This window comes from Mytilus californianus, unplaced genomic scaffold (genome assembly GCF_021869535.1).
Source record: "Mytilus californianus isolate M0D057914Y unplaced genomic scaffold, xbMytCali1.0.p SCAF_5, whole genome shotgun sequence".
NCBI lineage: Eukaryota > Metazoa > Mollusca > Bivalvia > Mytilida > Mytilidae > Mytilus > Mytilus californianus.
The window spans coordinates 81745094-81817182 of NW_026262701.1; the positions used below are offsets into that span (position 1 = coordinate 81745094).

The following is a 72089-nucleotide window of genomic DNA, read 5'->3' on the forward strand; positions in this document are numbered from 1 at the left end:
TGAATATAAAAGTTAGATAAAGGACATTGAAAACCATTGACTCAAGTAAATGAGTAAAAAGATAGTTAGAAAACCACAATACTGTGTGTGACAATAGTGAAAACAATATGATTAAAACTGATATGGATTTCTATTATATTGTAATCAATCATATATAGAAGCAATAGATTAGGTTTGTTGTAGTGGATTTATTTTGTTTGCGGAAGTAGACATGAGTAATTGAAAAATTACTATTTCTCAAAAGTAAGTAGACACTGCGATGATTAATACGATTTATGCTGTCAATTCAAAATTATTCGTGATGTACCAATTTTTTAAGGATTTTATATGTACAGGTAAACTACAAATATAAAGTGTAATTCTATCAAGTGAACCAACACCCGAAGTGGTGATTGCGTGGTAGGGTAAAAACGAGTGGATACCGCTAGGTATTCACAGTTGTCTTGAATTAAAGGATATTTAATTTTACTTATTAAATTTATTAATTTATTTAAACAACATTTACTTTTCATTCTATTTATATTCTCGATGTCATTTCACTTTCACTTTCATTTTCTATTTATAAAACGTCACCATAACTACCGTAATTATACTTACACTTCCAGTTAACTGCTTAACCACTTAACCTCAAGAAATGCACCTCACTGTAAATCTGATATGTAACATTGTCCTGATGACACCTATCTATAGGTGAAACATGTTGACCATTAAAACTATTACTATGCGGTAAAAATATCTGAGTGTTGTTGTCTTTTGTGACACATACAAATATAAAGGTTAAACAAACAATGAACTTCCCTCGGTTTGAATCCAAAACAATATGATTTGTTCTTTATCTCAGAAAATTGATACCAAGGAGTGAACATTGAAGTTTAACACTTGCACTTTACAAAAGAACTTTTAAAAAAAAAATTGGTAATGATTGTTTATAATTTCAAATATTGCTTCTTAAGTCTGTCAACACTGAGATCGTGATTTTGAATTTCACACATGACAGGTGAGTTTACTAATTAACTAGGATAGCATATAGTCATGTTGCTGTAAGTGATGTTAAACACCAACAATCAATTTATCAACCAATCAAATATTGCTTTTCTCTTAGAATTTTGGATTTTTGTAATTGTAGAAAGCTGCTATTTCAAGAAAAGAATCCAAAAACACTGAGAGGATTAAAGACAGTGTGCCAGCAAGTGAAATTATAACCTTAGAATCTAAAAATGCCCACTTGTCACCAGCTGCAGGTTCAGAGAAATTAATTACACCTCTATATACTGCAACACCTATTATTGATATTTTAGAGCAAGATATAATGGCAAAAACTTGTAAGTTATTATTTATACAGCAAATTTGAGAACTTCACAAATGAATTCCTTATTTATGTTATTAGAGCAGAAACTGCCAACAGGATAACAACTAATGAGAAACCGACTAACAACAAATATACGTATAGTTTGGTAGGTAGGATTAAAATATGTTGTTGGTATGATACTGCTGCTCCAGAAAACATTTTCTTGAGAACATAAAATCGAAAAAGTGCATGTTTGCTTTCAAACTAACATGTCTGCCATAGAGTGAACCTATTGTTATAAGAATCAGCTGCAGATATTATCTCTAGTTAACATTTATTTTATTACTTTTAGGTATATCAGAAGTGTGGCAATGGACACAAGTTGGTACAAATGACACATTAGGCACCATTGGTAACATCAGCATAACGTTAGAAAGTTTATTTTTTTTGCGGGGCTTTTTGCCAGATGAGGTACATAAAAATATAGTCCCTTTTTATTGTCTCAGAAATCGTCCCACCCTGATTTTTTTTTTTTTTTTTTTTTTTTTTATACATATTCTGCTGCTCTATGATGACAAAATCGTCCTACGAGAATAAAGATTGATTAATTACGAGATGGGCATGAAATATTTGAGTAAGGAGTAATGTGCTGTGTCCTGGAAGGCAAGTCGCGCTATGTCACAAATTTCTCTGATAAGAAAACTCTTGATTTTTTTTTATTTATATAATGACTTTGTGTCAGGAAACTTGGACTGTAAATGATATCCAAAGTGCAAGAATCGTTGAACACATTGGTACAAAAACATGACTGGATTAAAGAAATTGACACAAGCATGAACTTGTTAGATTTATGGCTGTATTTTGAGTTCAAGAGGTCGACAAACATACACATTGTGTTATATGTAATATACCTGACTTAGGTTTGGGGGACTAAAGACAAGTATAATATAAATAAAACAAAGAGCTTTCAAATTATGATCCTTTTACTTTGGATTCAAACATTAACCTTGACGGGCATATGAATAAATTGAGATTTGAAACTAGTTAAATTTTCATCAGTAAATTCGCAGTCTTCAGTATCAGTGCAATAATTAGCATAGTTTATTTCTTCACGTTGACGACTTTGAGGCGGACTCCTTTTTCTGGCACCTATGGATGAACGCCCGAGGGGCGTGCCCTATGACCCCAGGGTTCGACTAGTTTCCCGGATTACTATGATGGTGACACTGAAAAGCACCATGTCCAAATTGCTGACAAAGTTGACACTGCAGAGTTGGACTTATTTCACCTTGACCATTCCAGTTGCAATTTGCTCGAAAGTGACCAGGAGCCTGACAATTAAAGCGCGTTTTTGATCGGTTATTTCCTGCCTGACTTGAAAAGTTATTGTTGTAACGAGGGTTTTGATATTTTGGAGGCATTCCTGGTTTGATATCGTTATTTTATGATTTTAATTCTGATAATGCTTTTGTGAGCTCTTTAACTTGGTTTTGTAACTCTTGAACCGGATTATTATCATTAACAACCATTGGCTTAGCAGCTGCAACACAAACTACATCGTCCTTCCTATACCCATAGGCTTCGCCCATTTTAGCTGCGGACAATGCACTGGCACTGTCTTTATGTGTACCAGCCCTAACAAAAAACGCAAGCTGTTCCGGTAAACCCTTGATAAACTGAGAGAGAATTTCATGGTCCTTCTTTTTCAAAATCTGAGCTTTCTCAACTATCTGTCCATAAAAATCTTCCAAAATTTGACCCCTACTTAATTTCATATTTTGAAAATTTTCGCTCTCAAGGAACACGGTCGGACTTTGCCAATCTAACTCTATATACTTTTCATCAAAAATTGCAAGAAATTGTCTCCATGTGCGTTTGCTTCCCGCAACTAGTGAATTAAACCATGTTAATGCAGGGCCTGTTAAGTTAAGGTGAAAAGCGGCAATCATTCTTTGATCATGGGCATGGTCAATTTTGTGAAGAGTTGCAAATGAAGTAAATTCTTTCATAAACACCGGCGCATTTTCGTGGGGATAGCCCCCAAATTTGCGACAAGCAGCCAATTTTTCCATTATTGCATCTGAATCTCGAATGAAAATACCTGGTTGATTTGCCAATGGCACAGACATTTTGGGAGTGTTTATTGTAGGAACTAAAGAAAGTAATTCGTTAAATTCGGCATCCTCAGATTCGTAATTTCGTGGCATATAAGTGTCATGAAAAAGAGCTAGATTGTCGTCACTATCATATCGGTTCATGAGTTAAACACTCGATCTTCTTGTCATAGAAAGTTCAAATGTAATGAGATAAATCTCACATACACAAATAAACAGTTTTATTCAAATATACAGCCATTTTCTTCCCTCACGTAACATTGTGAGTCAAACCACGTGTTTTGTACTGTTGACAACTATTTCAAGGCTTCATTTTAATGTTTCATATGTTCATTTTGTATATATATCAGGTACCAATTGTTTCGATTTTAGGTTCTCCACTATGTAATATACCTGACTTAGGTTTGGGGGACTAAAGACAAGTATAATATAAATAAAACGAAGAGCTTTCAAATTATGATCATTTTACTTTGGATTCAAACACAAAAAGAGGCTGATACATGTAATAATCACACCAATCACGGATAATGCAATACAACAGTTCCGGAAAGTATGGATTCAACATACAGATATACAACATATAGCTAGCCCTTAGATTTACCCAAGTGTCTGGTTTTATTTGGTGTTTCGGCTTGCAGAAAATCTGTTATACCTGTCAATTATGTGATTTTTTTTTTCAAATTACTGTGGATTCATTATTATTCCTTGGATACCAATTTTCGTTGGTAAAGGTGAACCACAAATTCAAATTTTTAACAAATTACACATTTTCTATAGGCTTTGTATGCAGAGATTGACCAATCCACGAAATCAAATGCCCACGAAAATGCAAGTTTTCCACAGTCCTTGAAAATTGATATCAACAAAAATAAATGAATCCACAGTAGGTTAAGAGGGGGCTGATTATCATTAATATAACTATGTCAAGTAAGTTTTTATAACACATTTGAATTACAAAAAGATGTAGTTTCTAACTGGGGTACAATTTAAAGTAGTTTGTAAAAAGAGATACCAAGTCCATGAAAATAAAATAAAACTCAAGTTTAAAACAAAATTACTAAGTTACACATGTTACAAATGGAATGCAATACTTACAGAACAGATAATGGCAATCATTGAACAAAAGACAAACCTGGGAACAGAGAAAACACAAAACAACAAATAATTGACAAATGACACTGAAAACTAAAAATAAATGAGAAACATGGATCCTGAAAAACGGGGGCTACGTCAGACAGTGAACAGAACTTGCATATGAAGACCAGCTTTTGTTTTTCAAATTTCCTACATGAGGCATTTGCCTCAATTTAGTTACGGCCCTGTAATAAAAGTGAGGTTATGATGTTGGATACCAAAATGAGACTTTGAGAAACTTTTCTTTCCAGGTAATTGATGCCTTTTTGCATCAATTGACTTCAGAATCAGAGAAAACAATATATATTAACAGTACTATAATGACAGCAATTGCATCTAGGCAAGCAGATATACATGGCTGTTTACAGGAGGTAAATATAATTATATTTATAAGTGTATTGCACAAAGATTGTAAAAATGCAGATATTTTAAAAATTAATCAAATTTCACAAAATGTCCTGTAAAACCTGCATAAACACCAACTAGGGCGCTATGAAAAAGGACTGCTTTAGATACTGTTTTTTTTTAGGTTTCCAGATTGACAGGAAGTTATCAATTTGTGACGACAGCTATTTTGCATGTAAAAGTTCTGTCTTATTGTAAACTGTAAACTAATAATTGAAATGATAGGATAATGAGATGACTTTGCCAAAAATATTTTGACATAAACAGTACCAGTTTTCTCTAACTTTCAACCATTTAACTGTGCAAGATCTTGTCTTCAGTCATTGTTTTCATAGGCTTTGGAAATTGGAAAAATTGGTTGTTCTGGAACTTCCCTGTATTTCATAAAAGGAACATTTTACAATTTTTTTTATATCCTTGTATCTCAATGAGACCAAATTTTCCTTAAATAACATAAATTAATCATGCATTTTCGTCCATTTTTAAAAAATCGCAAGATTTATAATGAACAGAATAATTTCTGAGTTTACAGTGTGCATTTCAGAACTCAAGTCAAAATTATAGTTTAGTCATGAGAAGATTAAACACTATTTTGATTGCTAATTGGTCTTGCTGTTAAAATGTTGTTACTATTACTATTTGTAGGTCAACTTCAAGGACTATGATTGCATTATTGGAGCAGTTAATGAAGGACAAAATCACTGGACATTATTGGTATGTCAAGATATTTGATTTGAACATAGATCTGAAACATAAGTTGTACATTTCACAATCTGCAGTCATATGTATGTCCAACTAGTATATATATTTGTTTAGGGGCCAGCTGAAGGACGCCTCCGGGTGCGGGAATTTCTCGCTGCATTGAAGACCTGTTGGTGGCCTTCTGCTGTTGTCTGTTCTGTGGTCGGGTTGTTGTCTCTTTGACACATTCCCCATTTCCATTCTCAATTTTACCAGTTATACTTTAGTCTCACTCTGTAGATTCTGCATACATAAACAGATATATTTAGAGTTTTAGTCTTTTCATATGGCTGATCATGTACAGACACATGCATAATATGCTATATATCTTGTTTAAAAGAGAGGCCAAAGATGCCAAAGAGATATTCAAATTTAATTATTCAAGAAGCTAACACAACATGCCAAAGAATCAAAGCTTTTCATTGCCATCTTTTTAAATTATGTCACAAATATTTAGATGATGTGAGCCATTAGGCTTAATCCAAAAAAAACCCATATTTTGCTAGGAGATATATTTTACAAAGATGCAAATGTATTTAAATTTTCTCTTTGTTCATATATATTTTGTGTTTTATGTACTTTACAGGTTATTTTTCCACAAGAAAAAATGATATGTTACTATAATCCAATGGGTGAAATGTTCCTGTCTATGCATGAATTGATGGAGAACTGGTAGTAAGTATAAAAGACTTTTAGTCTTAATTTGAACAATTTTTAGCTCACCGGGGCCCGAAGTCCCCATGTGAGCTTATGCCATCACTTGGCGTCCGTCGTCGTCCATTGTCTGTCTTCGTTTGTCGTCTGAAACTATTTCAAAAATCTTCTCCTCTGAAACTACTGGGCCAAATACCTTCAAACTTTAACTAAATTTTCCTTAGGGTATCTAGTTTATAAATTGTATCCGAAGTTTTGATCCACAGACAAACATGGCCGCCATGGCTAAAAATAGAACATAGGGGTCAAATGCAGTTTTTGGCTTATATCTCAAAAACTAAAAACTCTAAAGCTTTTAGAGCAAATCTGACATGGGGTAAAATTGGTCAATTGGTCTAGATCTATCGGCTCTGAAATTTTCAGACGAATTGAACAACCCATTGTTGGGTTGCTGCCACCGAATTGGTAGTTTTAACAAAATTTTGCAGCAATAATGTTCAGCAAAGTAAGATCTACAAAAAAGTTAATATGACCATAATTGTCAATTGACCCCTTAAGGAGTTATTGCCCTATAAAGACAATTTTACACAATTTGTTCATCAAGTTTGCTAACATTTAAAAATCTTCTCCTCTGAAACTACTGGGCCAATTACCTTCAAACTTTTATTAAATGTTCCTTAGGGTATCTTGTTTATAAATTGTATCCGAAGTTTGTATCCATCGACAAACATGGCCGCCATGGCTAAAAATAGAAGATAAGGGTCAAATGCAGTTTTTGGCTTATATCTCAAAAACTAAATCTTTTAGAGCAAATGTGACATGGGGTAAAATTGTTTAATTGGTCAAGATCTATCGGCCTTGAAATTATCAGATGATTCGAACAACCCATTGTTGGGTTGCTGCCAACCGAATTGGTAGTTTTAACAAAATTTTGCAGTTTTTTGTTATTATTTTGAATATTATTATAGATATATATAAACTGTAAGCAGCAATAATGTTCAGCAAAGTAAGATCTACAAAAAAGTTAATATGACCAAAATTGTCAATTGACCCCTTAAGGAGTTATTGCCCTTTAAAGGCAATTTTACACAATTTGTTCATCAAGTTTGCTAACATTTAAAAATCTTCTCCTCTGAAATACAGGTGAGCGATTCAGGCTCTTGAGAGCCTCTTGTTTATTAACTTGTGCTTATCTTGAATGTAATTTTTTGGGTATCTATTCTTACTGATAAATTATGTAAATTAAGAATTGATTCATTTAAACTTATTCTTAAAGGTTACCAATTTAACACCATGGTAAATCTTTAAATATTGTTATTACCAGTACTAACATTGATTTTTGTGAACCTGTGACTTTTGTCGCAAAAGTGAGATATAGCGATCCTACGTACATTCTGTCGTCGTTGAGGTTATAATTGTAAAAACTTTCTTAAACTGTCCTGGATTTCTACCAAACTTGGACGGAAGTTTGTTTATGATCATAGGATAGTATCAAGAAGTAAATTTTGTTAAAAAAAAACAACTGTTTATCCGTATTTTACTTATAAATGGACTCAGTTTTTCTGCCAGTTAGCATTACATGCTTCTGTTGTTAAGGTTTTTAAAATTGTAATAGCTTTCTTAAAATATTCTGGATTTCTACCAAACATTGACAGAAGCTAGTTTATGATAAAAAGCTGGTGTTACTCCTCTGTCCCAGCTGGTTAGGAGAGGGATGAGTGCGCACAAACATGTTTACCCCGCCATATTCTTTATGTGCCTGTCCCAAGTGAGGAGCCTGTAGTACCAATATTTTTCTCTTTTGAATTATTTCACTTTTATTTTTTTTCATGTATTGGCCTTTGATAGTTGATTATTCAGTATGTTTTTTTCTCATTGTTGAAGGTCAACAACTTTAAAAACAGCTATAAAACCAGGTTTAATCAACCATTTTCTACATAAGAAAATGCCTGTACCAAGTCAGGAATAGGACAATTGTTATCCATTTGTTTCATGTGTTTGAGCTTTTGCCATTTGATTAGGGACTTCATTTTGAATTATCAAGTAGGTATTTTTGTTCTTTTATTTTTTTCTATACAGACTTAGAATCTTATTAATTTACCTGTTTATGATGATGATCCTTAACTTTTTGTAGTGACGACTCAAGTTGATCTTTTTCAAAACTGTATTGGAAGAGATCTAATGTTTGGAGCATTACCCTGTATATATATTCATGCCTCTGAAAGAAATCTGTACAATATGAGAAGTAAGTTATTTTATAGTGATTGCCATATTTACAAGATATTCAGTTATAACTTTCAAATTTCAGTTACTTTATGAAGAAAAGGTCAGATTTTATGCTTGATGGGGAAGGATCATGGAGAGTACAAGTCCTAGAGCACTCAAAGCAAATGGATGGCACATCATGTGGTGTTTATGTATTGAAGGTTTGATATATTATTTAAAAAACTTAATTTAGTCATACATACATGATTTTTTTATTAGTTATTATTGGCCTTGAACTAGCTGTCAGTAACTGTGAGTACTCTCAAATCTGTACTTGGTGTTCTTTTGTTGTTGGGATATACATGTACCAGGCCAAATCCACTCTGTGTAGGATTTGTATCCATCTGATGAGTTTAGCCTTTTTCAAATGATTTTTATACCCCCGCTTATAAAAGTGGGGGTATACTGTTTTACCTCTGTCTGTCCATCCTTCCGTCAGCCCATCTGTCAGTCTGTTCGTCTCATGAATATTTTCTTTGCATTTTTCTCAGGAACTACTTGACAAGGATTTCTGAAATTTGGTTTCAAGGTTTATATAAGTAAGTTATACTGTGTGATGCGTTTTCAGTTTCATCACTCAACAACTTCCTGTTTACCGAACACTTGTATTATTTTACACATGATAGCCAAGTTGAAAATTTTCGTCGCATTTTTCTCAAGAATGACTTGACAAGGATTTCTGAAATTTGGTTTCAGGTTTTATATAAGTCAGCTGTACCGTGTGATTTTTTCAGATTCATCACTCAACTTCCTGTTTACCAAAATATTTCGGCGGGGGTATCATCAGTGAGCCGCAGCTCACAGTTTTACTTGTTTAAGTTTGTTCTTATGGTGTACTGTTTCAACACAGTGTCAGGTTAGGGGAGGGTTGGATTCTGCTAACCTGTTTTACCTAGGCCTGCCACATTCTGTATGTATGTGCCTGTTCCAAGTCAAGAGCCTGTAATTAAGTGGTTCTTGTTTGTTTATGTGTTACATATTTGTTTTTTTGTTCATTTTTATACCCCCACTTTAAAAAAGTGGGGGTATACTGTTTTACCTCTGTCTGTCTGTCCATTAGTCCATCCATCAGTACGTCAGTCCATCGGTTCCCTTTCTCAGGAGCTACATCATAAAGATTTCAAAAATTTGGTTTCAGGGTTTATATAAGTCAGTTATACCGTGTGATGTGTTTTCAGATTCATCACTCAACAACTTCCTGTTTACCGAATACCTGTATCATTTTACACATGCTAGCCAACTTGAAAATTTTCGTCACAGGAACTACTATACAAGGATTTCTGAAATTTGGTTTCAGGGTTTATATAAGTCAGCTATACCTTGTGATGCCTTTTTAGATCCATCACTCAACAACTTCCTGTAACCATGTAGGAATATCACATGCGAATAAATTGTCCATTTTTGATTGATTTAAAGCTGTCATGCGATAAATTTGTTACAGGATTAACTAATGACCCCCTACTGACCATAGAGGGTGAATAAAACCCACAAACTTAAAGGTCCCCCCAAATTGTTGGCTCAGCTCCCTCCTACAACTACAATTCAGTACATTTAGTTTCTAAGGAATGACTTTTTGTAGTGTAGCTAGCTAAGTGGTTGGTTGTTCAACAAGTTTGAATTCACTTGAAAGTCTTTTATGAGTTACTTTTTTATACCCATGCAACAAAGTTGCAGAGAGTATAATGTTTTAGACCTGTCCATCTGTCCCTCTGTCAGTCCATCAGTCCTCTGATACCGCACAACAGAATTTCAGGAAACGGTGTAGATAATAAGGACATTTAATGTAGATGTGCTTTTCAACAGGAAATTACTATTGATTTTTTTTTCTAGGAGTTATGCCCCTTTGAACTTAGAATTTAGGCCTAATCATACTACTGCAACAGTTTGTCATCGCAACTTCTCAAAAACCACACAACAGAATTTCATGAAACTTTGTATATAATGAGGACATACAGTGTAAATGTGCATATTCACAGGAAATTTTTTATCAGTTGACCTTTGTAGAGTAATGTGTCTTTGAACTTAGAAATCTTTTGAGATTTTGTTTGTCCAGTGACAATATGAGGGTGTGGGGTATGTGAGCGTACTCACAAATGTTCTCTAATTTTTGAATGCAAGATTTTTATGGCCATATAGTTTTACCCTTGTCCGTCATTCAGTCATTCCGTCATTCTGTCATTCCGTCATTCCGTCATTCCGTCATTCCACAACAAACCATTATACAGACTTTTTTTCTAAATGCCTTCAGATATTGGGCTGATATTAAGTTTATTAGTTAACCATGATGAGTTACAGATCAAGTATAAGTTTCGTTCCACTCCGCTAATTTTTGCAGAAATTACGGGGTTTTGACTTTGATAAATTGTTGAAAATCACAGTTATACAGACTTTTTTTCTAAACTCCTTCAGATATTGGGCTGATATTTGGTATGTGAGTTTACCATGATGAGTTACAGATCAAGTTTAAGTTTCTTTCTGCGCCGCTAATTCTTTCCGAAATTACTGAGTTTTGACTTTGATAAATTGTTGAAAATCACAGTTATACTGATTTTTTTTCTAAACACCTTCAGATATTGGGCTGATTTTTAATATGTGAGTAAGCCATGTTCGGTTACAGATCAAGTTTAAGTTTCGTTCCGCTCCGCTAATTTTTGCCAAAATTACGGGCTTTGGACTTTGATAAATTGTTGAAAATCACAGTTATACAGACTTTTTTGCTACACGCCTTCAGATATTGGGCTGATTTTTGGTATGTGAGTTAACCATGATGAGTTATAGATTTAAAGTTTAAATTAGGTTTCTCTCCCCTGATTTTTGCCAAAATTACGGGCTTTGGACTTTGATAAGTTGTTGAAAATCACAGTTGATTTTTGATATGTGAGACTACCATCATGTTTGTGTCCACATGTGTTGTTGAAATTGCAGTTTTTCAACTTTTTGAGATGGGGCCATTCGTGTGGTTTTGACACATCTAGTTTAATTTTATTTCATTTTACATTTGTACATAAGTATGCATAATTAAAGCAATAAAGAAAAAGAAAAAACTAACACTAGAGTGTTAATAATTTATTATTGCGAACCCAATGAAAGTTTTCCACAGTGCCATCTCTATCTTGACCAGGTATTTAAACTTTTGCAAGTTCACCTGTCCTATTGAATAGATACAATAGCTATTGTTCTCTGTGTAGTTTATTCTCTGGGACCTTTAAATTTCTTCTAGAAATCAACTTTTTATGATTGAATCAATGTTTATATTAAACTGAATGAAAATATATTATTAATATTGAATAAATACATCAGCACACGCAATTAATGAGTATAAAAAAAGTATTTTTGTCTATATATAAGAATTTTTTTTTACACAGGTAATTTAATCAATGAATGATAGATTTCTCTTAGAAGAAATTTAAAGGTCCCAGTGAATAAACTACACAGAGAAAAATAGCTATTGTATTCATTCAATAATAATAAATACCTGGTCAAGATAGAGATGGCACTGTGGAAAACTTTCATTGGGTTCGCAATAAATTTGAATACAAAGTGGTGTTTTTTATTACTTGATTAGATGGCAGACACAGTCCTTTCAAATGGTGATGTAGGATTTCAAATGACACCAGAAGAACTACTAATGTACCGCCTACATATTGGTGCTGTGATAATGAGAAATCTAGGTAAAGCTTTATATACACATTATCTGAAATTATAGTTTAGTAAACACTTTTCATAGAAAAGTTACAGATGAAGAAAAGAGGACCAACTTTTGTAGTATAAATTGATGACACAACATTCATTCACATACACTTGACAAAATCAAAATCAGTTCATCTGCACCGCATGCTGTTTTTTTTAGTGTTCAGAACATATTTCACCTGATATAAAAACTGAATGAATTCATTTGACCCAACCCAAGATAAAATGAATTGTTTAAATTAAAATTCATTAATTACAATACATTAAAAGGATTTGGACAATTATGACAAATTTACAATAAGAGAATTCTAAGCAGACAACCATCAGCAGTGATCTTGTAGGACTTGTTTCCTGCCACGAGTGATTCTATAAATTTTAGTGACTGACCTTTGTAAATATTTGTGTATAAATTATAATTGTGTATGTTTTTGTCCAGCCTTCAACTTTTGTCGAAAAAGCAAGACTTAGCGATCCTACATTCCGTCTGCAGAGGCGGCGTCCACAAATATTCACCCTTAAACTGGTTAAAGTTTTTGAAATCTTAATAACTTTCTTAAACTATACTGGATTCCTACCAAACTTGGACAGAAGCTTGTTTATGATCATAAGATAGTATCCAGAAGAAATTTTGTAAAAAAGAATCCAATTTATCTGTATTTTACTTTTAAATGGACTTAGTTTTTCTGCCAGTTAACATTACATTCACTCTGGTTAAAGCTTTTAAAATGTTAATAACTTTCTTACACTATACTGGATTTCTACTAAACTTGGACAGAAGCTTGTTTATGATCATAAGATAGTATCCAGAAAGAAATTTTGTAAAAATATTTTTCCTGTTTTTCTGTATATTATTTTACTTATATATGGACTTAGTTTTTCTGGCAGTTAACATTACATTCACTCTAGATCTGTGGTTAAAGTTTTTTAAATTTTAACATACATGTGATTCTCCTGGCAGGAGTTAAAATCTCCTCCTTTTCAGACCCTCTTCCGTCCCTCCCATTAAAATTTGAAATCTTCCGCTTTTTGAAAATGTCAATCTCGAAAAATTTTCAGTACAAATTTCTGTTTACAAAATAGATACGGACAGGGAAAAAGTCTGAGAAACTTGAAATTGATATGGGAAAAGTCAAAGAAAAACGGAAGTCACCATTTCCTGTTATTGAATTTGTGACAAAGGTAAATAGGAAATTAGCCTCGAGTAATCAATGAAGGTGTTAAGGATTAGACTGTATATACAACAACAAAAGATGATTGGCATTTACCTAGTAATCAACTAGCTAGTTTAATACACACATCTGGATGATTAAAAGTGAAATACTGACAGTGGAAAAGTTGTATAACAACGACTTTAATAAATTTTTGATGCTGAAAAAATGGAACAGTTTATACTGAACCTCAAAGTCAAATGAAATCAACTCAAATATGATATATATGGCTTGTTTTCTATCCAAGCCAATGGAATACCTATAGTTTGTCTTATAATTTGACAAATGCAAACTGTATGTTATCACCAAATACCCCAGTAGCATGTTAAAGAAGACCAAGTATCTAGCCAAATTTAACTCTGCCTGGAGAACAGATTTCAAATGGTGCAAGTCCAGTGCCAAGGGTCGAGACCATGCTTACTACACTTCTTGCAAAGCTGACTATGGTGGCCCTAATTACTTGACCAAAAATATGGAGACTGCTACCCACCAGAAAGCCCACAACTCTATCAATTCAACACCTTCTATTACAAACATGTTCAGTAGTGGTACCAAAGTTGACAATGTAGCTAAATCAGAGGTACTTTCTGCCAACTATGTATGATGGCTGATCACTTTATCTTGGAACTATATATGATGAATAAATATTTGAACCCCCCTTATCTTCTATTTTATCAAGTAAAAGTGGCTATGCAGGTGTTTAAAGGTATTGAATAATTATTCTTTTAACAAAAAAGGAAGATATGCAGTTTAAACACCTAAAAAAAATCTTGTGTATGTCGATAAAAAGGTCGATAAAAAATTTCCAGTTATGAGGCCCAAACTCCAGCTGAAAATTTCCAAATCTCCAGTTGTGGCTTGACAACTCTGTCACATGTCTGTTTTAATAACTTTATTAAACTATCCTGGATTTCTACCAAACTTGGACAAAAGCTTTTTTATGATCAGAAGATTTAAAAATAAATTTTTTTTGTTTTTGTTTTTTTGTTTTTTCCTTATAAATGGACTTAGTTTTTATACAACCGCAAAAAAATTTTGTGGTCGTATATTGGTATGACGTTGGCATCGTCGTCGTAGTCATTGTCGTCCGGCATCGTCGTCTGAAGACACATTGGTTTTCGCACTTTAACTTTAGTTTAAGTGAATGGATCTCTATGAAATTTTACCATAAGATTCAATACCACAAAAGGAAGGTTAGGATTGATTTTGGGGGTTATGGTACCAACAGTTAAGGAATTACGGGCCAAAAAGGAGCCAAAAATAAGCAATTTTGTAACTTCCAGACATAACTTGTGTGTTAGTGTATGGATCTCTTTGACATTGTACCACAAGGTTCCATATCACAAAGGGAATGCTGGGATTGATTTTGGGGGTAATTGCCTCAACATTTTAGGAATTAGGGGCCAAAAAAGGGGCAAAAAACAAGCATTTTTCTAGTTTCATGACAATAACTTGTGTGTAAGTGTATGGATCTTTTTGAAATTAAAATACAAGGTTCCATATCACAAAGGGAAAGGTTGAAATGAGTTTGGGGATAATTGCCCAAAACGTTTAGGAATAAGGGGCCAAAAATAAGCATTTTTCTAGTTTCCAGACAATAACTTGTGTTCAAGTGTATGGATCTCTCTGAAATTGTACTGCAAGGTACCATACCACAAAGGGAAGGCTGGGATTGATTTTGGGGGTAAATGCCTCAAAATTTTAGGAATTAGGGGCCAAAAAAGGGGAAAAAAACAAGCATTATTCTAGTTTCAAGACAATAACTTGTGTGTAAGTGTATGGATCTTTATGAAATTGTACTACAAGGTTCCATATCACAAAGGGAAAGCTGGGTTTGAGTTTGGGGGTAATTGCCCTAAACGTTTAGGAATTTAGGGCCAAAAAGGGGCCTAAGAACAATATAATTTTCCGTTTTAAATTGGTTATATCTGATTTATATATAAAAGTAAATAATAATGATATGGTTTGAATAGGTAAATTAAAATTTTTTAAGTTCTTAGACCACATTCATTGTGTGTCAGAAATCTATGCTGTGTCAAATATTTGATCACAATCCAAATTCAGTGCTGTATCAAGCTTGAATGTTGTGTCCATACTTGCCCCAACTGTTCAGGGTTCGACCTCTGTGGTCGTATCAAGTTGCACCTAGCGGAGCATTTTATTCTGCTTGTTAACCTTACATTCACTCTGTGGTGAAAGTTTTTAAAATTTTGATTACTTTCTTAAACTATTCTGGATTTCTACCAAACTTGGACTGAAGCTTGTTTATTACCAAAAGCTAGTATCTAAAAGGAAATTTTGTAAAAATATAATTCCTGTTTTTCTGTATAAATACTTAAATATGGACTTAGTTTTTCTTCTAGTTAACATTACAAACAGTCTGCAGTTAAAGTTCTTAAAATATTTATTAGATTCATAAAGAAGTATAGACACTGGGTTCTGGGGAAATCTTACAATTTTTTTATCTGTACTTATGTGTTTTATTTTTTTGATGGACCAAACTTATTGAGCTTTAATATGTATGCCATCATGAATTGTCATAGCAAAAAAAGGCGTAATGTTAAAATTCTAGTCACAAATCTCATACTTTTATGCATTTCAAATTTATTATGAAACACTTAACCTAAGATGCATTTATAACAACTTGAGTGAAGTAATTTTGCAGAATGGTAGGATAGACTTTTTTAAATTTAATTTGAATAGGAGATAGGTTGTAAACATCAAGGGGACAGTAATCCAAATACACAAAAATAACTAAAAAAAGTCTCATTCTTTCTATTATATATTCATTTATAAGAAAGAAAATATTGCAAATAAAATAATGTGAAAATACATGCTGCTGGAAATTGCTGGGCCAAAATATAAAATGGCTGTTATTAGAGGATGCTTCTTTTTAAACTATAATTGATATATATTCAATTAACTGATTTAAGCTTAGGTACTCCCACAACCTGGATATCTTGGCTTAAGTCACATATAGGTTGCATCTTCACAGATGGTTTACAACTAAATGGAATTTTAAATAACTTCAAACAAGTGTACATTTTTTAAATCTTGTCATGTTTTACCAAGAATCTATGTACTAAAGGAAGTGACCGATTGCATTGAGCCAAAACTCCTCTGAAACCATACAAAGTCAGAAATTTTTGTGATATGACACATAAATGTAATGTTTTGTTATTCCCAAATTTGTCTGAAACTGTTATTTTTCCACAGAAAACGCCAATTTTTGAGAATATATCCCAGTTCTGAGACTGTTATCGATCTTCGCTTGTATGCTTTAGTGCATGCTCAGTCGATGGGCTGCCTGCAAAATTTAAAGACTCTTTGTCTCAACACTTGCCCAATTGTACCGCAATTTCTCAGGCATCTTCTAGTTATCATGAAATTCTATTTAAGTCATAGCCTATTCTAAATATTTTGTTTTTTTTGTTAAAGCAAGCTGACAGTGAAATAAAGCTATTTGAATGATTTTCATTAAATTTTCCTGAGATAACATATTAATTTTTATTATATCCCCGCTTTCAAAAAGTGGGGGTATACTGTTTTACCTCTGTTTGTCCATCCTTCCTTCAGTCCATCAGTCTGTCAGTCTGTCTGTCCCATGAATATTTTCGTCACATTTTTCTCAGAAACTATAATTCAAGGATTTCTGAAATTTATTTTCAGGGTTTATATAAGTCAGCTATACCATGTTATGCGTTTTCAGATTCATCACTTAACAACTTCCTGTTTACCAAACACTTGTATCATTTTACACATGATAGCCAAGTTGAAAATTTTCGTCACATTTTTCTCAGGAACTACAATACAAGGTTTTGTGAAATTTGGTTTCAGGGTTTATATAAGTTAGCTTTACCGTGCGATGTGTTTTCAGATTCACCACTCAGCAACTTCCTGTTTACCGAAATATTTCATCAAGGGTATCATCAGTTGTTCTGTCATGTAATTAGGGCCCCACCGAATGGCGGCCGCCCTATAGTGATCAGTCTGTCCGTCCGTCCGTCTGTCCCTAACAAATTGTGTCCGCTCTATATCTAGAGAACCGTTATGATTTCAAAGTTTATACTTGACATGTATATTAACCAACACCAGAGGGTGTGTCATAATGTATGTACAACTTCCTAGGTCAAAGGTCAAGGTCAAAAACTTTGGTTTTAGTTGACAACCCCATGTCCTATGGTAAAGATCGTGTCCGCTCTATATCTTGAGAACTGTTATGATTTCAAAGTTTATACTTGCCATGTATATAAACCAACACCAGAGGGTGCGTCATTATTTATGTACAACTTCCTAGGTCAAAGGTCAAGGTCAAAAACTTTGGTTTCAGTTGACAACCCCATGTCCAGTGGTAAAGATCGTGTCCACTCTACATCTTGAGAATCGTTATGATTTCAAAGTTTATACTTGACATGTATATAAACCAACACCAGAGGGTGTGTCATAATTTATGTACAACTTCCTAGGTCAAAGGTCAAGGTCAAAAACTTTGGTTTCAGTTGACAACTCCATGTCCAATGATAAAGGTACAAATTTTTTACCACACATTATTCACAGCGGGGCCCACAGAGATGGCTCCCATCTCAATGATATCTAGTTTGTTTTATTACTGAAACAAAAGTTGGCCAGTTTTTGCATCAGGTATGAATATGTAGATTCCCGTAGAACATTTTTCAGAATTTTTAAGTTAGTAATGTTTCTCAATGCAGAAACATTTGTGAATTGCTTTATGCTGTCATTGCTGTGCATGGCTGTTTTGAACTTTAAATATTTTATTTTTCAGGTCTGACAAGACTGCACCAGGCACTACAATCAAGAAGAACTGTCAGAGTATGCTTTATTTACTTGTTATTTATAACTGAATATTAGTTTGCTGATGTATATGTACCAATGAAGGGGTACAGTTTTTATAATGTTTTAAAACCACTACTTAACTGTGCATAACATGGAGATGTTAATGTCTTATAACTTTTCACTGGAAATTAGGAAATTTCTTTTGGTCAAAACTTAGTCTTTGTCTCACATGCGACAAAAGTAACAGAATGTGAGACATAGGGAGTACTATTCAGCAACAGCATAAACTATTTGTATTAAAAAACCTTTTATTATGAAAGTTTTGCTGCCATATGTCTGTTGTCCTTAACCTCATTTTCTTGGTTCAGTGACAGCTTGAAAAAATTCTAGTTTTTTTTGCCCAACCTAGCATTATGTTTTTCGGTCTGTACGTCTGTTTGTTCTACTGTCCGTTCATCAGTTCATCTGTCCCGCTTCAAGGTAAATTTTTTGGTCAAGGTAGTTTTTGAAGAAGTTGAAGTCGAATTGACTGAAAACTTAAGTTCACATGTTCCCTATGATATGATCTTTCTAATTATAATACCAATTAACCCAAATTTGACAATCCACTGAAGATAGAAAATGACAGTGTGAGTGACGCACCCTTGTACTATAGCACATAATTTTTTGTAATGTGAATGTCTCACTTATTAAGAGTGATTAAATAACTTTATTTGGTATATGGGTCTCTTACAACGTCTGCATGTCCTTCAGACAAGGTTTCACTGACCTCAATCTCATTTCAGACTGATCAATGTTAAAGAAATGTGAATAGTTCTGTTTCTGAAATACTTTAAGCAGTTAGGTAAACTATATGTAGTTTATGTAATGATTGTAGGAAGTACATGTCAGTCTGGCAGGTTTCATCTGTCCTTGATCTCATGTTTATAGTTCATTGGTTCATGATGTAAATGTTGTGTTTGGTTTAGTTTTTATATGACCGCAAAAATTTTTGTTGTCGTATATTGGTATCATGTTGTCGTTGTCGTTGTCATAGTTTTTGTCTTCTTCCAAAGACGGATGGTTTCCAAACAATAACTTTAGTAAGTAAATAGCAATCCAAGAAATTTATACACAAGGTTTATTACTTCAAAAGGAAGTTTTGGATTAATTATGGGGGTTATGGTCCCAACAGTTTAGGAATTAGGGGCCAAAAAAGGGGCCCAAATAAGCATTTTAGTAGTTTCCAGACCATAACTTGTGTTTAAGTGTATGAATGCAGTCTAAGGAAGATCCAATCACATTTAAGTACAATGTATTTAAATGGGTAATTATGGTTGCAAACTCCATTAGAAATTTGAATTGAAATTATGACCATATCTTGAGGGGAAGAATTATTTTTGGGAAAAGGGAAAATGTGGGTGGGGGATATGAAAAAAATTTGGGGGAGGGGGTAAATAAGAAATTGTGGGAGGGGACAATTTTTTTTCTCATTTCAGATTTCAGATATTAAAAAGAAAATTTCTTCAAATATTTTTTTTTTTGCCAAAAAAAAGAGGGTGTTGGTGTTGGGTGGGGTTCAATTTGCAACAGCATAGTGTATTGCTCAAAAGCAAAAAAAATAATGTAAATTCAAATCATATAACCAATTCTAAGTTATTTGACTTCATTTATTCTGTGTCAGAAACCTATTATGTGTCAAATGTTTAATTAAAATCCAAATTCAGATCTGTATCAAGTGCTAATATTGTGTCCATTTTAGCCCCAACTGTTCAGGGTTGGACCTCTGCGGTTGTATCCAGCTGCGCTCAGCGAAGCAATTTATTTTTAGGTACTACCTATAAGTAATATGTCAACTATATTTAATGTATGGAAAATCTATCATTCTGTCTTTTTTCGTCCATATGAATATAGATACATGATATATCTGGCTATCTTCCTACAGTATTTGAGCTACAGCTTAAATATTTTGTAGGTTCTTTGTAAACATAGTGAAAGTTATATGTCCACAGATTTTTCTTCTAATACTCTCAAAATGAGTGGTATTTTCGGACTTAGTAAATTTCACAAGGTAGTCGGTCACCATCTGTCGTTGTTAACTTTACAATAATCCTCACCTCTGAAACTTGTAATCAAAATTTACGTTTTTTTGCAGCTGAACAATTCATGTGTGAATGATTCAACAAACATTTCCTCTATTGTCAAACCAGCATTAGTCAGTAAAGAAGAAAATGTCAGTCCTTCAGTTGTAAGTAGATGATCATGTTAAAAAGCTAGAAAGCAAGCTTCTTTTTCAGCCAACAATACATATAGATAAAAGCAACTATTATATATGTAACTGTTCACTAATTTTAATTTGTTGTTTGAAAAAAATATTTATGGCCCAATACCTATGACTTGATAATATTTCATTTTTTATGAATTTTGTATGCATTTAGAACTCTTCAACTAATACTTCATCTGAGTATAAAAAATATGATAATTCAAGAGCTACAATTAATAAATAATTTCTAAAATAGATCTATAAAAGGATAGATTGTACATAAAAAGCGGTTAAAAATATGCATTTGTACACACCTTTTTAGCTCACCTTGCCCAAAGGGCCAATTGTGCTTTTCTCATCACTTGTCATCCGTCATTCATCGTCTGTCGTTTGTCGTCCATTAACTTTTACAAAGATTTTCTCCTCTGAAACTACTGGGCCAAATTAAACCAAACTTAGCCTATATCATCCTTAGGGTGTCTAGTTTAAAAAATGTATCAGAGAGTTATTGCCCGTTAAGGTAAATTTTTCACAATTTTTTGTAAATTTTTGTAATCTTTTTCAAAAATCTTCTACTCTGAAAATACTGGGCCAAATTAAACCAAACTTGGCCTATATCATCCTTAGGATATCTAGTTTAAAAAATGTATCCGATGACCCCGCCAATCATCCAAGATGGACACCTTGGCTAAAAATAGAACATGGGGGTAAAATGCAGTTTTTGGGATATATCTCTGAAGCTAAAGCATTTAGAGCAAATCTGACACGAGTAAAAATGTTCATCAGGTGAAGATCTATCTGCTGTGAAATTTTCAGAAGCATCAGTCAACCCCTTTTTGGGTTGCTGCCTCTGAATTGGTAATTTTAAGGAAATTTGCAGTTTTTGGTTATTATCTCACTACAAACCAGTAAAAGTCTGAAATGGCCTATTTCTGTACTCGACTGTACTGATTTTTACTCGACCAGTCTGAATTGGTCTGAATTTTACTCGACATTACTCGACCCCAGTCTTAACCATACTCGACCGTACTGATTTGTACTTGACCCTTATCTTTGCCATTGAAAATAGTCTGAACTATTACTCGACCAGTCTGAAACAGTCTTAACCCATTCTCGACCTGTACTCGACCAATTTTTTCAGTCTAAACCATACTCGACCAAAGGTCTGAACAATACTCGACCAGTCTGAACCATTCTTGACCAAAAAACCTATACTTTTTTTCTAAATTCAGTTGGTAAAATTAATTTCTTTTTTTCTGACATGACAACAGCCACAATAAATTTAAAATAAAGATATATATAAAAACATATTTTTACATCCTTACATGGTTCTCAGATTTATCAAATAGAGATAGTTAAATTAAATTATCTTATATAATAATTTAATTATATTAATTTTAAAGTTTTAGAGTTTTGTTAAAAAAAAGATTTTCTTTTAACTAAAAACCACACCTTTACTGAGGGTAATGAAACCTTATTAAGGTGCTTCTTGTTTGGCATGTGTTTTTTTGTTTTTTTTTAACTTAATTTTCCTAAATTCCTAAAGAAAAACTATATAGGTTTCATGGTTACATACAATAGTTATATAATTATCTTTTTAATGAGGCAACAACAGCCAAAAAATCTCTGAAATTGTTTAACCTTATATTAGAAAAATATCTATTCTTATTATAATTTGGGATATATTATATATAATATATATCAAAAAAGGGATAAAAAAATTAAAGAAATAGATAAAATTGTTCTTCTGATTAGTGGTAAAGTATAAAGTAATACCTCCTGCTTGTGGCAAACTCATTTAAAAGATCACACCTGGTCAGAGAGTATTAATTTCTAATTAGCATTCATTAAAAATTGCAACATCCTGTAAAACTTAAATCGCAAGGCCTTTTGAATTCACTAGATAAGTAATACACGAGTTTAAGAAAAACTGGGCTTTCTTTTTACCTGTAAAACACACATGTACTGAGGTAATTAAACCTATTTAAAGTGCTTCTTGTATGCCATGTCTTTAATTTTGACAAAAGTTATTTAAATTTAATTGAAATAAATTTTTTCTGCAACTTTGGAACACATTTCCTTTTTTAAATGGTTATCAAGGATTGCTATGGAAGTTCTATTATCATGATTATATTAAATTCTTGGTTTTACAAAACAAAGGTGTGATTTTTAAAATTTATTAAGTTGCTTTATATACTATTTAAAATATATTTTAATAAAAAAAATGTTCACTGCATTATTAACTACACTCAACTGACACCATAAATCTATACAAGGCTTAAGTAAATGGTGAAAATTGTCCAGTAACCATAAAATATATCTGAAACATTCAAAAAAAATTTGAATAACATTGAAAATATTAGTCACATTTCAGTTTTAAGATTATTTGATCAGCTTGTTTTATTTTTATTTTAAAGGTGATATATATATGTAAGTGTTGACAAATATGGTGTTGAATTTATATTATGTTTATTGTGAAATTTTGGTTTCAATGCCATATTGAATACATTTTAAATTTCAAATTGTTGTTCAAATTTCTAGCCAGGGGAAATAGCTGTTAAAAACAGTTCGGAATCCTAAATTGATGAAATACAATAGATAGATACAAAAATTAGGTCTAAGTTGGTTAAGACTTAGTCAAGTATGGTTCAGACTAGGTCGAGTATGGTTCAGACTAGGTCGAGTATGGTTCAGACTAGGTCGAGCATGGTTCAGACTAGGTCGAGCATGGTTCAGACGAAAATAAAATGGTTAAGTACTGGTCGAGTACAAGTTCAGACTGTTAAGTATGGTTCAGACTACAGTCGAGTATTATCAAGTAAATTTCAGACCAATTCAGACTGGTCGAGTAAAAATCAGTACAGTCGAGTACAAATATAGGCCATTTCAGACTTTTACTGGTTTGTAGTGTCTTGAATATAGTACTAGATAGAGGTAAACTGTAAACAGCAAAATTGTTCAGCATAGTAAGCTCTACAAAAATGTAAACATGAACAAAATTATCATTTGACTTAATAAGGAGTTATTGCCCTTTAAGATCAATTTTTTCACAATTTTTGGTAAATTTTTGTCATCTTTTTAAAAAAAATCTCATCCTCTGAAACTACATAGCCAAATTAAACCATTCTTGGCCTAAATCATCCTTATGGAAATTAGTTTGAAAAATATATCCGATGACCTTTCCAATCATCCAAGATGGCTGCCTATGCTAAAAATAGAACAGGAGGTAAAATGCAGTTTTTAGCTCACCTGGCCCAAAGGGCCAAGTGAGCTTTTCTCATCACTTGGCGTCCGTCGTCCGTCGTCCGTCGTCGTCCGGCGTCGTCCGTCGTCGTCCGTCGTCGGCGTTAACTTTTTACATTTTGAACTTCTTCTAGAGAACCACTGAATGGAATGAAACCAAACATGGCATGAATGTTCCTTATGAGGTGTTGACCAAGTGTTGTTACTTTGTAGCCGATCCATCATCCAAGATGGCTGCCAGCGGGGGACTTAGTTTTACATAGGACCCTATGGGAAATGCATACAAATGACTTCTTTTAGAGAACCACTGAATGGAATGAAACCAAACATGGCATGAATGTTCCTTATGAGGTGCTCACCAAGTGTTGTTACTTTGTAGCCGATCCATCATCCAAGATGGCCGCCAGCAGGGGACTTAGTTTAACATAGGACCCTATGGGAAATGCATACAAATGACTTCTTTTAGAGAACCACTGAATGGAATGAAACCAAACATGGCATGAATGTTCCTTATGAGGTGCTCACCAAGTGTTGTTACTTTGTAGCCGATCCATCATCCAAGATGGCCGCCAGCGGGGGACTTAGTTTAACATAGGACCCTATGGGAAATGCATACAAATGACTTCTTTTAGAGAACCACTGAATGGAATTGAACCAAACATGGCATGAATGTTCCTTATGAGGTGCTGACCATGTGTTGTTACTTTGTAGCCGATCCATCATCCAAGATGGCCACCATCGGGGAACTTAGTTTAACATAGGACCCTATGGGAAATACATACAAATGTCTTCTTTTAGAGAACCACTGAATGGAATGAAACCAAACATGGCATGAATGTTCCTTATGAGGTGCTGACCAAGTGTTGTTACTTTGTAGCCGATCCATTATCCAAGATGGCCGCCAGCGGGGGACTTAGTTTAACATAGGACCCTATGGGAAATACATACAAATGTCTTCTTTTAGAGAACCACTGAATGGAATGGAACCAAACATGGCATGAATGTTCCTTATGAGATGCTGACCAAGTGTTGTTACTTTGCAGTTGGTCCATCATCCAAGATGGCCGCCAGCAGGGGACTTAGTTTAACATAGGACCCTATGGGAAATACATACAAATGTCTTCTTTTAGAGAACCACTGAATGGAATGAACCCAACATGGCATGAATGTTCCTTATGAGGTGCTGACCAAGTGTTGTTACTTTACAGTCGGTCCATCATCCAAGATGGCCGACAGCAGGGGACTTAGTTTAACAAAGGACCTATGGGAAATACATACAAATGTCTTCTTTTAGCGAACCACTGAATGGAATGAAACCAAACATGGCATGAATGTTCCTTATGAGGTACTGACCAAGTGTTGTTACTTTGCAGTCGGTCCATCATCCAAGATGGCCGACAGCGGGGGACTTAGTTTAACATAGGACCCTATGGGAAATACATACAATTGTCTTCTTTTAGAGAACCACTGAATGGAATTGAACCAAACATGGCATGAATGTTCCTTATGAGTTGCTGACCAAGTGTTGTTACTTTGCAGTCGATCCATCATCCAAGATGGCCGCTAGGGGGGGGGGGGGCTTAGTTTAACATAGGACCCTATGGGAAATACATACAAATGTCTTCTTTTAGAGTACCACTGAATGGAATGAAACCAAACATGGCATGAATGTTCCTTATGAAGTGCTGACCAAGTGTTGCTACTTTGTTGCCGATTTACTGTTCAAGATGGCCACCAGGATATTTTATTAAATAACGGGACCAATATTAATCAAAATTTGGCCTCAATCATTATTTGGGTATCTGTTATGATTTTTATCTATCTTTACATGATTTCTAAAACCAAAGTAGAGTCAGGTGAGCGACACAGGCTCTTGAGAGCCTCTAGTTGGGATATCTCTCTGAAACTAAAGCATTTAGAACAAATCTGACACAGGGTAAAAATGTTCATCAGGTGAAGATCTATCTGCTTTAAAATTTTCAGACGCATCAGACAACCTGTTGCTTGGTTGCTGCCTCTGAATTGTTAATTTTAAGGAAATTTAGCAGTTTTGGGTTATTATCTTGATTATTATACTAGATAGAGATAAACTGTAAACAGCAAAATTGTTCAGCAAAGTAAGCTAAACAAATAAGTTAGCATGATCAAGTTGTCAATTGATCCCTTCAGGAGGTATTGCCCTTTAAAGTCAATTTTTCACAATGTTTTGTTAAATTTTTGTAATCTTTTACTCATATCTTCTCCTCTGAAACTACTGAGACAAATTTAACCAAACTGGGTCACAATCTATTAAAAAATGTGTCTGATGACATGCCTGCTAACCAACATGACCGACATGACTAAAAATTGAACATAGGGGTAAAATTCAGTTTTTGGTTTATATCTCTGAAACTAAAGCAAAAGTATAATGGTTGCATTTTTCATTTTTGCCCCTTAAAGTCAGCTTTTTACAATTTTTCGTAAATTTTTGTAATCTTTTAAAAGAAATCTTCTCTGAAACTACTGAGCCAAATCATTTTAGATAGAGATAACTATATGCAGCAAGAATGTCAAGTAAAGTAAGATATACAAATAAGTAAGCATGACCAAAATTGTCAATTGACCCCATAAAAACACAAAAACAGAGAATTTTGTCATGAATTCTATTTTTGTCTTTGTTATTGTAGAGTGTCTTTTGTTTAATATGTACTGCAGCATATAGACCAAGGTGAGCGACACAGGCTCTTGAGAGCCTCTAGTTACTGGACTTATTATGGTATACTGTTGTACGTCTGTGTGTTGTCAACATGTTGGACAATAACTCAAAAAATGCATGGTTAATTGTTTATATCTGTTGATGTAAGCTCCTTTTTTTAGCTCACCTGGCCCGAAGGGCCAAGTGAGCTTTTCTCATCACTTGGCGTCCGTCGTCCGTCGTCCGTCGTCGGCGTTAACTTTTTACAATTTGGACTTCTTCTAGAGAACCACTGAATGGAATGAAACCAAACATGGCATGAATGTTCCTTATGAGGTGCTGACCAAGTGTTGTTACTTTGTAGCGGATCCATCATCCAAGATGGCCGCCAGCGGGGGACTTAGTTTAACATAGGACCCTATGGGAAATACATACAAATGTCTTCTTTTAGAGAACCACTGAATGGAATGAAACCAAACATGGCAAGAATGTTCCTTATGAGGTGTTGACCAAGTGTTGTTACTTTGAAGCTGATCCTTCATCCATGATGGCTGCCAGATGGGGACAATGTTTAACATAGGACCCTATGGGAAATACATACCAATGTCTTCTTTTAGAGAACCACTGAATGCAATGAAAACAAACATGGCATGAATGTTCCTTATGAGGTGCTGACCAAGTGTTGTTACTATGAAGCTGATCCATAATCTAAGATGGCCGCCAGCGGAGGACTTAGTTTAACATAGGACCCTATGAGAAATACGTACAAATGTTTTCTTTTAGAGAACCATTGAATAGAATGAAACCAAACATAGCATGCATGTTCCTTTTGAGGTGCTGACCAAGTGTTGTTACTTTGAAGCTGATCCTTCATCCATGATGGCTGCCAGATGGGGACAATGTTTAACAGAGGCCCCTATGGACAATACATACAAATGTCTTCTTTTAGAGAACCACATACTGAATGGATTGAAACCAACATGGCATGAATGTTCCTTATGAGGTGCTGACTAAGTTTTGTTACTTTGAAGCTGATCCTTCATCCATGATGGCCGCCAATGGGGGGACTTCCTTTAACATAAGACCCTATGGGAAATACATACAAATGCTTCTTCTAGAGGTGCACTGAATGGAATGAAACCAAAACATGGCATAAATGTTTCTTATGAGGTGCTGATTAAGTGTTGCTACTTTGTTGCCGATTTACTGTTCAAGATGGCCACCAGGATTTTTTATTAAATTACAGGACCAATATTAAACCAAATTTGGCCTCACTCATTATTAGGGTATCTGTTATGATTTTAATCTATTTTTACATGATTTCCAAAACCAAAGTAGAATCAGGTGAGCGACACAGGCTCTTGAGAACCTCTGGTTTATTATTTTAATCTTTTGATTCTACTTTTCTAAGTTATGGGATTTTATTCATTAATAAATGGTGATTTTTCAGTTTTCAGGAAGTTATTCAAAAATGCTTGGAGCAGTTTCCTTGAAACATGGTAACTGGTTGAAATAACCTCCCTTGTGTTTTTTATTATAAAATAATGACAGAGGAGTTATGTAACTTGACTCGTTAAAAAAGGGAGGCTATTTTATATATTTTTATATTCAACCAACGATTCCCAGTCAATATTGTACTGCATGGCTTCCCATACATATACTTTTACATGTGTTAGATTTCAATGCAAAAACTGATCTGATCTCCTGAATGTGTGCATTTGTTAACTAATAACTAATATCATCAGTACTTCCACTAGCTTAAGACCTGGCCACACATTCATCATAAATGGAACTGTCAGTGTCAGACTCTATATCACTGTATGAAATTTGTCTCTCAGACTTTTCTGATTCAGAGTTCACGGGGTATAGATCATTCACTATTGTTATTGAATTTCATCAAGAAAATCTAAATCTCAATCTTTTCAAATAAAACCTAGTAATTGTGGTGGCGGTAGAAAGATGTAAAGCAATACTATCCTGACTTGCCATATTTCTGCAGCGAAATTTGTTTACTCTAACATCAGAAGTGATTTTTCATTTCCAGCAAAGACTAAAATATTTGATAATTCCCTGACCTTTTACGGCATTTCTCTGGAAAAATATTATCACAGACATCATATATTTAAAATAAGAACTTATTTAATTGGACACAAACTGTCATGGCAGGTCTCATATAGTGATTATGATCATTATCTTTTTGGTTTGAAGGTGATATCAAAAATAAAAATAAGAAGATGTGGTATGATTGCCTATGAGACAACTCAATCTCCACAAGAGATACAGAAATTAACAACTTTAGGTCACCATACGGTCTTCAGATTGCACTTCAGTAAATATAGACAATGCAATTTCACATAGGAACTCTCTTTAGAGCCATTTTTGTAAAACTGTGCCCCTTTTACTATGAATTTCGTAAAAAAAAATTGCACTACTATGTAATTCAAAGGTCAAAACATAGGGATGTGTTGCATATTTTTAACATTAATATGCCCCAAACTTCTAAGAATTTAAACTTATACTAAAATTCTGTTCTTAGCACTACCTTTACTTTGGGCCTTCCTCAGTATTAAATAGTCACCGCTACCATGAGTTTTAAGACTGGTAATATTTCCAAGTTATGTCCTTTGAGATGAAACATAGAGATCAAATCTGGGAATTAGTACATAAATAAAACAAAATATCTGAGTATTATTTATCTCCTAAAAAGAGACATGGCTTGTGAAACAGCTGTATTAATAAAAAAGAGCAATCTTCAACAATGAGTTGAAAACAAATGCAAAAATAGTGTTTTACAGTATCTTTTTAATTTTAATACATTGCTATGAAACATGAAATACAGGTCATATGCAATTTAAATTTTTATTTTGTCATTTATCATTTTTGGATATCTGTTATCACTAGATCTCTTAGTCATAGTTGCATTAATTCTTCAATAACAGTATTGGTAATGATAAAAATGATAAGCTATATTTTTTTCTTTTAATTAGACTGGTGATAGGTATAATGAAACAGTAATTGATGATGGAGCTAACGAAGAAACTGAATTGTTTTTATGTAGAGGTAAATTTTATGAACAAAAGGTCACTGTATGGCCTTCAGCAATGAGCAAAACCCATACGTAAAGTCAGCTATAAAAGGCCTGAAATGACAAATGTAAAACAATTCAAACGAGAAAACTAAGTACAAAAAATGACCAAAAAAGAAATTCATTGTAACCTGTGTTATCTGACACACTAGGGGACAACAAAAAAAATTATCAAATTAAGCAGGGTGTTGGAAAACTCATGTTTTTCTGCAAGGATAGGCATAATTTTGGACCATGAAAAAATGTGGGTTAAAGCAGGATGTTGGAATACTCAGATGTTGGATTAGGCAGGTTACACTGCATGTATGTTACAAAATAACAAGCGACAACCACTGAATTACAGGCTCCTGACTAATTAATCACTCAACAGGTTCCTGTTTACTGAAACATTTGGGTGGGAGTATCATCAGTGAGCAGAAGCTCGCAGTTTCACTTGTTTTCATCATCTCACAGAATTTATTTTTCCATGTCAGTTCAATTAAAAAAGGTCAAAATTTCCATTGATTTTTCGGATTGGAAACATGCATGAACATTTGTTTACAACAATAATTTTTTTTACATAATGTTTGTGATAACACTTTCCATATTTGACTTTCAAACTTATATTTAGTTTGTCAGTGCCTGCACTCTAATATTTGATGGACCTAATTATGTTTGAATTCTAGTGGATTTTGTCAAATTACACCAAAAGCTCTACTTTTGCATTGCCTTTTGTTGTTGTAAATTTTTATCGCTTTATAAGAAAACTTCACTCTTCATCAGATTGAAATATTTATTTTCTCGATACAATGGTCTTATCATTTGGGGCCAAATAAAACCCTTATGAAACGTACTCCTTTGGTGCTTCTGAAACAATTTTCTAGATTTGCTTTTTTCAGGATTGCTCAAACCAAAAAATGCAAGAGTCAAGGATTCGAAGAACTTGAATATGTTAGAATTTAAGAAATGTATGTTTAAGTCATATGTATAATGTAAGGTACATAAACAAACAAAATGTTAACTGCATAATAGCAGCATAAAATAGCTACAATTTATCAAAAGAGTTTCATAGTTGCCAGTTAGCAAGTATCATATACATGTATATATAAATATATATATAGTAATAATTCCATTTTTACAGCTAATGGCAAACCTAAAAGACCTTGTTTGTTTTGTGGAAAATTTCAAACTCATCTGACCAGACATCTAAAAACAAAACATAAAGGAGAAGAGGATGTTATCATGGCAATGCAACTCCCACCAAGGGATAGGAACCAGGCATTTGATGTGTTAAAGAGAAAAGGCTACCATAATTATAATTTATTAAAAATGAAAGAGGATGATTTTAACGAAAAAAAATTGATTAAAGAACGAAAAGCAAGAAAAGACAGAGATGGTGAGATAGAGAAAAGAGCAATGTGCTCTTCTTGCAATGGTTTTTTTGTAAAAGAACATATGAAGAATCACAAAATAAAATGTTTTGCAGCAGAAGGATGCACTAGGGTTCCTGTTGCTATACCCATAGAAACTGTTAAGGATGTCAAATACTCAGAAGAATATAAGGAAGATATTTTGAGTTCCTTTTGGGATGACCAGAGTGGAAGATTCTGTAGAAGTGATCCATATATAAAAGATTTTGGATTTCATTATTATAGGAAGATGGTATCCAGAAAAGACAAATCCCAGCAAAATAGGAAAAGTATTACGAAGCAGATGAGAACAATTGCCAATTTATATTTCTATGTTAAAGAGGAGGCTGAAAAATCAGATATAACTGTAACATCTGCATTAGATATTTTTAAAATGGAGAACTTTCCTGTTTTTATGGATGGAATTAATTCAATGGCAGCAAAAGATGACGGAGGGATGAAGTCAGGACTGAAAAAGAATGTTGGTCATCTTATACAAAATGTCCTTACCCACTTAAAAGGAAAATATATTTTAGAAAACAAGAAAGATGAAATGAGTAAAGTTGACGATTTCAATACATTATTAGACTACTATAAAGGAGAAATATTTAGTGATGCTGAGTATAATTGCAAAAAAAATAGGCAAGAAAACTTGAGACGACCTAGACAGCTACCAGTAGAGGATGACATTAATAAGCTTAGGCAGTTTATCTTAACACAAATAAAAGAGTTGGATGACCCTTATAAATTTTTAGAACCAAATGAATATACCTTTCTCAGAGATCTTATAGTTAGTAGACTAACATTATTCCATGCAAAAAGAGGAGGGGAACCAAGCAGACTCACTTTAAAAGAATGGATGGATGCAAAGGATGATGCATGGGTAGATGAAAGCCAAATGAAAAAGGTGAAAAACCCAGAGGAATTGGAACTTTTTCAGAAATATAAATTGACATATCAATCTGGTAAATGTGTTAGTCACCTTCTCCCAATTCTCATCCCTGAAGACACATGGAAGGCCATGACAAAACTAACAGATCAGCAAATTAGACAAGCAGCAGGTGTCAAACAAACTAATATATACGTATTTCCTTATATTAAAGATTCAAACTTTCATGTATGCGGCTGGAAAAGTGTAAACAAAATTTGTAAGAAGGCAGAATTATCAAAAAGGATTAATGCTACTCAGATGAGGCATTACATGTCAACATTATTTGCCAATTTGGAGGTAACAGATGCTACAAGAGAAGCCTTCTACAGACATATGGGACATTCTGAAGAAGTTAACAAACACGTTTATCAATGTCCATTGGCAATACAAGAAATAACTAAAGTGGGGAAGTTCTTTCACCAATTTGATTTAGGTGAGTTTCATTTATGTTCTAAGCTAAATCGTGTAAACATATTGATTTTACATGGTCCAAACATCAGATTTATAGCTGTTCTGATCTAAATTGTCTATTCTATCAAACAAGATAGTTACATTTTACTCCAAAAAAGTTTAAAATACCATTTCTGAAAAAGCCTTAGAATGGGAGCTATAAGGATTATTATCTGTCGGCATTGACAGCAGAGTAAACTATTTGTATACAATTTATATTTCAGAAATTAGTAGACCTTAGGTTTTCATATCTTTTTGTGCAGATACCATATGTTATAAAGTTTCTGTCTGTCAAATGTCCATTGTCCTTGACCTCATTTTCATAGTTTAATGACTGCATACAAAAAATGTATAAATTTTTTATCATTTGAAATACTCATTATTATGAGTAATAGGATAACTATATTTTGTATACAGGACCTTTGCAAGGTGTACATATCTGTACATGTCTGTCAGACAAGGTTCATCAGACCTCACCTGAGACATTTATGTATCAGTCATAAAGGGGAAGTTTTCATGGTCAAGTCTGTATGTCAGATGTCATATTCAGGAGGTCAACTATATTGATTCAATAGTGTACAGGTTTCATCTGACTCTTCCTCATTTAAATGGTTCATTTGTCACTGTTAAGTTTCATTCGATTGTCTTTTTCAGAATTTTATGCTAATATTACTGGTGAGACATATCTCTGTGTCAACAGTTATCTTATTATGATAAGTGTTTTATAGGTTTTGTTTAAATAACAATCGCATTGTTTCTGTTTCAGATTCAGGTAATATAACAGCAGAAGAGGAACCCAACAGTCAAGGTATTATTTTCTGATATAGTGGCATTAGTGTTATTTCCTCCTTTTTTCATTAAAAGCATGCTAGCAATCTAAACTTCTACTTTTTGGAAGAGGGTGGTAAAGCCCCTTTTATTTATTATCATTTTTTTTTACTTTGCTTACTCAATTACTCATGCAAAATATGAATAAAAATTTTAAATGGGTCAAGTATTCACTCTGTCATCTATAAAATTTTAGATTAAACAGATTTAGAAATTATTGTGATCATTGAACAATCGAAACAAATGCGAGTTTGATTATTGAGATTTATGGAAAAGCTGCATAGAAATAATGTTATCAAAATTTTAGATGGGAGTTTTGCAAGTCCTTTCTCACCACAATTTTTGCAATAATAAAAAAACATGGTATAAATTTAGGACTCTACAGTAATTAGTAGATAATCTTTTAGTAGACGTTTTCAAAAGTGGTTTTGAAACTGTTTCATGTGTTTAGGGCTACTGCAAAGCCTTTTGGATTTGGAAAGGCATGGTAGATAAGCTTTTTCAAAAGCTTTTTCAATAGAATTGATAATTAGATGCGAGATGCAGTGATTTGTCAATTTTACTGTCGACTTTAAATTTGTTAGCCAAGGCAAGCTAACCATCACTTGAAGCTTGAACTTATATAAATCCTTTGAATGTTTCAAAGTTAATTGACTCTAACAATGAGTTCAAGTTGTCAATCATGCAAGGAACAACAAAAATGTCCATAAATATTTTTTGGTATGTGCTTTCTAATTACATCAAGTATTAATATTTTTAAACAATTATATAAATAATGACAATAAACCACTTTTAACTTTATTAGCTCACCGAAGGGCAGCATGTGAGCTTATGCCATCACTTGGCGTCCGTCGTCATCCGTTGTCTGTCGTCGTCTGTCGTCGTAAACTATTTCAAAAATCTTCTCCTCTGAAACTACTGGACCAAATACCTTCAAACTTTAACTAAATGTTCCTTAGGGTATCTAGTTTATAAATTGTATCCGAAGTTTTGATCCATCGACAAACATGGCGGCCATGGCTAAAAATAGAACATAGGGGTCAAATGCAGTTTTTATACGACTGCAAAAAATTTTTTGTGGTCGTATATTGGTATGACGTTGGTGTCGTCGTCGGCGACGTCGTTGTTGCCGAAGACACATTAGTTTTCGCACTTTAACTTTAGTTTAAGTGAATGGATCTCAATAAATTTTACCATAAGGTTCAATACCACAAAAGGAAGGTGGGGATTGCTTTTGAGGGTTATGGTACCCACAGTTAAGGAATTAGGGGCAAAAAAGGGGCCAAAAATAAGCATTTTTGTAACTTCCAGACATAACTTGTGTGTAAGTGTATGGATCTCTCTGACATTGTACCACAAGGTTCCATATCACAAAGGGAATGCTGGGATTGATTTTGGGGGTAATTGCCTCCAAATTTTAGGAATTAGAGGCCAAAAAGGGGCAAAAAACAAGCATTTTTCTAGTTTCATGACAATAACTTGTGTGTAAGTGTATGGATCTCTCTGACATTGTATCACAAGGTTCCATATCACAAAGGGAATGCTGGGATTGATTTTGGGGGTAACTGCGTCCAAATTTTAGGAATTAGGGGCCAAACAGGGGCAAAAAACAAGCATTTTTCTAGTTTCATGACAGATTGTGTGTAAGTGTATGGATCTTAATGAAATTGTACTACAAGGTTCCATATCACAAAGGGAAAGCTGGAATTGAGTTTGGGGGTAATTGCCCAAAAAGTTTAGGAATAAGGGGCCAAAAAGGGGCCAAAAATAAGCATTTTTCTAGTGTCAGGACAATAACTTGTGTGTAAGTGTATGGATCTTTATGAAATTGTACTGCAAGGTTCCATATCACAAAGGGAAAGCTGGGTTTGAGTTTGGGGGTAATTGCCTGAAACGTTTAGGAATTTGGGGCCAAAAAGGGGCCAAAAAACAAGCATTTTTCTAGTTTCCAGACAATAACTTGTTTTCAAGTGTATGGATCTCTCTGAAATTGTACTGCAAGGTACCATACCACAAAGGGAAAGCTGGGATTGAGTTTGGGGGTGATGAATCATAAGGGGGTTCAAAAAATTGGGGGGGATATTTTTTTCCTTCTTTTTCTTTAAAATTTTCCATTTTAAATTGGTTATTTCTGATTTATATATAAAAACAAATAATAATGATATGGTTTGAATATGTAAATTAAAAATTTTTAAGTTCTTAGACCACTTTCATTCTTAGTGAGAAACCTATGCTGTGTCAAATATTTAATTACAATCCAAATTCAGTGCTGTATCAAGCTTGAATGTTGTGTCCATACTTGCCCCAACTGTTCAGGGTTCGACCTCTGCGGTCGTATCAAGCTGCGCCTCAGCGGAGCATTTTATTGGCTTAAATCTCAAAAACTAAAGCTTTTAGAGCAAATCTGACAGGAGTAAAATTGTTCAATTGGTCGAGATCTATCAGCTCTGAATTTTTCAGACGAATCGAACAACCCATTGTTGGGTTGCTGCCAACGAATTGGTAGTTTTAACAAAATTTTGCAGTTTTTTGTTATTATTTTGAATATTATTATAGATATATATAAACTGTAAGCAGCAATAATGTTCAGCAAAGTAAGATCTACAAAAAATTTAATATGACCATAAATGTCAATTGACCCCTTAAGGAGTTATTGCCCTTTAAAGACAATTTTACACAATTTGTTCATCAAGTTTACTAACATTTAAAAATCTTCTCCTCTGAAATACAGCTGAGTGATTCAGGCTCTTGAGAACCTCTTGTTGATATTGTGATTAAGACAATAAAATTTTAATACCCAAGCTCACCTATTGTTTGTAAAAAGTAGTGATTAACACCTGTAAAAACATTTATGGATGTGTCAATTATGTCCCCTCAGACAATGAAACTATACTTAATTGATTTTTCATTACTTGTTCAGGTTTTTTGTTAATTGGGCAGTTGATTAAAATTTGTAGAATAAAACAAAGTTATATCTTTTACATAGAGAAAGGACACTTGTCTACTTTTCACATGTTACACTGAACTTGTCTAAATTCTTTTAAATAAGATGAATAAATTAAGGCTTAAAAAAAATCACCTAAATTAGCTTTTTTCGTGAGGATAAAAAGTTATAAGAAATTCTTTGATATTGCAATATTGAATGTAATCAAAAGTTATCCAAAGTAATCATGATTACTTTAACATATTTAAAGAAAAGTAATCTAATGTAATCTATTACATTTGAAATAAGGTGTAATTTGTAATGTAATCGATTACATTTTATTAGCAAAGTAATTGTAATATAATTGATTACATTTTATTAGCAAAGTAATTGTAATATAATCGATTACATTTTAAAATAATCATCCCCATCCCTGCTTCTCACAAGCAAAAAACCCATAGCTGTTAAATTTAAGGACATACACAACAAGCACAGGTACACATTCTACCGCATGGACACAGTACAAGCAAAAGACCCTGCAATCTCTATTAAAATAAGGAAATGTGGTATGAGTGCAATAAGGACAACTATACCTGTCCACCCAGTTATTCATTCTACTTTTATTTGATATTTTGGAAGTATGTATTTTTGGAGAGCCGAGCTGAATGCTCTCATTGAATTTTAACCAATTCTATCTTTAAACCTTTCCTCAAAATTGAGTTTCTACTATATAACCCATATAACATAACAGTGATTTGGTTAATTTCAATGTAATTTAAAAGAAAAAACAAGATCTATGACCCCTAGTTTTTATATTGAAATTTGAAAGAAGATTGACCCAGAAGTCTTTTACAGGAATTTAAGAAACATATATCCCCAAACTTTAAGACACCCCAGGTACCTTAATACTGTTTTCGGGAATTATTTGGATAGGTGAATGATCTCTTGATTTTGAAATGTATCGTTTGTCATTCCAGAGTTATTGGACCTTTTACAGTCATAATTGACAGTACATATATATGCCTAAGGGTATCCTCGTGCATATTTTTCTACAGAGCAGTTTTATTTGCCTCTGATTATATGCCTTCTAAAGACCTCATTTTATTTTTGCAACAATTTCAATATATGCATAATATAAGGGCTTACCATGTGCTCTTGACCTGTTTAATCTATTACTAACTGGCAATGGGTTATTTCACTAATTAGTGTTTGGGCAATTCTATATAAATCAATTCATTCTGTTATTCTATATTTACTTTGTATTATTAGAGGATGTCGCAGGACCATCATCACTGAATGACAACAAGTGTGCAAAAAGTGAAGGTAAATATTCATTAAATTGCATTTCTTCAAATTGAACTCATGCCTTAGTATAATTAAAGTAACAAAACATGAAAATTTTATATTAATGCAATTAAATTCACAAACCATTAATTGCAGTATGAAAAAATTGCCAAGAAAGGACCTCTGTATTTTACACAGATAAATAAAAGAATTTTTTATAGGCCCGTCAAAATTTTGACGGGACGTAATATGGTATACAAATGTCCGGCGTCCGGCCATCCGTCCGTACGTCTGTCTGTCTGTCTGTCCAGTGTCCAAATGTGTGTTTTTACACATGTCCCGCTGTATCTCAAAAACGATTTATGATTGTTGCTTAAAAATTTACACACTTCTTAGTTATATTAATCTAAAGATCTGTATATTTTTTGGTGATGATCTAAAATTTTATTTTAGAGTTATTGAGTTTTTTGTGTATTTAGATTCTTAATTTTTGGTCCCGTTTTCAAATTGGTCTACATTAAGGTCCAAAGGGTCCAAAATTAAACTTAGTTTGATTTTAACAAAAATGGAATTCTTGGGGTTCTTTGATATGCTGAATCTAAACATGTACTTAGATTTTTTATTATGGGCCCAGTTTTCAAGTTGGTCCAAATCTGGGTCCAAAACTAAACTTTGTTTGATTTCAAAAAAATTGAAAAATTGAATATATAGGGTTCTTTGATATGCTGAATCTAACCATGTATGTAGATTTTTGATATTTGGGCCCCTTTATCAAATTGGTCCACATTGAGTTCTAAAGGGTCCAAAATTGAACTTTATATGATTTGAGTGGTTTGTAAATTCTTGAGATAGACCAGCTTGTCTGGAGATAACTTTCATTAAGTTAGCCAAAGTTTTTTTCCTAAAACCTGGTTCATGTACCATATTTCACAGGAGTGGTTGTAAGAATTTAGTGGACACTGCCATAAGTCATCTCTTTTTGGATTTAGCTTGAACAAGTACTTTTGAAAGTTGCCACAGGACACAGAGGGTGATCTAAAAAAAAAAATTAAAATATAGGTAAACAAATCTGTCAGTTTCTCATGTTAATAGTTATAAATACATTCACTTCTATAAACTTGGGCATGCTCATACGAATCAAGTGATAATTAAAGAGTTTCAGTTCGTTTTTTTTTATTTGGTATTTACCATTTTTATTGTGATCAATGTCTTTTCATGCAAGTTAAACGAACATTTCCTCTGATTTTTCATCAACTTAAAAACAATACAGCAAACGAATTGAAGCCATGTAAGTCTCAATAGCCTATTTGACAATCAAATCAAATTTAAAATTTTTTTTGTGTAATTTAGAAGTTGCAATTTTTCTCTCTTTTTTTTGTTTGTTTGAAATTTGCTGAACTTTTCTCTATAGTTGGTTAGATTAGAGTTATTCCTTACTTGGTACTCATACATGCGACCTTCAGTAATGCAGCTATCTGAACTCTCTTGATGGTTCTTATCAAGCTGATGATGGGCCTGGAAAACATACTCCCTTCCACTGGCATCTGTTTGTATGGCAAAGGTTCTTTTGTTCATTTCTCATAGGTTTTCTTGTCCTTGCCGACATAAGTGAAACATAATATCAAACCATACTTTGTGTAGGGAGTCCTGCACGGGTATCAGTTTCCATGGCAACACTTCCATATCACTTTTGCAAGTCTTGTTGACCCAACGATGGGGTGTGGTCAATGCTCCAAAATCCTTCCCGTTTCAGTTGCAAAGAAACGGCTTTAAATATATCATTTGCCCTTTTGAATCTTATATGTCTTTTATTATGTCAACATCCATTTCCTAAAGGAAATGCCTGGCTAGTCCTAATCTTAATCCCTTCAGAGCTGAAAATTTGTAATATGCTTATGATCTTTTTTCCTGGCGTCTGTGTTAAATCTGATTAAACACTCGTTCAGTTTTTCTGGTGTATCAAATACCAAGTTATCTCTTTCTGTCGATAACATGAATTGCATCAGACATGTCAAAGCTGCTTTGGTTGCTTTTTTTGTGTTTTTAGCGTCTTTGTCACAAGGAAGTCTTTGTATATTGTCCTCTGTAGAGTTCCCAAACCGCTGGCTTGCCATTTTGTTTACAAACGTTGATGAAGTCATTTTCTATGAGAAAGAACTTGTGCAGAAACCAAGAGGCTCAAAAGGTTATTCCCCAATGGGTGTTAATTTGTAGGGTTATTCATCGCTGGGTGTTAATTTTTAGGATTATTCATGCTTCCTTCAATTTAAATGAAAATTTACTGAATTATTCCATGTCACGTGATAGTGTTTTACCCAAAAGAATTGTTTAGTACATATGTAAGGTATAATAATTTGTATTGTAATGGTATGCATTCATTAATTTAGATAATTGCATGTAACATATTTTCAATTTATAGTACATGTACACATATATTATCATTTTAACAACAACAAAATTGTATTTTTAATTTATCTTAAAGGGGCACTAGCTACGAGATATATAAAAAATCTAAAATATGATTTTTTTTGTACAATCATTAATGAAAGTGAAATAGTGAAATAATTATTGGCTTTAAGCAGCCAGTATGGTTCAATTTTGTCAAATTAATCTAAGAAACATTGATGATGAATTATTCACTTGCAAGTGAATAATTCAATCCCAATGCATCCGTATTCATATGAACTTCAATGTAACTCCTTAGCTAGAGATGGATAATGCATGAATTGTCCGTGTAAAGTTATTTAAGGGAAAAGAATGTCAACATTTAAAGTGAAACAAAAGTCAATTATTTGATTGACTGATTAGATCCACAAAAAATCATTCTTATACAGGTAAAAACAATAATAAACATATATTTTTAATCTATAATATGAAATTAAACAGACCTAGAAAAATCTAATTGCACAAGTTGCTTAATCTATTTATATCTATATTTATGTTTAAATCGCTTATATGGTCATCAAAGGTTAACTCGATATTTAATATGATGGCGTCTGGACTAAAATACACACGAAACAAAGCTACATATTATAGAGCTCATGACCTGTAAACTGTTAATTTAAAACTTTCAATAGTTTGGACAAATGTTTACATTGTTATAAATCAAATATGAGAATTTTAGTTAAATTGGTGAACATGAATTTGACAGCTAGAGCCCCTTTAATAGTTTACTTCCATATAATCTACTTACTTTCACTTTCTCTTTCAATTGTTATTTATAACGTTACTCACCATAGCAACATTGTGACTTTTTAATTGTCTGTCCTTAAAGTGTTGTTGTTACCTTACCTTCTTCATTTTATGTTTTTATTGTAACAACCCTGTATACCACTGTATGAAATCTACTGACAGAAGATTTACCAGGCGTTCAGGTTCACTTGTGTTTAGTTTATTTAATTAATTTTAATAAATTATTTTTGTATATAAAATTAAAGGATTACTGTTTTTTTCCACTTTTAGTAGATGAAGGTAGCAGTGAATTGACAAAAAGTACTGAAAAGAAAGGACAAAAGAAATGTAATATGTATTTTCTTACTTTAACTTTGAGTTCCACAAAATTACAGGGTTAAGCATAATTAACCACCTCAATTATATGCTTTAAATTATCACTTAAATGTATGAAATGGCTGTAAAAGACCTTCAAAATATCAAATTATACCATTTATTATTACGATGATATGTTTTACCTTTCAGATTTTTTAGTCTGCATTGTTTTATTTTAAAGTTCTCATACCAATGATCTTGAATATGCATGAAATATTTGCTACTAGACATTTAGTAACTAACAATTCAAATCATACCAATTGAAGTTTGTGTTTTTAAATTATTTTAAACATTTTCATTAGGGGATGGTTCTTTTTCAGATTTTTTGGTTTAAAAAAAATGTCAAGTTAGAAATTCAGTGGTAAAACCAATTAACCAATAGAAAAGTAACTTATGATATAAATAAAATTATTTCTAAACAATCTTACATTACTGTGCATGTGTTATTAGAAACATATGCAAACACATGATGTTTTATTTTCATTATTTATTGAGTTAATTGCATAAGTATGTGAAATAAAAAAAAATTGTTAAAAAATGAACTTCTCTCATCTATGGCTGGATACATATTTGAAATATTGGCAAGTTCAAGAGAGGTATACACCTATCAAAAAATGAATTGAAGTTTGTACTCTAAGAAATTATTTATATAGCAACATTTTAAACCAATTTTACTCAAAGCTCCTATAGCCTGCTGTATTCCTCGTTTGCTATTGGAGTAGGGAAATAATATCATTGTATGGAAGTTATACCATACCATTTTTTTATATATTTTTTTTTTATCTCAATGATGTTTTTATTGTTATTATTTACAAGAACATTTTCTTGTGAATTTATAATTGATAATGTCCTTGCTAAAACGAGACCTGTGGAGGACATTTTTGAGAATTGTAATTTGATAATAGTATACAGAAACACCATCACATATTGCATTTTTATCTTTTGTTTGTTTCAACAACATTTATTTCTATTTTTAACAAAATTTTAAATACAAACAAATTAGACACTAACCTAGCATACATTACTGTTCATGGTTTTATCATAGGCCTTGTAGTATTATTCAACTAGGCATAAGTTTTTGCTCAAATGGGCCATAGAAAATACAGGTAAATGGATTAATCCAGAGCCTAAAAGGACTATAATATTAGCACTAAAATGCTAAACTAAAGAGTACCCCTGAAGTTACAAATTTGTTACTAAAATGTCCTGCACCCAAGGGGACAATTTAACCTTGAAAAGAATAAGTGTTTAGTGTTTGCAGGAGAGGAAGTATTTGACACTAGACTCTCTCAGGTCAAGCAGAATAGCCATTGAGAAAATTTACTTAACATATTTCCTTCAAAATCTTATTTAAACTAATTGGTATTTTTAAAATTGTTCAGAAAAAAATTCAATGAACATATGTTTATATAAGGTTATCTATTGTTAAAATATAACTTCTGATAATTATTTTTCAGTCATGGTATACAGTTCTTCAGAGAATGATTCTAGTATAGAAAGTGACTCAGAGAATGATTCTAGTCCAGAAAGTGACTCAGAGAATGATTCTAGTCCAGAAAGTGACTCAGAGAATGATTCTAGTCCAGAAAGTGACTATAGTACAGATTATGGTGAAGGTATATATTTTGGCTTGCTTGAACACAAAATGAAAATTGTAAGGATGTGTGGTATGATTACAATTGAAATAGTTTAATCTACCGAAGATTAAGTGATGTGGGTGTAATCAAATATAGGTCAAAGTACAGCCTTCAATGATGAACAAAAACCAGTACAATAATGTTACGGGAGCAGGTTGAAAAAGGTACCATCTTTGGTAATTTACTAATCCTAGGATATTTGAAAAAATTTACAGAAAGATTGCACCCTTATTAAAGTTGTGCAATTTCTCAAATGGCATTTCTTTAATAATTTCCCACACATTGTTCCAGAATTTGGAACTATTGTAAATAAGGAAATTTGGTATTATTGCCATGGATGTGATAAAATAATTTGTATATCTCAATCAAACAATTCAGAAACCTTGGTTTGATAACACCTGAGAGATAACCAACCCTCCTAAAAAGAATTCCAGATAGGAAACCCTTGTCTCATTCTTTTTAGAATACTAACATCAACTCTAATGAATTTCTCAATGAACATTGATTACTACATAAAAATAAAACTGTTTGAAAGAAAATAATAGAAAAGACCATTCAATTCACTAGGCACTCATGATTTTTTACTTAAACCAAAACTATGTCTAGTCTACAACAGGACAAAACTAACACTAGTCAGTATATAGAAGTGAATTATCAACAACAACAAAAATCAATTAAAAGAAATACTGTCAAACAACTTATTTTTCACGGATACTTAATTTTGTGTTTAGCTGTTTCTATCCCATATCGCGCCGATTTAATTTCGCGATTCTCAAAACTTGAGGAAGATTAATAAGGAAACATCCAAGTTTTACTTTCCACGATGATTTATATTCGCATAATCGTTCTTCTCACGAAAGTCACGAAAATAAATCACTCGCGAAAATAAGTTGGTTTACAGTATGAAGTATGCAATATAATGTTGCTATTCCTAGTCATAATGCGAAAATAGATCAAAGAATACAATTCCTGATTTTCACACAATCTTGATATGGCCCATTCAAAAGAAATATTTACTGCAGCCAAAGTATCTCTATCTTTAGTTTTTATTATTCACTGAATGCAACTTGTCACCATATTTTCGCTTCTAACGAACAACACAAAGGTTACAACTAGTGAAGCTGGAAATGTTTATCATAGAAAAGCATTTGAGGAGTATTTCCTGACTTTTAGTAAGGTTTATTTTATGCTTTGTCTTGGTATCTTCTTACCTTTTCTATGTTTATGATCAGGACTCTGACATGATACTACATTTGAATACCTTTACAGTAAAAATGAGACAACATTTGTTTGTCTGAATATTCAAAACCACTATAGTATTCAAAGGCATTTTATTATGTCAGTAACCAAATGTAGATTTTACAGGAAATAGTGATTTAAAATATCCACATAGACATTTTAATCCTATAAATACATAATTGTGGTTATCAACTTTATTTTGACATGCACTGCAATTAGTATTGCAATAACATGGTTAAGGGATTTATAGCATATTTTTCTTTAAAAGTTCATGTTTCTTTTTTTTTCTTTATTAGGCAGCAGTTCACACAAGAGAGGGTTAAAAAGAAAAAGTAAAGGTAATAGATTAAGTATTATCGATCATGTGGATATTAACTATTATAAATTTTTATCAACCAATTTTATTTGAAATATATGAATGTATGCATTTCTATACATTAGCTAATCATTTGAATTATATCAAATTCATTCTAATTAGAAAATTTATTGTTTGGTTGGCTGACTTATGAGAATGAATCTTTCCTTGGTTATGTCCTCTCTTTTTAAATTGCAGATGACCAAATTGAAGAACAAATCAGAAGTAAAAAGAAAGGTAAGTTTTAAAAAAATGTTACCATATCTCCTTAATTTTATGCAATTTTCAATATTGAGTAAGATATAATTTGAACTTTAAAAGATAAGATTTTTTGGCACTCAGAATATTGATAAGCTGAATTTTACTATGAAAAAAGTGACATTAGCTCACCATCACTTGGTGTCCGTCGTCCAGCGTCGTCCGTTAACAAAAATCTTCTCCTCTGAAAATACAAGGCCAAATTTAACCAAACTTGCATTGGCCACAATCATCATTGGGGTATTTAGTTTTAATAAATGTGTTGGATGACCCCGCTTACCAACCAACATGGCCACCATGGCTAAAAATAGAACATAAGGGGTAAATGCAGTTTTTGGCTTATATCTCTGAAACTAAAGCATTTAGAGCAAACCTGACATGGTTTACAAATGTTCATTAGGTTAAGATCTATCTGCTACAAATTTTTAGACGAACAAGACAAGACGTCATTGGGTTGCTACCCCTGAATTGGTAATTTTACGGAAATTTTGCATGTTTAGTTATTATCTTCAATATTATTATAAATAGAGATAAACTGATAACAGCAATGTTCAGCAAAGTAAGATCTACAAATAAGTCAACATGACCAAAATTGTCAATTGACCCTATAAGGAGTTGTTGCCCTTTAAAGTAATTTTTTTACAATTTTTTGTAAATTTTTGAAATCTTTTACAAAAATCTTCTCCTGAAACTACAGAGACAAATTTAACCAAACTTGGCCACAATCATCATAAGTTATTCTAGGTTAAAAATTGTGTCCAATGATCCCGCCTGCCAACCAACATAGCTGACATGGCTAAAAATAGAACATAGAGGTAAAATGCAGTTTTTGGCTTATATCTCTGAAACTAAAGCAAAAGTATAATGGTTGCATTATTTCATCCATCAATTGTAAACAAAAATTTCAGGTGAGAGACACAGGCTCCTCTGAACTTCTAATTTAGATCAGGCTATTACAATAGTAAGAAAGATTGTACTTTGAGACTGACAGTCATGTAGTATTACTGATGAAGTTGTGCTTAACCATAAATAGATAACACTGAGATAAGTGATTAGATGTTTAAAAGATTATACTATTCAAGTATTAATTACGTAGCCAGGTAACAAGTACAGGCCTCTACAATAACTTTTTTTTCAACTTGTCCAGTAGGACAAGTACATACCAAAACTTACTTGTCCGAATGAAATTGTAACTTGTCCAAAAAAATCTTAATAATAACCTTTTTTGCATTTTAAGTTGATTCAAGGAACAAAAAGAATTAAAACAATAGAACAGAATTTGATTTATATCTTTTGAAATACTATTCAAAAATATGAGTCGAATACAATTAACTGAATCTAGTCATGTCACAGAACTTAGGTTCTACTTGTAGTTCCTCAATGCCAAAGTCTCATCAGATTCTGCACATGAGGCACCATCTGATAGGGCTGTCAATGTACACTCATTGGATTTGTATCCTGGTTTTTTAAAGTTGAAAAAAGTTTATTCAAATGCAATAAATAAAAAAAAGATGAGGTATGATTGCCAATGAGACAACTCTCTGCAAGAGACCAAATGACACAGAAATTAACAACTATAGGTCACCGTATTGCAAGTATTGTTTTTTTTTTCTACATATGATCAAATATGATTTTGTGAATTTAATGGTAAATAATTTTTCATTTTTATCTAAAAAATATTTTTGTTAAAAAAATTACCGGTATGTTATTTATTATAAAGCAACAGAATAAGGTAGGAAAATGAGGTACTGATTTGTCTTGGTCCCGAAATGTCTCCTGCGTTGCCAAACTGTCTATTAATCATGTCTATTAAATATGTCTCCTATGGGGCCAAACTGTCTATTAAACATGTTAAACTTGGAGCCGAATCGTTTCTGAGCTTGTGACGAACTGTCTTGTAAAGTTACCTTATCTACAAAGCGCATCGCTGATTCGGATCAGTAAGACTGGTTTCCGAGAATAGTATGCATTTTACCTGTTAAAAAGTACCTGACAAAGAACCAGTTTTAAATTATCGATTGCAAGTAAACATGTCTTGTTTTCATCAAAGTTGGATTAAATTTATTTTATGCAGAATAATTTTACTTGTCCCGTCGGACAAGCTTGATATAGTTTTTACTTGTCCGACCCTTTTTCCCTCTGGTACCGGACAATCGGACAAGCGTTATTGTCGAGCCCTGAATTACCAATTTTAAAGCATTGAATGAAAGTAACTATCATCTTGAAGTCAATTTCAAATTGGGCACTACAGCAACAGGGTATCATTTTTAGTTCACCGGGTTCAAAAGTGCCTATGTGATCTAATGTCATCACACTTGGCGTCTGTCGTTAGTTGTCGATGTCTGTCGTCGTAAACTTTTTCAAAAATCTTCACTGAAACTTCTGGGTTTGTTATTAAATTTGTACCTTTATTGAAAGAGTACTAAGTGACCATAGTAATTTTCATTGTAGGAAGGAGATATGTTAATTGGAATAAGGAGGATGAAAAGGTTGTAAGAACATACTTCAAGGATTATGTCGAAGACGTGTCTAAAGAAAAGTCCAAAGGATCACTACCTGGTATGTTATAGTATAAGGGCAAGTTTTTAAAAGGTTTCAGTATGAAAAAAGTATTTTTTGACACTGCATAAGTTTTTAGCTCACCTAGCCAAAAAGGCCAAGTGAGCTTTTCTCATCACTTGGCGTCCGTTGTCCGTCGTTAACTTTTACAAAAATCTTCTCCTCTGGGCCAAAGTTAAACAAACTTGGCCACAATCATCATTGTGGTATCTAGTTAAAAAAAAATGTGTCAGCCATGGCTAAAAATAGAACATAGGGGTAAATTGTAGATTTGGCTTAAAATCTCTGAAACTTAAGCATTTAGAGCAAAACTGACAAAGGGGTAAAATTGTTCATCAGGTCAAGATCTATATCTGCCCTGAAATTTTTAGACAAATCAGACAATGCGTTGTTGTGTTGTGCACCTGAATTTGTAATTTAAAATTTTTTGCAGTTTTTGGTTATTATCTTCAATATTATTATAGATAGAGATAAACTGTTAATAGCAATAATGTACAGCAAAGTAAGATCTACAAATAATTTAACATTACCAAAATGGTCAATTGACTCCTTAAGGAGTTTTTGCCTTTTATAGTGAGATTTTAACAATTTTTTTGTAAATTTTTTAAATCTTTTTCAAAAATCTTCTCCTCTGAGACAAATTATGCCAAGCTTGACCACAATCATCATTCTAAGAGTATCTAGTTAAACAAAATGTGTCTGATTAAGCTGTAAAACTTGTCAAGCACCTTGTTACACAAGTTTTCAAAGTATTGCTTGTCACAGTTTAGCTTTTATGCAGTATGTTTTGATTCCATATGGCAGTTCGGTAGACCATGGCTACAAAATATTGACGATGCCATAATTTGTCTGATACCGTATAGCGGGTTATTTTCGTGGGGTGTTTATTTTCGCGGATAAACGAAAATCGCGAAAATAAATTCTGCGAAAATTTATGCATACATTTGGTAGTTTCGAAGTTAACATGGTTAAAGGATTTTGTAAACAATCTATTTTTCCCTGTTGACAGGTCAATAACGGTATATGTTAGTTTTAACAAGATAAATGCCAAAGGGCATTGTACATAAATGTATTTTATAAAATGACTGTCAGGTGTGTATACCCTTATTAATAAGTGTCAATTAGGATAAGAGTGTAAGGTACTCTTATCAGGTAATTACCCCATATTAATAAGTGTCAAACTATATAAGAGTTGTAAACACTCATGATAATTTTGTAACCTTATTAGTGAGTACATCAAAGGTCCGATCAAATCTAATCAATCGTAAAATTTACAAATCGTTTGAATACTTGTAACAAATAATTATCTAAGTTAGCGGTATTCTTATGATTAACTGTATCAGAAACTAATCAATAAATAAGAGGTCATTTCGGTAAAAAAAATGCTTTAGATATCATTATAATATCTAATATCTAATACTATTAATTATGAGTTTAACCTTATTTTACATGATTTCCAAAGCATCAGTAAATACAGGTGAGCGACACAGGCTCTTGAGAGTCTAGTTTCTACTTCCATTCCAAATTCTGAAAAAATATTTTTTCTTGTTTTTAGAATTTAGAAAGAATGATTTGAAACATCAAAAAGGTTTTTAAAAATTTAAGATGTTTTTTTTCAATTATCATCATAGCCCAGGACTATTGTTAGAAAGTTTCATTTGTAAAATCTAAAAGGTTAAAAAATCTCAAAGTTTTTCTACAAATATCAAATACTCAATTTAAAATTGGAACTGTCAAAATTGACACAGAAGACCCACATAGTACTAAAAATGTCGACCAAACTTCTGACTTCGTCTCTTTAGATTTTTTAATTTCCTCTTGTAAACGTCTTTCACACTTGGGCATTGTGATTGGAATAAGACAAGAAACACAAACTCATAATGTTATATAGATACTTATTTAATGAGTTCAAATCATCATTAATTAACTTGTGTACTGATCAGCTGTTAACAACAGTTAAACATATTTTTACCTATTTATATTACAATGAGCATGCAGTGTTGACAAGGCAGTTTAATTTCGAAATAGCAGATCATAATCAAAGTACTGAAGTACTGAACATCAAATGACCGCAAGTTCTTGTGGATGGTCAAAAGCACTTATCACAGAAAAAAATCACATCTCTATACCTGAAACTGAGGTTAATGTACAGAAATATATATTTTTTTGAGACAATTTCGTTCGTGGATGATAAATAAATGACAGGAAATTCAACCTCACCGTAATAACTATTATATTGTAGTGATACAAATCAGTTTACACTGGTTTGTTGTTATATATTATATTAATATAACAGTTACATGTATATATAATTTTCATCCATTTGTATATCATTCTATTCTACTATTCTAATAATAGTGCAGTGCAAGTGCATGGTGGACACTCGTCTGTAAAAATTCGATTTTTCTAAAAGATTTGATCTGAGCAGGCATTCATATTTTCCCGCAAAAACAATTACAGAGTTACCGGTCCTTGCCGGGATTGTCGCATAACGTTTTTGAGATATTCTTCCGCATGCTTTAACACAATTTTTTGGTACGTTTGCGTAGATATTATCAATGATTTTTTACTTATTTTTTATATATATATATCTAACGACAAAACATTTTCATATTATTAATTTATGTTCTAAACAAACATATTTTTATCAGTATTCATTGAAGAGATGTATTTATAACAAACGATAAGGAATGTTAGTTTGCACTAGTTAATATCCACATATTTATCATGTTTATAGATTGGTTACAAACCCAAAACGAAAGTTACGTGTGCAAATCTAGGCGATAGCAATACATCGGAATGCCCTCACAGTCATCTCGATGTAACAAAACGAACAAAATAAAATACAATTGATTTCAAAAAGTCAGGGCACTATGATAAAGGCAAAAGGCACCCTGGAAACTTTAAAAAGGGCACAGGGCACCACCCCTCTGAAAACCACCTAGCTGGATCAGTGTTTATGGATAGTTATTTTTGTCAACCTTACAAAAGTTTATGGAGAATCACTATACATAAGTGGTAGGTCAATGATATTTGGTATGCAGTTGTATAAGCATTGGAATATCTCGTTTCCATGGATATTATTTGGTACCGCCCCCTCAGTCATGGTCTATTTACTTTGAAACTTTTGCTTAGTTTACATGTATTATAGTTTGTGATCAGGTCAGTTCAAGGCTAGGGGAACCTGAATGATTAGTGGTAGGCCCATGTTAATTGGTTTGCAGTTGTATAAGGATTAGCACATCACATTTCCCAGTCTTGTTTCCATGGAGATTATATAGTCGCAACCCCCTCATCATGGATCATTGACTTTGAAACTTTTACATAGTTTACAAGTTAAATAAATTATGTTTGTGTGTAGGTTTGTTTAAAGGAAACGACTTATGACTTATGATAAGTCAATGATATTTGGTATGCAGTTGTATTAGCATTGGCACATCTCATTTCCATGGAGATTGTTTAGCCATGTACCATCAGTCATGGTTCATTCACTTTGAATATTTGCATAACTATTGCTTTTTTAATTTCAACATTTGCATTATCAAAATTACAAAAAAGTGTGACATATCTCTGTGTTAACAGTTTATTGTGTTGAACATTAAAAACTTTTAAAAAATTCATTAAAATAATATTGTATTTCAGGTTTTAATGCCATTGAAGTATTTATGAAAAAATATCCAAATGTAATGGCCAATGAAACAGACCCTGTTATTAGAAGAGATATTATAAAATACAAAGTCTTCAATGAAAGAAATAAGACCAGGAAAAATTATCAGCAGAGGAAGAATAAATATTCTATGTAAGGTATGTGTTTATTTTAATAAATTAACTGTTTATAATCTTTGAATTGTTCAAATACTTTATCTACCCCTGGAATAGATTAATTACCACTGCTGTAGGTGGCAAAACCTTTCATAATCAGGCTCAGAACTAACAACAACAACTTTTTTTTTAGAGGGTAACACAGTTCTATTTAACTGATCTTCCCTGAGGCCCTCGTCATAGGAAAAGCATTAACAAATATGCAACATAAAGGGCATATATTAGTATGAAAGTCAAGTAAAATGAAAATTTTCAATACAACTGCATAAAATGATATGAAAATACACATGATAAAACAAAATAAACAGCGGTATAATACTGTTACTTTAATTATTCACCCCTTATTTTATTGATTTTGTATTTACATTATATCATGGATTAAATTAATTCGTTCAGTGTATGTTCACTTGTGTTAATATGTCTTTTGATTGAGTTAAGCCATTTCAATTGATATTTTATAGTGTGTCTTTCTATGTTGTGATGGTACACTATTGTTTCAGATAAGGGTGAAGGTTGGTACCTATTAAAACGTTTAAACCGACTGCAATTGTTTGCACCTGTCCTAAGTGAGGAATCTGATGTTCAGTAGTTGTCATTTGTTCATATGGTTCATAAGTGTTTCTCGTTTTTAGCTCACCTGGCCCAAAGAGCCATGTGAGCTTTTCTCATCACTTGGCGTTCGTCATCTGTCGTCGTTAACTTTTACAAAAATCTTCTTCTCTGAAACTACTGGGCCAAATTTAACTAAACATGGCCACAATCATCAATGGGGTATCTAGTTTTGAAAATATGTCCGGTGACCCGGCCAACCAACCAAGATGGCTGCCATGGCTAAAAATAGAACATAGGGGTAAAATGTAGATTTTGGCTTTTATATCTCTAAAACCAGAGCATTTAGAGCAAATCTGACATAGGTAAAATTGTTTATCAGGTCAAGATCTATCTGCCCTGAATTTTTCAGATGAATCGGACAACCTGTTGTTGGGTTCACTTGGGTAATTTTAGTCGTAAGTTTTTTTGTGAATCGACTCCAGACTTTCAAGAACAATTCCGATACTGATTTATAATGATTTCAATAATCTGAGACACTAATTTCATCTCAAACGAGAAGGACAAATGTATAGAAATGAAATCAGTTACAGATATCTATATTTCCAGTTACCTATATCAACGGCAATTTATTTTTTTCAGTTACCCATATCACGTTTTTTGGACGACCGATTTCTCCTTTTAGCGGTTAAACTATGAAAAATCCCATAGTATTTCAGTTTCAAATTTAGGAAATTAGTCTTATAAGACACAAAATACCGAAGAATAGAACATAGTTATTTCACAATCTACAAAAGAAATATTGACTAGAAAGTCGTCCACCATCTTTGGATATACGTAACTGCAGTTACGGAGATCACATTTACCCCAGTGGGGTTGCTGCCCCTGAATTGGTAATTTTAAGGAAATTTTGCCGTTTTTGGTTATTATCTTGAATTTTATTATAGATAGAGATAAACTGTAGACAGCAATAATGTTCATCAAAATAAGATCTACAAATAAGTCAACGTGACCAAAATGGTCTGTTGACCCCTTAAGGAGTTTTTGCCCTTTATAGTCAATTTTTAACATTTTTTCGTAAATTTTTGTAATCTTTTACAAAAATCTTCTCCTCTGAAACTACTTAGACAAATTTAACCAAATTTGTCCACAATCATCATTAGGGTATATGGTTTTAGAAATGTGTCCGATGACCCCACCCGTGAACCAAGATGGTCTGACATGGCGAAAAATAGTACATAAGGTAACATGCAGTTTTTGGCTCATATCTCTGAAACCAAAGCATTTAGAGCAAATCTGACAAAGGGATAAAATTGTTCATTAGGTCAAAATCTATCTGCTCTGAAATTTTCAGCCCAATCTGGCAACCCGTTGTTGGGTTGCTGCCCCTGAATTGGTAATTTTAAGAAAATTTTGCAGCTTTTGGTTATCTTCAGTATTATTATAGATAGAGATAAACTGTAAACAGCAATAATGTACAGCAAAGTTGACCTACAAATAAGACAACATGACCAAAATGGTCAATTGACCCCTTAAGGAGTTATTGCCCTTTATAGTCAATTTTTATAAATTTTTACAAAATATTTTCCACTGTAACTTCTGGGCCAAGTTCATTATAGATAGAGATAATTGTAAGCAGCAAGAATGTTCAGTTGAGTAAGATCTACAAACACATCACCATCACCAAAACTCAATTTTGTCATGAATCCATCTGTGTCCTTTGCTTAATATGCACATAGACCAAGGTGAGCGACACAGACTCTTTAGAGCCTCTAGTTTATCATCTTCCCTAGCCAAGGGTTACGATCCACTTCCCTCCTCTCCACCCTTGGCGGATTGAGATAGAATTTCGGAGACACAAGGTCATGATTTTCATTGGTTGCAGTCGAAACTCCCTGCATCCAATCAAAAAGCGCCTATAACATGATCATGTGTAAATGTAGAAAGTGTATGTAAACAATTGCCACATGCTTATTGTGCAACAAGTCTTTACATCCCTAAACATACGACTATATTTAGTGACAATTTGAATGTTTTTAATCAACTAATAGAAGTTCCTGTGTATGAATGTCAACGTATATTTTCGTTTCCTGCTTTACCAAGTGTGTAGAATCTAGACGCTACCGTGTTTTTCCTCCAAATTGAAGAGTTCGAGTGCTACCATTGGTCAAGAATAATGTGTTCAGAATGGACGTGACTTTAATCTACCGATAGATGGCACCATATTGTTATCACAAATGTTGGCTTAATCTGCCAAGGGTGGAGAGGAGGGAAGTGGATCGTAACCCTTGGCTAGCGAAGATGCTAGTTTATATAGATTAGAACGTTGGTTTTCTGGTTTGAATTGTTTTACACTAGTCATTTTTGTGGCCCTTTATAGCTTGCTGTTCGGTGTGAGCTAAGGCTCCGTGTTGAAGACTGTACTTTGACCTATAGTGGTTTACTTTTATGAATTGTGACCTGGATGGAGAGTTGTCTCATTGGCACTTTATTTACTACGTATTTCATGTAAAATTAAACAAGTGAAACTGCTATTAGTCATGTATCAAACTTCTGCACCTTTCATGTCCTGGAAATGACATTAATAATTTTTTTCTATAAAGGTTGATATTTCAATAAATATATTTTCTGTAAAAAATGTATCATTTTGTGTTAAATTAAGACAGAATAAAGATCCAGAAATAAACAATTTGTATTACTTTCCAAACTATTTAGAACTACTTTGTTTATACTAATGTTGTCAACTTTTAACTGGTTAACTGTCAGAAGGACCCAATATGAAATACAAAAAATACTAACTGATTAGCAGATGTTTTGGCAATTTTAATAGATTTTATATAAATGTGAATTAAAAGTATTAATATTGTCTGGGGTAATTGATTTGACAGATCTATTGTCCAATATATTGATTGCTATTGTTAACCTTGTAAACCTAAATATATATATGTATTTTTAACAGTTTTAAGCAGATTAAATTTTACCATTTACTACATTATTTCATTTATCATAACTTGGCCTCATCTGACTCAGTTGTCTGTTAACTTTTACAAAAAAATCGATTATCTAAAGTAAAAATTAAAAACTTCACTGGGAACGCTCAAAGAGCCTTATAATGCCAAAGGATAAACTTATCATATCACGATAATGTACAATTGTCCATTTTTTAATTTAAATTTGACAGATTAACAGGTTAACTGGTATCTATGTATATATATATATATATATAGATACCAGTTAACCTGTTAAATCAAATTTTATCCTACTGTTCAGGCAAAACTGTTTGATTTGACATCACTACCTGTAGTTTATACTCTAATAGCTCACAGCCAGAACAACAAATCATAGTATTGATTTAAAATTTGGTTCAGTTGAAGATATCATGACAATATGCCAATTCTCTTGCATGCTTTCTATGTTTCTTGTTTTGGGCATATGTTGGATTTATAAAACCAAACTTCATTGTTTGACAATTGTACAATACTGTAGATTCATTTATTTTTGTAGAAAATAGGTATCTTCATGTATAATTAATTTGTAAACAAGCTGTAAGTGGCAATTATAATAAATATTCAATTTTTATTTTATTGTAGGTAGTGCAGCAGGTCTTCATTACATGACTGGTGCAAAACATGATGCAGTTTATGGTAAGCTTATAAACTATTTGTTTACTACTTAAACTAACATGATGTTCCTCTCCAAGAGTACAGAAGTATTGTATACTACAAAACTGTTTTCATGCCTGCTACTGAGATATTGTATACTACAAGACTGTTTCCACACCTGATACAGAGATATTGTATACTCATTTATCAATTGTACCATGCACTGCCATCTATAACATCATTTGTCAACTTTACCATCTACTGCAACCTGTAACATCATTCGTCATCTGTACCAACTACTGCCACCTGTAACATCATTTGTCAAATTTACCATCTACTGCCACCTATAACATCATTTGTCAACTGTACCATATACTGCCACCTGTAACATTATTAGTCAACTTTACCATCTACTGCCACCTGTAACATCATTTGTCAAATTTACCATCTACTGCCACCTATAACATCATTTGTCAACTTTACCATCTACTGCCACCTGTAACATCATTCGTCATCTGTACCAACTACTGCCAACTACTGCCACCTGTAACATTGTTTGTCAACTGTATTATCTACTGCCACCTGTAACAACATTTGTCAACTGTACCATCTACTGCCACCTGTAACATCATTTGTCCTCTGTACCATCTACTGCCATCTGTAACATTGTTTTTCAACTGTACCATATACTGCCACCTGTAACATTATTAGTCAACTTTACCATCTACTGCCACCTGTAACATCATTTGTCAAATTTACCATCTACTGCCACCTATAACATCATTTGTCATCTGTACCATATACTGCCAACTGTAACATCATGTGTCAACTGTACCATCTACTGCTATCTGTAACATCATTTGTCCGGTTTACAATCTACTGCCACCTGTAACATCATTAGTCATCTGTACCATCTACTGCTACCTGTAACATCATTAGTCAACTGTACCATCTCCTGCTACCTGTAACATCATTTGTCATCTGTACCATCTACTGCCACCTGTAACATCATAAGTCAACTGTACCATCTCCTGCTACCTGTAACATCATTTGTCATCTGTACCATCTACTGCCACCTGTTACATCATTTGTCAACTCTACCATCTACTGTCATCTGTAACATCATTTGTCAACTGTACCATCTACTGCCATCTGTGACATCATTTGTCATCTGTACCATCTACTGCCACCTGTAACATCATTTGTCATCTGTACCATCTACTGCCACCTGTAACATCATTTGTCATCTGTACCTTCTTATGCCTCTGTAACATCATTCGTCATCTGTACCATCTATTGTCATCTGTAATATCATTTGTCATCTGTACCATCTACTGCCATCTGTAACATTGTTTGTCATCTGTACCATCTACTGCCACCTGTAACATCATTCGTCATCTGTACCATCTACTGCCACCTGTAACATAATTTGTCATCTGTACCATCTACTGCCACATGTAACATCATTTGTCAACTTTACAATCTACTGCCACCTGTAACATCATTTGTCAACTGTACCATCTATTGCCACCTGTAACATCATTTGTCAACTTTACCATCTACTGCCACCTGTAACATCATTTGTCAACTTTACCATCTACTGCCACCTGTAACATCATTTGTCATCTGTACCTTCTTATGCCTCTGTAACATCATTCGTCATCTGTACCATCTACTGTCATCTGTAATATCATTTGTCATCTGTACCATCTACTGCCACCTGTAACATCATTCGTCATCTGTAGCATCTACTGCCACCTGTAACATAATTTGTCATCTGTACCATCTACTGCCACCTGTAACATCATTTGTCAACTGTACCATCTACTGTCATCTGTAATATTATTTGTCATCTGTACCATCTACTGCCATCTGTAACATCATAAGTCAACTGTACCATCTCCTGCCACCTGTAACATCATTTGTCAACTGTACCATCTACTGCCACCTGTAACATCATAAGTCAACTGTACCATCTCCTGCCACCTGTAACATTATTTGTCAACTGTACCATCTATTGCCACCTGTAACATCATTTGTCATCTGTACCATCTACTTCCATCAGTAACATTGTTTGTCAACTGTACCAACTACTGCCACCTGTAACATCATTTTTCAACTGTACCATCTACTGCCATCTCTAAGGTCATTTGTAAAACATCATTTGTTAACTGTAACATCTACTGCCACCTGTAACATCATTTGTCAACTGTACTATCTACTGCCATCTGTAACATCATTTGTCAACTGTACCATCTACTATCACCTGTAACATTGTTTGTCATCTGTACCACCTGCTGCCATCTGTAACATCATTTGTCATCTGTACCATCTACTACCACCTGTAACATCATTTGTCATCTGTACCATCTTATGCCACCTGTGACATCATTCGTCATCTGTACCATCTACTGTCATCTGTAATATCATTTGTAATTTGTACCATCTACTGCCATCTGTAACATCATTTGTCATCTGTACCATCTACTGCCACCTGTAAAATCATTTGTCATCTGTACCATCTACTGCCACCTGTAACATCATTTGTCATCTGTACCACCTGCTGCCATCTGTAACATCATTTGTCATCTGTACCATCTACTGCCACCTGTAACCTCATTTGTCAACTGTACCATCTACTGCCATCTGTAACATCATTTGTCATCTGTACCATCTACTGATACCTGTAACATTGTTTGTCATCGGTTCCATCTTATGCCACCTGTAACATCATTCGTCATCTGTACCATCTACTACCATCTGTAATATCTTTTGTCATCTGTACCATCTACTGCCACCTGTAACATCATTCCTCATCTGTACCATCTCCTGCCACCTGTAACATCATTCCTCATCTGTACCATCTACTGCCATCTGTAACATCATTTGTCATCTGTACCATCTACTGCCACCTGTAACATCATTTGTCATCTGTACCATCTACTGCCACCTGTAACATCATTGGTCATCTGTACCATCTACTGCCACCTGTAACCATATTTATAAACTGTACCATCTACTACCATCTATAACATCAATTATCAACTGTACCATCTACTGCCACCTGTAACATAGTTTATAAACTGTACCATCTACTGCCATCTATAACATCATTTGACGACTGTACCATCTACTGCCACCTGTAACATAGTTTATAAACTGTACCATCTACTGCCATCTATAACATCATTTGACGACTGTACCATCTACTGCTACCTGTAACATCATTAGTCATCTGTACCATCTACTGTCAACTGTAACATCATTCGTCATCTGTACCATCTACTGCCACCTGTAACATCATTTGTCAACTGTACCATCCACTGTCATCTGTAACATCATTTGTCAACTGTACCATCTACTGCCACCTGTGACATTGTTTATAAACTTGAACATCTACTGCCACTGCCCACTGGTAACATAATTTGTCAACTATACCATCTACTGCCATCTGCAACATCATTTGTCAACTGTACATTCTACTGGCATCTGTAACATCACTTGTTAACTATACCATCTACTGCCACCTGTAACATTGTTTGTCAACTGTGCCATCTTATGCCACCTGTAACATCATTTGTCAACTGTACCATCTACTGCCACCTGTAACATAATTTGTCAACTGTACCATCTACTGCCACCTGTAACATTGTTTGTCAACTGTACCATCTACCTCCACCTGTAACATCATTTGTCATCTGTACCATCTACTGCTACCTGTAACATTGTTTGTCAACTGTGCCGTCTACTGCTACCTGTAACATCCTTGTTCAACTGTACCATAGTGTATAATTCTTGCTGTCATCTGTAACCATATAGCACGATAGGTGCAGCAGGACCTATTTACCCTATCGGAGCACCTATTCGATTCTCAGTCTTTAGTTTTCAATGTTGTGTTTTGTAGACTGCTGCTTGTCATGTTTTTTATGTTGTTGTTTTTTTTTTGTTGCCATTGCTTTGTTAGTTTAGATTGAATTTTCGTTTGGTTTCTTCTGCCTCTCAATTATTTGGATTTGTCTTGATTTACGAAAAATCTTGACAAATTTTATATTGCTGCATGATAAAAAAAACTCAGCAAAGATACAATGCTTATGATAACAATATATTACTGAAGGGCATGCATGACTAATCATTTTTTTAGTTCTTAATAATGGTTTTGAAATTTCTTTAGACCAAAATATTAGTAATATCAACCTACCAGATGCTATGCGCATGTATATGTATGAAATGCATTATGGAAACTTAGAATGTTCTTCACTAGTAAATAATGTATATCAAAATGTAGGTACAAAATATTCTAAGTTCAATACCCTGATACCATATAAAAATAAGATATATTTTCTCTGCTATGAGTGCGTGAATGCACAGTTAGATAATTTTTTATTGCAAATGTTTTCCCACATTACAATTATATGGCTTTTGGTTGGAATGTTTTATTTGCTTGTGGGTGTTCAGAGATGATGACTGTGTGAAAGCTGTGTTACAAATATCACAATTATAGGGTTTTTCCTCTGGTGGATTTTCAGGAATGATGTATTTTGAAACATCTTTACACAAAACACATGCGTATCTATTATGTTTCTTCATCTTACAATTTAAGCTTTCTTCTTCATTCTGGTATTCATCCGTTTGCATATGCCTATGTTGTACAATAGATGTTAAGCTTTTCAATTCGCAGTTTATGCATATCTTTTCTACACTTTTGGCAAAGAAAAGCTGCTTACAAATTAGGCACAAATCATTACCATGATTTGGATATGTTATAAACATTTGCAATGCTGATCCTTCCATTGAACTCTGGGTTTTACCTTGAAAAGCAATAAAACGTATGTGCTCTTTCAAATTCAGTACCTTTTCAAGCAGCGTGAATAAAAAAAAAAAAAAAAAAAATTGGTCATCTGTATGACGTATGTCCTCGTTCACGAAATTCGGTGTTTCTTTTTGTGTAGTTTCCGTAATCATCTTCTGTTAACTCTGCCTGGTAATAAGCCATGCGTGAAACCTACTATCTGCAGGATGAAATTTTGCTGTCTGGATTTTGCTTCCCATAGACGATTGCCTACCATGGCTGACGAGCTCCATCTTCCCATCTTTTCTTTCTGGGTCTGCTCTCATAGCCTTTGATCTTCCCAGATCTAACTTCAAGGTAGTGGTACTATTTACCATAGTTGGGACAAGGTTGATGAGTGCAAGGGCGTGTCCACGCAACGATGGGCCTACACACTGCATCTCTAGGGTCCTTGTTGCTCTGAGATCCTCTACAATAATGCCTAGGATGCTAGATCCTAGTTACCATGTGCTGTCGCGGGGAAGCATTGTAGAAGTCTTGAATAGTGTAGAGGCTATGTACTGGCAGAAAGACTTACACACTCGGCTTTCTTTTCACCTACAAAGCAGGCTAGCTAGCGGTAATAAGGAACCTATGGCTATTACCACACTAGACGCTTACACAATCCTGTGGTACAAACCACCAGCAAACAAAAAAAAAGTTAATTATACTCTACATGTTTCTTTTCCTCTGTTGCATTGATGATTGGATTTCAAATTATTTTGTAAAATTCATTTTTCTTTTGCCCAGTCATGAGTAACTGTCCTTTCTTTAGCATGATTTAAGAGTCTCTTTCTCTCTTTTTCAATAGTTGTCCCATATCTTATATTGATCACAGAATGCTTGCCTCGGAGGCAAATGTCTGTCTCTGATTTGCATTTTATCTGAAATCGACATGTTTGTTACGATGTACAGTGACATTTGTATTCTTTTTTACATCACTTTTGATACCTAGAGTTAATAAATTCAATCAAACAAAACAAATCATCAAAATTTAGTATTTACTATTAATAGAAACAGTCATAGGAATCTGATAAATGATAAATTAAAGATTATATTTTAATTGCATTCCAGTCTCAGCGTTTGCATAATTATTCAATTAAAGATTTAGACATATTGTGTTCTGCTATTTTACAATCAAGATGGCAAAAGATAATGGAGTACAACATAATTCATCAAACTTATTAGGCTTATAAATTTGTATGCCAGATGGGTGTGTTAAATTGTATCGATCAGTAACACTGAATTTAAAGCATTTTAACAAATGCTATCATAATATATTTTATTAGTGCTTAAAATCAAAACATTTTTAATGTAATTATTGTTTGTCCAATCTAGTTCTAGTACTGATTGACTGATACAGTATGTCAGTTTGCTTGGTATTTTGCATGGCATGCAATTTTAACTATCTGGCAGGTCGAAACTTTCCTGGTTCAGTTCAAAATTACGTTTTGTTAGACCCTGATTAAGATAGATAAAAAATGTAATAATGTTGTTGATGGAATTGAAGTGTTATTTTCAACAATGGAACATCAATTTAAATTTTGAATATGCTGTATTGACTAAAACACAATTTTTGGCTTGTTATAATCTTTAAAAAAAAAATGAATGATGAATATTTAGAAATGCTGTATATATTATACATTTACAAGCATATGTAACCAGGAAGGTCTCAGGGAAAAGTCAGATTGGTGTATTTTATGTTCTCCACAAATTGTAAATTTGATGCATTCCCTGACTGATGAGACCAAATATGCGATCAAATTTATGGTTTTATTAGATAGTTACATAACTGCATTGAAAACACATATCAACTTGCCGTGCTGTTACATTTTTTTTTAGGAAAACAGAAAAATCAATTTATCTGTGTTTTTTTTTTCAGAAACAAGGAAAAAGTGGGAATCGATCTGCTACACCTAGCACTCTTTTATTATAATAGCGTAGATATGTTTGAATTATGATATTGACGTTTTTATGCCCCCGCCGTAGCGTAGGGGGCATTAAGTTTTACCCTTGTCCATCTTTACGTATGTCCCAAAGTTGGTTTCCGTGCTCTAACTTTAGTTTGCCTCAACCAATGTAATGAAACTTATACACAGTACTTATTACCACTAAACTGGAATCAAGTACAAATTTCGGTAGCTTCACTTTTACTGTTCTTCAGTTATCCCCTTTATAACTTTATATGATATGCAAGCGATTAATCCACATCACTTTGAAACGGCCCCACCCATTTCCCTCCCCCTGTGTATGTGTATAGTGTGTATGTGTATATATGCTGTTGGAATCTAGACCAGTCTCAGATCAGATGCATGTTAATGTCTAACTCTGATCGGAATCCAGTCAGGAAACCTGTGAATCCAGATGGTTACTAGTGTAAAACAAAGACATGTTTGGGAAAAGAACCACAGTTTAATGCTTAAATTTCATATTAATAAAACACAAACAACAGTACAGTTTGAAAACAATACACAAATTAATTAATTAATAATCTGTGGTATTCCAAACTTCCCAAACATGTGTGGTGTAACCAGTAGAAGGTAGGTTAAATGGTTTAATATTTCCCAAGGGCAACTGCAAATTTGTTCATGACTTCCTGTCTGTGTGCAAAAGAAGGATCCAAGTATGATTTGTATGCATTAGATTTCCAATCACCCTGTGATTGTATGAGATCAGCTGGAACCCCACATTCTAAGGCAAAGGAGGCCCCTCCTCTGCGAAAACTATGTCCCGAATATTTGCTGCTGTCATAACCCAACCTAGATAAGTTCTGTTTTAGCATCTTTACAAAGGCTGTATATGTAAGAGGGGTAACCTTGCCTCGTACTAAATACAGGAAGACAGGTGAGGGGGCTGACACTGCTGGCACCTTTTTAAAATTTAAAAGAAGCGCCTTAGAGGGACATAAATGAGAATTCTTCACTCTAGGAAGGGGAATTTCTAATATACGCTCTGAAAATTGAATTGTTTTGGTTTTGCATACTTTTAAACAGACACCATCTGAGTAAAATGTCGCAAAGGATCAAAAGCTGAAATTGAAGGGGGCAAACAAATTTGACTTCCTTAAAAAGGAGAAAAAAGCCACTAAGCAGGCTGCCCAAAAACACAAGTCCTTACTACTGCTGACTGACAGTAAAGTAAATATCTCATTCAAAATTTTTGGTGTAATAGGCAATTTTCTATGTATGGCAGCACCTCCCTTATGGAACTGAATTGTTTGCCGCAAACTTGCAGCAGACTTGCTGCAAGCTTGCGGCAAACAAAAAGTTTGCAGGAACACAGAAAATAGTGTTTGCAGATGTTTGCCGCTAGCTGCAAACTTCCGGCAAACATTGCAGCTTTTTGCTGCAAGCTTGCGGCAAGTTTGCAGAAACATCAATGTTTGCCGTAAGATTGCCACAAAGTTTAAAATTATAAAGAATGTTTGCCGCAAGATTGCAGAAAACTTTGACCATTCTATATGTTTGCCGCAAGATTGCTGAAAACTTTGACCATTCTATATGTTTGCCAGAACATTGCAAGAATTACACAATATTGACTGGGCATGCCTAGTTGGCACTTCCTGGAAGTTATCAATTTGAAATTGTGGCTAGGTCATGTTGGTTGTGTTTGGAAAATTTCACAAATAAGAGATCAAGGAGGCATTTTGGTTCATTAGATAAAGATATTCAGTATGTAATTTTGTAAGTACAAATTATTCATAGAATGTTTTAATAAAATAATTAATGTTATCATCATACATAATAAAGTAAGCAACTATATATACATGTATGTGTGTAATGAAAAACTTTAGCTATTATAAGTTTGAATTTTGTAACTGATGTACTGTACCATGTTTATTAAAACTAAGTTCAATTCTGTCATGCAATTGTTACCTAGCTTTATTCTCAATACACATTTGAGATTTATCCTTTTTCATTTCTTAATACAGGTATATGATGTCATTTGAGAATGACCCCTGCCCCCTTTTTCAAAACTCAAATGCATGTATGTATTTCCTTAAATCTCGTAAGTTTGCAAGAACTCTTTCAATGACTGTTTGTATACAGGCATGAATTGATTTTTTAAAAATGTTGCTGTGTAATTTGAAAGAGATAAATTGAATATGTCTACACACATGACATTGGTATAATGTGTAGTTCCTGCAAGTTTGCCGCAAGTTTGCAACAAACAATTGCCGCAAGCTTGCAGCAATCAATTGCCGCAAGCTTGCAGCAAACAATTGCCGCAAGCTTGCGGCAAATCTAATTTGCATAATTATGTTTGCAGCAAGCTTGCCGCAACCTTCATTTGCATGGTAAAATGGTTGTGGCAAGTTTGCAGCAAATGTTTGCTGCAAGCTTGCGGCAATGTTTGCTGCAAACTTGCGGCAAATGTTTGCCGCAGAGCTTATTTTTCGGTAAGGGCTAACACACGTTTAGCACCCTTGAGTACTGACTCCATAAAAAAGGAATCTATCGGAGATGCAACTCCTGATTCTAAATGTAGCAACCGCACAATTGACAAATAATTTGTTATGGAATTAAATTGTAACCTTGAAGATAAATAGGCTACATATCTGGCTAAATTCATAGGACTTAATGGAACAAGGGTAATATTTAATCTTCTACAAAATTCTGCATATGACTTGAAATAGTTTAAATATGTCTTTTTGGTAGATTCAGCATAAGTATGACATCTAAAGTTAGCAACAATACTATCCAGTGATCTCACCTCCCTCGATACCAGTGAGCCTAAATAAAAGAAAACGAAGGGCATTACTAGACATGTGCCTAACAAGATCCTGTAAATACAGTGGCAGTCGAACATATTCACGCAAAAATTGTTCACAGAAAGGTAGATCATGCATCCGTGAAATACAGTCTTCTAGTATATTCGTTTTGCCTGGAACATGCTTAGCTATCAAGTGAAAATTATACGTTGCTGATAACCAAAAGAGCTCACGCAAAAAGGACATCAAAATAGCATTTTTTGATGTACCTTTATTAATGCAACTTACAGTTACCGCATCATCGCAATGAACTATAATACGCTGACCACGCCAATATGGGGCCCATCGCTTTACTGCTAACGCCACTGAGAAAGCCTCTATTCATTTATGTGAAGTTTCAAAGCAAAGGGGTGATCTTCTGCCCAATTTACATAAAACCAATCATTTTGATAGACACCCTCTCCACCTGATTTACAAGCATCAGTAGCTACAGAGGTGATAGGAACCTTTGCAAGTAAAATTGACTTCCCATTAAAAGTTGAAATAAAGTTATGCCACCACTTTATATCTTGCAATATTTCGCCTGTCAGACGCAATTTATGCCAATCTAGCTGTAATCGCATGATGCCGTTTATAATTCTACGGAGAAAAACTCTCCCGCCTCGAACCACAGCAGACGCCCAATTAAGCTTTCCCGCTAAAGATTGCAATTGCTTTTTTGAAGCACGCTTACGCAATTAAAATTCAGCCAATTCTGATTTCAAATCATGCAATTTTGCAATAGGAAGTCTAGTTTCTAAAGTAGTAGAATCTATCTCAACCCCTAAAAATACAATCTGTTGGCAGGGGTCTGTTACTTTAGACCAGCTGATACAAAAACCTAACTTCCTGAGCAGCGCAATTAAAATTGCTAACGCCTGAGCGCAGCGCTTCTTTGTCTTCTCGCAAATAAAAAAATCATCTAAATATGCCACAATGGTGAAGCCTCTACGTGACATCATTCTGCCAATTGCCTGAGATAATCTATGAAAAATACCAGGTGCTAATTTTGATCCAAACGGAAGTTTTTTATCTATGAAAGTGTAATCATGACCATCAGGAAAAGTCCATGTAAGCCCAGTGACCTCTCTACTTTGTTCACTTATTTTGACAGATCTGTAAGCGGCCTTTAGGTCTACTTTTGACATATAAAATTTTTTTGAAACTAACTTGCATGCATCATCTACTGTTTGAAATTTTTGTTTATCAAATTCTCCTGTAAAATCATTTACTGCAAAACCTATTGGTCTGCTACAATCATGAATAATTCGAACTCCGCCATCAGATTTAGGGATAACCCCAAGCAGACTGATAATTTGGGGGGGGGGGGGGGGGGGGGGAATTGACAAAAATATAGTTTCCGTTATCAATTTCTGTTAAAATTTGTTTATGTGCCTGTTTGTAAAAAGGGCTACTAGGCTTTGCAGAAGGATGATTTTTGGAGCGTACATTCTCTGGTAGGGGGACATTAGTGACAATGTCAAATCCATGTTCTATGCCAAATAACAAAAATTCTTTGTCAAAATCATCACTTAACTCATTAGTCCATGGAATTAGATCAAGAGCACGCGTAGGCTTCACCATTGTATCTAGTTTTTTGTATGCTGAAATGCTGGGTGCTTTTCAGCACATGCAGGTATAGCACATGAATGCTCAAACTTACAGTGTGGCATAAAACAGCCTCTACGACTATTGAATTTCTTGCAAATCATCCTTCCCCCCGGAGATTGAGAAGCATATGTTACTGCATGTTTATTAGCCATTACTTTCGAGCTCTGAGTTTGAGGTGCAATGCGGGAATTCTGACTCTGCAAAAACTTTGGCCTCAAAAATACAGAATGGAGATGGGGAATGTCTGTACCCCATCTAAATTGGTGTTGCTTTTGCAGGCGTCGGTATTCCCGATCAAGGAAAAAAACAGACACCAACTCACAGCTCGAAAGAAAAAGATAAATGCGCATAGTATAAGATAAATAATCCATAACTTGGGATGATTGTAACTCTCCTATAGCTATCAACTTATGCATTATGGACAAATTAGCCATAGACCATTGTGTTACCGACAATGTTTCTAATTTTGGCTTGACAGGCCCCGATTTGAAAACTAATTTGCCTCCTGACGATTCCGAAACTAATTCCTCTGATTCTGAGTGCCCCCCTAAAGTATTAGGTACAAAATCAGTTATATCAAAGAAATTCACATTAGGATCAAAATTTTTAGACTTTAAAAATATTTGAGGGTCTTTCCATGAGTAAATGTCATTGACCAGCAAATTGTCTCTACCTGTGGAAGAATTATGAGAGTCATTCACAAATTGTCCTGTAATGTACTTCTCCCTCGACATCATCTTTAGGATCTCTTGCACATAGGCATCCTCCGATCGGGGGTTTGACGTATGGGCGCCGCCATCTTTGTTGTTTACATCGTCGCCATCTTTGTTGTTTACACCGTCGCCATCTTGGTTGCTGGTGCCGCCATTTTGTATCCTAGCGGAAGTTCTCTGTGTAGCCTCGTTTTCATTTCCGTAAGGGTGCGTGTCCGCCATATTCCCAGCTTCAGCGCGACCGTCCTTGAAAGTTTTTCCAACTGCTCGCATCAACACTTTTTGCTGCCCAAGCGGAATATTAAAAGCTGGCATATCCTCTTTTTCAATCAATGAAATCGCTTCCATAGAATCGAAGCCAAGTCTAATTAATTCGGAAGCTGTGTTTGGATTCAGCTTCATTGTGGATGCCCACATCTGTACCTGATCGACATTACGTGGAAAATCTACTTCGCCTTCACTGTCACTCGCCATATCGCCTATAGTCGCAAATATACTATTTGGTACAAATGTTAAAAAAGTTTAAAGCAGAGCATTTCTGACTCGGATAATTCCGTCGCCGGAGCGTGCAGGATAAAAACTACAAAAGTCTACAGGGAAACGCTATAAATTCCATCACCGGAACACGGTATGCAAGGATTACACACGTCAACAGCAGATCTCAATAAATTCCATCGCCGGAATGTGCACAAAAGTCTACAGTGTATCACTGTTAAATATCATTCTCGGGAATTCAGCTATTCAGACAAAAGTTCTCTATACTTTCACTGGTTTTAACAACGTTGCCGAAATATCCATTTCCAAGGATTTAAACCAATTTTTCCCGTAAAATTTTTCTAGTTTCAGGACAATAACTTGTGTGTAAGTGTATGGATTTTTATGAAATTGTACTACAAGGTTCCATATCATAAAGGCAAAGCTTGGTTTGAGTTTGGGGGTAATTGCCCTAAACGTTTAGGAATTTGGGGCCAAAAAGGGGCCAAAAAACAAGCATTTTTCTAGTTTCCAGACAATAACTTGTGTTCAAGTGTATGGATCTCTCTGATATTGTACTGCAAGGTACCATACATTGTAACACAAAGGGAAGGCTGGGATTGAGTTTGGGGGTGATGAATCATAAGGGGGTTCAAAACATTTGAGGGGGGATTTTTTTCCCCTTTTTTTTCTTTAAAATTTTCCATTTTAAATTGGTTATTTCTGATTTTTATATAAAAGCAAATAATAATGATATGGTTTGAATAGGTAAATTAAAAATTATTAAGTTCTTAGACCACATTCATTCTGTGTCAGAAACCTATGCTGTGTCAAATATTTGATAACAATCCAAATTCAGTGCTGTATCAAGCTTGAATGTTGTGTCCATACTTGCCCCAACTGTTCAGGGTTCGACCTCTGCGGTTGTATCAAGCTGCGCCCAGCGGAGCATTTTATTATGCATTGTCTTATTGAATTATTAATCGACTACATATTTTGGCTGTATTGTCAGTAAATGTTGTCTTTGAAATATTAACATTGTTAACGTGTTTATTTCATCATGGATATTTGTATGGACATAATGCAGTTGTACATTTGTAATAGGATTGGCAAGTATCTTTTACAGATTTTTAGACACAATTTTTATGCCCCTGCCGTGGCGGAGGGGGCATTAAGTTTTACCCTTGTCCGTCTGTACGTTCGTATGTACGTACGTCCGTCTGTACGTAAGTCCCAAAGTTGGTTTCCGTTCTCTAACTTTAGTTTGCCTCAACCAAATGTTACGAAACTTATACACAATGCTTATTACCACATAACACAGATCAAGTTTGAATTTTGGTGGTGTCACTTTAACCGTTCTAGAGTTATGCCCCTTAACAAATGGAAAAATTGCTGAATTTTTTGTTTTCGTTCTCTAACTTTAATATGCCTCAACTAAATGTTATGAAACTTGAACACAATGATTATTACCACAAAATACAGGTCAAGTTTGAATTTTGGTGGTGTCACTTTTACTGTTCTAGAGTTATGCCTGTTTACAAATGGAAAAGTTGCTGAATTTTTCGTTTCCGGTCTCTAACTTAAGTTAGCCTCAACCAAATGTTATGAAACTTATACACAATAATTACTACCACAAAACTCAGATCAAGTACAAATTTGGGTAGTGTCACTTTTACTGTTCTTCAGTTTAGTCCCTTTATAACTTTATATGATATGCAAGCCGGGGCATCATCTGTGTTCCCATTTATTTATTTATTAAATGATATTCAGAATGTCCTCACTATTATTTCAAAGTATTTCTAGTTTTCTACTGCGAAGGCATCCTTTGTGTCTTACAGACTCAGATTTGTTGGTGTGACTTCACCAAAAAGAGATTAATATTTTTGTACTGTTTGAATAATGGGACATGGGGCATATTCTTTTATCAGGTTTATTTCTTACTCTTTTTTTATGCCCCCGCCGTAGCGGAGGGGGCATTAAGTTTTACCCTTGTTCATCTGTACGTCCGTCCGTCCGTACATCCCAAAGTTGGTTTCCGTTCTCTAACTTTAGTTTGCCTCAACCAAATGTTATGAAACTTATATACACAGTGCTTATTACCACAATACACAGATCAAGTTTGAATTTTGGTGGCGTCACTTTAACTGTTCCAGAGTTATGCCCTTTGCAAATGGAAAAATTTCTGAATTTTTCGTTTCCGTTCTCTTACTTTAGTTTGCCTCAACCAAATGTTATGAAACTTATACACAATTCTTATTACCACAAAATACAGATCAAGTTTGAATTTTGGTGGTGTCTATTCACACTTTCTAGAGTTATGCCCCTTTACAAATGGAAAAATTGCTGAATTTTTCGTTTCCGTTCTCTTACTTAAGTTTGCATCAACCAAATGTTATAAAACTTATACACAATGCTTATTACCACAAAATACAGATCAAGTTTGAATTTTGGTGGCGTCACTAACCGTTCTAGAGTTATGCCCCTTTATAAATGGAAAAATTGCAAAATTTTTATTTTCTTCTAAATATCAAGTAATTTTTATACGACCGCAAAAAAATTTTGTGGTCGTATATTGGTATGACGTTGGCGTCGTCGTCGTCGTCGTCGTCGTCGTCGTCGTCGTCGTCGTCCGGCGTCGTCGTCCGAAGACACATTGGTTTTCGCACTCTAACTTTAGTTTAAGTGAATGGATCTTTTTGAAATTTGACCATAAGGTTAAATACCACAAAAGGAAGGTTGGGATTGATTTTGGGGGTTATGGTACCAACAGTTAAGGAATTAGGGGCCAAAAAGGGGCCAAAAATAAGCATTTTCTAGTTTCAAGACAATAACTGTGGAACGGTGTATGGATCTCTCTGAAATTATACTACAAGTTTCCATACCACAAATGGATGGTTAGGATTTGCTTTGGGGGATTATGGCTCAAACCGTTTAGGAATTAGGGGCAAAAAAGGGGGAAAACAAGGTTGTCCTGGTTAATGGACAAATACTTTAGTACAAAACATAATTTAAAGCAGTGTAAGGGAGATAAATCAAATTCATCATTGAAATTATCTCCCTTACACTGCTTTTAAATTATGTATAAAGTAATGGTTAATGAACAATAAAGATAATTTAAAACAGTGTAAGGGAGGTAATCCAAATACAACGTTTTGGTTACTTCCCTTACACTGCTTTTAAATTATGTTTAAAGAAATGCATATTTATAAAGGAAGACCAGTAAAAATATCTGCAAATGTTGCATCTTTTTTTTTTACAAAAAAATCCATATGAAAGATTTGACACTATATTTTTAATTCTATAATAAAATAGATTAAGTTAGCACTATGGTAAATTTAAATGGGTACTTATGGTTGCCAACTCCATTGGAAATTTGAATTGAGATTATGACCATATCTTGAGGGAAAGAATTTTTTGGGGGAAAAAAAGGGGGGGGGGGGGATAAAAAGAAATTGTGGGGGGTCAATTTTTTCTCATTTCAGATTTCAGAAATTAAAAAGAATTATTCTTCAAATATTATTTTTTTTTCAAATTTCAAATATTGAAAAATTTCAAGAAATAATCTTTAATTGCACAGTATGGCGCATTAGATTTGTAAAATCTTTGATCACATTTATTTATTTGTAATGCCGAATCTAACAGTTATTTACATTTTTAATTTTGGGTCCAGTTTTCAAATTGGTCTACATTAAGGTCCAAAGGGTCCAAAATTAAACTTTGTTTGATTTTAGCAAAAATTGAATATATGAGGTTCTTTGATATGCTGAATCTAAACATGTATTTAGATTTTTGATTTTTGGCCCAGTTTTCAAGTTGGTCCAAATTGGGGTCCAAATTGATATGCTGAATCTAACCATGAATTTAGATTTTTTATTTGTGGGCCCCGCTATCAAATTGGTTCATATTGAGGTCAAAAGGGTCCAAAAATTAAACTTTGTTTGATTTCAACAAAAATTGAATATATGGGGTTCTTTGATAATCTGAATCTAACCATGTATTTAGATTTTTTATTTGTGGACCCCGTTATCAAATTGGTTCATATTGAGGTCAAAAGGGTCCAAAATTAAACTTTGTTTGATTTCATCTAAAATTGAATTATTGGGGTTCTTTGATATTCTAAATCTAACCGTGTATTTAGATTTTTAATTTTGGGTCCTGTTTTTTAAATTGGTCTACATTAAGGTTTAAAGGGTCCAAAATTAAACTTAGTTTGATTTTAACAAAAATTGAATTCTTGGGGTTCTTTGATATGCTGAATCTAAACATGTGTTTAGATTTTTGATTATGGGCCCAGTTTTCAAGTTGGTCCAAGATAGGGTCCAGTATTTAAACGTTGTTTGATTTCAACAAAAATTGAATATATGGGGTTCTTTGATATGCTGAATCTAAACATGTATTTAGATTTTTGATTATGGGCCCAGTTTTCAAGTTGGTCCAAATTGGGGTCCAAAATTAAACTTTGTTTGATTTCAACAAAAATTGAATATATGAGGTTCTTTGATATGCTGAATCTAACCATGTATTTAGATTTTTTATTTGTAGGCCCCGCTATCAAATTGGTTCATATTGAGGTCAAAAGGGTCCAGAATTAAACTTTGTTTGATTTCATCAAAAATTGAATTATTGGGGTTCTTTGAAATGCCAAATCTAACCGTGTTTTTAGATTTTTAATTTGGGTCCTATTTTTTAAATTGGTCTTCATTGAGGTCCAAAGGGTCCAAAATTAAACTTAGTTTGATTTTAACAAAAATTGAATTCTTGGGGTTCTTTGATATGCTGAATCTAAACATGTGTTTAGATTTTTG

General features: G+C 33.7%; 1 protein-coding gene and 2 long non-coding RNA genes across 7 annotated transcripts; 2 read left to right on the forward strand and 1 right to left on the reverse strand.

Annotated features, from left to right (window-relative positions):
- The first annotated feature begins 5592 nt into the window (after nucleotides 1-5592).
- Nucleotides 5593-41176, forward strand: LOC127702782 (uncharacterized). Its single transcript, XM_052207085.1, has 12 exons — nucleotides 5593-5655; nucleotides 6269-6357; nucleotides 8645-8762; nucleotides 12167-12272; nucleotides 18283-18329; nucleotides 20428-20520; nucleotides 29440-29512; nucleotides 30658-32289; nucleotides 33073-33114; nucleotides 37327-37380; nucleotides 40804-40860; nucleotides 41154-41176. The coding sequence occupies exons 2-12, from the start codon at nucleotides 6290-6292 to the stop codon at nucleotides 41174-41176; spliced, it is 2313 nt and encodes a 770-aa protein (XP_052063045.1). The 5' UTR covers nucleotides 5593-5655; nucleotides 6269-6289.
- A 1177-nt stretch (nucleotides 41177-42353) lies between these two features.
- LOC127703172 (uncharacterized) lies at nucleotides 42354-47032 on the forward strand. The gene is made up of 4 exons (XR_007982737.1): nucleotides 42354-42503; nucleotides 44060-44101; nucleotides 44317-44355; nucleotides 46828-47032. It is a non-coding gene; the product is annotated as an uncharacterized LOC127703172 (long non-coding RNA).
- An 8257-nt stretch (nucleotides 47033-55289) lies between these two features.
- LOC127703171 (uncharacterized) lies at nucleotides 55290-61022 on the reverse strand. 5 transcript variants are annotated; one of them, XR_007982734.1, is made up of 3 exons: nucleotides 58588-61022; nucleotides 57251-57858; nucleotides 55290-56628 (listed from the first exon to the last, which is right to left on the reverse strand). It is a non-coding gene; the product is annotated as an uncharacterized LOC127703171 (long non-coding RNA). The 5 variants fall into 5 exon arrangements; XR_007982732.1 differs by having other exon boundaries at nucleotides 57251-58276; nucleotides 58474-61022; XR_007982736.1 differs by lacking the exon at nucleotides 58588-61022 and having other exon boundaries at nucleotides 55290-56325; nucleotides 56478-56628; nucleotides 57251-58448.
- Nucleotides 61023-72089: the final 11067 nt, after the last annotated feature.

What these genes read in the sequence shown, in the direction of transcription:
- LOC127702782 (XM_052207085.1), top strand. Translation starts at nt 6,290, where the DNA reads ATGATATGTTACTATAATCCAATGGGTGAAATGTTCCTGTCTATGCAT. An exon ending in TGTGATAATGAGAAATCTAG is followed by an intron (nt 12,273 to 18,282) that starts GTAAAGCTTTAT and finishes TTTATTTTTCAG; the next exon opens with GTCTGACAAGACTGCACCAG. An exon ending in CAAGTGTGCAAAAAGTGAAG is followed by an intron (nt 37,381 to 40,803) that starts GTAAATATTCAT and finishes TTCCACTTTTAG; the next exon opens with TAGATGAAGGTAGCAGTGAA.